The 52982-nt window shown below is 46.3% G+C and overlaps 2 protein-coding genes across 3 annotated transcripts; both read left to right on the top strand.

The window, feature by feature from the left end:
• Nucleotides 1–6295: 6295 nt before the first annotated feature.
• On the top strand, nucleotides 6296–28138 carry GNB5 (G protein subunit beta 5). 2 transcript variants are annotated; one of them, XM_071568641.1, is made up of 12 exons: nucleotides 6296–6360; nucleotides 6688–6799; nucleotides 10871–11007; nucleotides 12194–12235; nucleotides 12978–13054; nucleotides 14584–14716; nucleotides 18516–18659; nucleotides 21702–21793; nucleotides 21915–21963; nucleotides 24436–24532; nucleotides 25560–25726; nucleotides 26059–28138. In XM_071568641.1, exons 1-12 carry the CDS (start codon nucleotides 6322–6324, stop codon nucleotides 26068–26070), a joined length of 1101 nt encoding a protein of 366 aa, XP_071424742.1. In that variant the 5' UTR covers nucleotides 6296–6321; the 3' UTR covers nucleotides 26071–28138. The 2 variants fall into 2 exon arrangements, with proteins under 2 accessions (XP_071424742.1, XP_071424743.1); XM_071568642.1 differs by lacking the exon at nucleotides 6296–6360 and having other exon boundaries at nucleotides 6516–6799.
• A 2370-nt stretch (nucleotides 28139–30508) lies between these two features.
• Nucleotides 30509–33659, top strand: BCL2L10 (BCL2 like 10). Its single transcript, XM_071568236.1, has 2 exons — nucleotides 30509–30994; nucleotides 32493–33659. Exons 1-2 carry the CDS (start codon nucleotides 30593–30595, stop codon nucleotides 32622–32624), a joined length of 534 nt encoding a protein of 177 aa, XP_071424337.1. The 5' UTR covers nucleotides 30509–30592; the 3' UTR covers nucleotides 32625–33659.
• The last annotated feature ends 19323 nt before the right edge of the window (nucleotides 33660–52982 follow it).

A 52982-nucleotide genomic window follows, 5' to 3' on the forward strand; every position in this document is an offset into this window, starting at 1 on the left:
GAAGGAGGGGAATTAAAGTCTTTATCATCAGTACGTAACTGATCTGAGGTGATGCAACTGGAGAGGCTGAGCCTTAAATACACTTTAAGTAGACTTAATAGGAAGGTTGTCTTTCTACGTTAGCTTATTTAGCCATCTTGAGACTCTCCAGGTTCTTGCTGTTTGAAAAGGTGAGTGATTTTTCTTATTTAACAAAAAGTTTCTTGTACAGAATTTCTCTGTAATATATTTCCTAATGGTTCACCATGCTACTATTTTTAGATTCCTAATGTAACTTTAAAACCTAGTAAGGTTAAAATTTCAGGCTATAATGCTAGAAATTGTAATTGGTTTAGATAATTTTCATTTAAGTACCTTTATAAAATAGTATACAAATCTGTCATTATAATGTATTGATTTTTAATTACTCAGAAGTTTTGATGGCTTCTCTTGTAGCAAAATTTTGTAATGTGTTATAATCTCATCTGAAGTAAAATACTGATAGCAGATATGATTCAGCCTGTATGTTACTCCAGCAAATTCTCACACTTTATCAAAGATTAATTCTACCCACAGTATTTCTTCCAAGCTTAACAGATCCTTGTCAAAAGTCTCTACAGCTACTGATGATATTTTGTCCATACAACATGGCTTCACAAGTATCTAAATCCCTGATTATATCACATGAGTTGCCTTCAGTGGGAACCTTGGAATAACAGGTTATTCCTGGTTGTGAACATCCAGTTTTAACAATCTAGCAGAACTGAGCCCCGTGCTGCAGTCACTTCAAAGCCATGAGCAATACCTGCACAGAGAAGCTCCCTGAAAGGATGGCAGCTTGTCTTCTCAGGCTCACATTTGCACAGGAATACATTAAAAACTTTAGGACATATTTGCTGCTTTTCATCAAATGGAATATAAACCTCCTTGACTGCACATAGCTGACTGAAAGCTCCACACAAATTTTACATTAACGTGCTGGAGTTCTTTTCAGGACAGATTTCTTCCTGCATATGTTGGGATGAAGTTATGCATCCCTTGGAGACAACAGCAAAACTTTTATTGGCTTAAGTGTGGGCAGGATTTCTGGGTTTATTATCTCATTTTTTAAGTAATCCACTGAAATGCTTAAGAATAAACAGCAGAATAGAGCAAATTTTGGTTTGTGTATCATCCAGCCAGACAAATTCTAAAAAGGGCGTAGCTCATTGAATTTCTTTTCTTCTATTTAAATCTCTCTTGCCTTTTCTGATGGTTTACCATAGATTCATTATTTATGTACATGTCTAAATTATGCTAAAAGCTTCCATTTTTAGAAGCAGTGGAAGATCCTGTTTTCCCTATGAAAAATATACAGAGAAAAATGACACAAAATTATTATTCTTGTTTGTCTCTGACTTTTAATACTCTGTTGATGATGGTGCTTTGATGGTGGAGGTGCCTGGCTTCAGAACAAAAAGGTGTTTGTAATGACCCAGCAGTCAGTGTGCGTGAAGCATCAATTTCTGCTCAAGAAGTATATTCATATTTTGCAGCTGCTGCTGGCTGAATCCTAGGCCATCCTTTCAGCTTTAAAATTACTGCATAATACTGACTATTTAATAATGCAGCAGAAAACCAGTAAGTATCAGTCAGTGGAGTTTCTCACAAGTCCAGCTGTTGTTACTCATTTCTGGTTATTGTCTGCTGACAGTAGTTAAGTAAAAATTAAAAGTACTTTCCCACATGTAGTGAATCCATGTGCACAACACATATTATACTGGTGTGTGTCTATATATATATGTATATTTTGCTTTATATGTTTCTTCATAAAATTCAAATCTGCTGTGCATGTGACTGTCCTGTATATAGTGACAGTTCATCAAACTCAAGAGATTAGTCATAGAAAGAGATTATCCAGCCTACAGATGTCTATATAAGCCTAGGCTGAGTTAGCTAGCACAGCACTAGTGGGAAGCTTTGTAATGGACTGGAATGCACTCTTTCCTTCTTCTCCATCTCTTTCAGCTCTGAGGAACTGCAAAGATGTGCGACCAGACGTTTTTAGCAATTGTATTTGGTCCCTGTGACAAGTGCGCCAAAGAGAAGCCCCTCAGGCCTGTTTACATCAAATCAGAACAACTCAGCTACTGCTCACTATGTGTGGAAATGGTACGTTATTGATTCTATCAGCCAGAATGTGGAAAGACTGCAAAAAATAGGGGTTGGATGTATTAATGGTCTGTTATGTTGGATTTTTCTGGACAGCAAATAGGCATGGCTAGGCCGACAAACTGCCAAACAAACACTTCTGCGGACACCTGGTGTTTCCATGACCCTGCAACATGGGGTGGCCCTGGGACTCAAGGATACCTTTTATGATTCTTGATTAGAAATGGCCATAATCTTTTTCCCCAGAATAACACATTCCTCAGCTGTGCAAATGTTATGTGCCTATCTAACCTCTTCTCTGAGATACATGCGTGCAACTCTGCTTGGCCTAAGATCTTGAGTGTTTCCCTTTAACAAAACTTAACACAAAAAAAGTCCTAAATCATTGCAATAAACTCATTCACTAGGGATATAATGTTCATCTAGTCTATCTCAGTAAAAACAAGTCACAATGAAGTGCTCTCAGAACTCCTCCTTGGCCCACATTTCACACCACAACCATGCTGTCTCCTATGGTACGTGCAGTGCCTGAGTGAGAGCAGGATAAGGTGCAAAAAAGTTGGCACCGTGAAGCGTCTTCTGTGACCATGGCCATGCATCACCACGGAATGTGGTAATAGGGGAGATTAGCAAACCTGCTACTCTGACCAGCAGGTCCTGCCAGAATACCTGCATGAAGAAGGGATGATGTTGAAGGCTTTCTAATCTCCAGCAATTACTGGTGAGGTGATGTCCCACTATCCTGATAGGAAGCACTGTTCTAGAGAGATCATCGTGGGGTTTTTTCAGATGAAATACAAAGCTAAGGTCATGAAGTCATAAACCTACGTGGCTATTGAAAAGCTCGTCTCCAAAACTCCTTCTGTAAGTTTAAGAATTTTGTTATCCAACTTGGCAGTATTTTATTTTATCTTCCTAAACCATTGTGCATTGTCAGTTGAAGACATCCATCACTGTTTCCTCCCCAGAACTGGTCTCGACTGTGACTGAATAGGGTCCAACATTTTGTTGCATTTGAGTGTCAGATGAAATGATCTCTGCCAGAATGCTAAAAGGTTTAGCAAGCTGTGTTTACAAAACACTGTTTTACAAGCAGATGAGAGCACTGATTTGGTGGCGTAGGTGGTGCAAATGTGTACGATTCACTGGCTGACACAGCACATTCTCATGCACTACATTGTTTAGGAGGAAATTTAGATGTAATGACTGCAAGACAAAAGACAGTCCCTTCCCTGTTTATTTGCTTCTCCTAACTTTGAAATTGCTGCTTTGTTGAGGTCCTTCTTGGCCAACAGCCTTCTTGGCTATTTACTCGGTAAATTTTTGCATGACTTGATAAATGCATGCTGGAATTACAGGAAACTGGCTGTTTGTGATTTATAGTTCCAGCAACTTTCTCCTTCTTATTCACATTATGGACGTTTGAGTCTTACCAACTGGAACAGCTGCTGGGTGGAAGCAGACTGAGACGTCAGAAGAATTGCATCAGTACCTAACAGCCTGTTAGGCTTCCTATTAGCACTGCAGTAGGATCTGGGGCTTTCTGGTAGATCTGGCTTTAGTTTGCTTCGTATTTTGTAAAAGATTTAAAAACAAATATCAGAACACTGAGAACTCCTTGCACTAGAACTGAAATACATGTAGGTAGCGAAATAGAATTCTTTACTTTTTTTAATTGATTTTTCAGAGCTGTGGGTATGCTTAGGCTTATATCAAAATGCACAATATATCCTTGCCACACCTGTGAAAGTGTTTGTGGATGCACGTGCATATTGTGATGTCTAATGGCTGACCTCTCTGCAACTTCCCAGCGTGCCCATACAGCTCTTAACTTCAGCCCAGCAGATGCACACATCCATTTTCATCAGCCAGTCTTTGTGATTTCCCCCAAAACAACATATGTTGAGGGATAATAGAATTAGAAATTGCTGATTCCCAATGTTGAGGTCATCCCACTTCAATTGTTTTAAACAAACTAATCTCTCTCTAGGGTTTTGCCCACTTTGGAGTTTGGCTAATCAGTAGAAACTCAGTGTTCGCTGGTTTAGTTTCCCCATAAAACTATTAGTAATATAGCTTACAATTTGACAAGAGATCAGCTGGTGAACTAGTGAGAATGAACTTATTTTAAAGGCCTATCTTTTGTGATAGGCAATAATTTGTGACACACTGCTCGATCATTCATTTTCCCCGATGTCCTTATCAGATCAGTACGAATTTTCTTCCATCCCACCACCCCATCACTCCAATCTGATGTATTTGCCATGTGTGGCACTAGTACTATGTTATCCTTTAAAATTAATCCAACCTTCGTTCATTTTATTTAAAGCTCCCAATCGACCTTACTCTAATCTATGGTTGTTGCATGGTTAGCTAATGATGGCATGGGTAGGTAAGCAATAGTTGGTCAGATGAACTAAATACTTTTTTTCCTTAATTTTTTTATTCAAACTAATGAAATACATGTTCTGTATCACACACTTCTACAGCTCACTCTGTTCAGTAGAGGCTTCCCTTTCACCTCATGGCTCTGCTTACTCCTGTAATCTCAGAACTAGTATCATGTATCAGCCTGAAATTGCATGGTTCCCAAAGACTCACCTTCTGTGCTGTTCTTTGTAGAGTTTTTAATCCCTTTTCCCAAGGCAGTGAGACTGTTCACAACAGTAAGGCAAGAAGCTCTGGATTTTTCACTGTCAGAACTGTGCCAACTATCTGACACATAGGTGTTATCGATGCCAAATTCCTAAAAGCTGATGCGTTTCCTATCAAGGTAAAGAAATTTCTTATGGCTTTTCTTGGATTTAACTTCTGGGCCTCTTCACACTTAGCAAGTGTCAGAAATAAGACATTCGTCATAAACTAGAATCCTTCAAAAATAATGTTTCTTCTTCAGAATCTTCCCCTGCTAGTCCCCCAAGGCACAGCTGCATTATAGAGTTCAATATAAGTAGGTTCAATTTTTCAGACATGAAGATAACACAGTAGAAGCAGCTTTCTGTTACTTTCCCACTAAAAGATGTTTGAGGTGGTTTTTTTGTTCTTTTGGTATCACTTTAAAAAACACAAATTTTTATTTCCTTGGCAATGCCTGTGCTGGAAGGCATTTCCAATGTGCTGATTACTTTGGGAGACTTTGAAGGATGTTCTTTTATCCAGCAGTGTGTACACTCCATAGCTTACACTGCCTGCTTTTGCTTTTGGGATTCTGAATGCCAGTCAGTTCAGGGTTGCCTGAGTGGCCATCAGGCTGGTGGAGTTAGGTCACACCAGTTTCTGTGGACAACAGACTGAAAATACATCCACTGTCTTTGACTCTCCAGTGAAGTAACCCAACTTCTGCATGAAGGTCCATTGACTATAAGAGGACATGACCAGATCAGAACCCAAGTTCAGCTCTGGAACGATAGTGAAGAGCTCAACAGCTCTGTTGGTGCATCCCTGTTGGACAGCAATAGTGCTTCTGAGCCCAGTATGGGAAAGGACTTCTATTTTCTCCATCTGGGATGTGCCCAGAGTCCAAACAACAGCTGCAAACACTCATTTTCTTATCTCCCTTTCCAATCTTGGCACATCTCCAGGTTGAACAATAGCCGTTGGATTGTCTGTTTTCTGCCTAAAGGAAGACAATGGGAGTCAATATGCACAAAGTTACTCCTTGTAGATCAAGGACAATTCTGTAATTAAAAGGACATTTTCAAGGAACTCCCAGGGAACAAAAAGCTGCCAGGCTATGTGCTATGACTCTTTGGAAGCACCAGCTGCTCCTTGTGCCCAGCACACACTCCTGCTCTGCAACCAGGCAGAACCCACAGAGCTGTGCCCCTGGACTCACACCAACACCAAACTGGAGGGTTCTTTATTCTCCCTTTGGGATTTTGGAAACTGGTCCATTTCAAGAGCTGGGAAGGCAACAGACCATAATATGCTTATCTGAGAGCAAGGAAAAGAAGTCTTCCCAGTCTGATATTTTAAAATCACCATTGGGGTGACCGGTATTTCTTTCTTCCTTCCCCCACAGGGTGTGGAACTTGTACAGACAAGTTTAGATAGGAAGCACAAAACACCCTTTAGAATATGTTTCAGGGGAAGCTAAGCCTTTGGACTGTGGGAAGGGCTTGGGATGTACAGTGAGTAGGAGCAGGGCAGGAGGTGAGGCTGGGCCCAGCTGTGGGCCCGGAAGCCAGCGGGATGCTGGAGCTGCGGGGCAGGGCATGCTGGAGCAGCTGGGTAGAGGATGCTGAAGAGGCTGGGCAGGGGATGGTGGAGCGGCGGGGCAGGGGATGGTGGAGCGAGCCGGGCAGGGGATGCTGGAGCGAACCGGGCAGGGGACGCTGGAGCGAGCCGGGCAGGGGATGCTGGTCCCCACGGTGTGCGTGCTCGGGGCTGGGCAGCATCCTGTCCGGCCTGGACGTCAGCGAGGAGGGGAGGGGGAGCACGGGCCGGCTCCGGCGCCGTTGCTGAGGCAGCAGGAGCCTCGGCAGCATCCCTGAGAGCCGGGCAGGCAAACTCCTCCCTCCCGCTCTCATCCCCGCTCTCCCTGCTTCCTCCGCAAAGATGGCAACCGAGGGGCTGCACGAGAACGAGACCTTGGCATCGCTGAAGAGCGAGGCCGAGAGCCTGAAGGGGAAGCTGGAGGAGGAGCGGGCCAAGCTGCACGACGTGGAGCGTGAGTGGGGCCGGGCGCGGGGCCGCGGGGAGCGCGGTGGGGGCGCGGGGGCCGCACCGCGGGCCGGGCCTGGCCAGGAGCGCGGCCGGAGCGAGCGGAGAGCGCTGCTCCAGCGCCGGGACACCGCTCGCTGCCGAGCCCGTGGGCGCCCGGTTGCGCTGCGCAGCCCTGGCGCTGGACAGGGGTCGGTGGGACTGCCTGGGGCGGGCCGGACCCCACAGCATCTCCGCAGCATCCTCGAGCACCGCGGCAGCCCGGCCGGGGCTGCGCTGCCTTCGGTGGGGGTGGGAGGCCGGGAGGGGCGGGGACCGTGAATTACCCCCCGTCGCAGCCCGGGATGTGTTTGCAGCGGCTCGATGTGGTACCAGAAACAAAGATTAACCCCAGTCGTGTGGAAGTTGGTAGGAATTTGCTTTAGTGAGGCCCGGATTTCACCCAAGGTGTGGAAGGGCTTAAAAAGGAGCACCGTTTCCTAAAAGAGCTCCTCTGCCCCCTCTTCCCCCAGGGAAACAACTTGCAGGGTTGCAGTGCTGATTCAGAGGTGCGGGGTGAGTCAGTGCTGGAGCTGTCAATGCGTAACTCACCGGTATCAGCTGCAGTTTCAAGATCCAGGGATAACCTGGCAGAAATGACATGGCCAGACCGCAACCCTGCCCTCCTGCCATTCCCCCCCAGAGTTCAGGAATAATAGGCTAACCTCACTTTATGAAGCTCTTCAAATAGATAATAATTCACCTATCCAGACAAATAAAAATACTTTTATTTTCATAATTTCATTTTCATAATTACAATGATATAGTATATTGCACGTTTGGGTTTGTTTTTGTTTTTGTGTTTGTTTGTTTTTTAAAACATAGTGGGTCATTGAAACTTTTCTTTCCATCTGTTTTGATACCTTACACGTTGAAAAGGAATCTGAGCCTGTATCCAGTGATTTAGTTCCTCCTGTTTTCTAAGACTCAGGAACTGACAAACCTTTGTAGATTTCAGGTGGGGAAGGGCTAAAATGTTGTTGTTTTTCTGGAATAAATAGAGCATTTTCTTGTCTAAGTTAGACAATCATATGTTATATGAATGCCCTATTAATTGGAATTATTAAACAAATTGAGATAGCCTCACTACAGAAACATTACCATAAATCACTATATTCCTATAGTGTCAGAACTAGCAGGGCCTCTGTTTAACACACCTCTTAAAGAATATTCATAAACCCATTTTGCTCACACAGTTTTACGTATGATTGCAGTGATACCGTAACTCTGTGTTCCATTGAGAGTCATAGGATACTCATGTCTTTGTCATAAGTAAAATCTGTAACTTCTGTTCGAAAGCTCTTTTTGTGTAGCCATGACAGGATTTCTAAGACAAGTCTTAATCTGCTGTAGAACAATGCTCCCTTATGATATTTTATATCATGAATTCTGTATCAGAGCTTTTTTGTGCTTAAATTATTCCCGAGTACTATTTCTGCAGAGTTTGTAAGTTTCAGAATGAAGCATGTTTTCTGAGTTTGGATTGATTGATTGGGGTTTTTTTCCTAATCTAAAATTGCATCTTTCACATTTTTTTGAACATGATTTTCCCTCTGTGGTTCCCAAAACAAACAGCTGGCTGAAATAGGATTGCCCTTATTTGTTCAACTGGTTTTGAATATCAGCTCTCAAAAATGTGGACAGAGAAAGTAAATGCCAAACATGCATTTTATTTGCAATCTTACAATTCTAAGGATTCAATTTTAGGCATAGAAAAAGTTTGTTGTGTTTGTGCAATCCTTAAATTTTTAAGGCCAGATGGACCATTAGGCCCAACTGATTTCCTGCACAGCAAAGACCAAAGACCCAAAAGTATCTGCATCAAGCCCACACCTCCTATTCACACCAAACAATATTTTTAAGTAAAATAGGCAGTTTTATCTGGACCTCTGTAAAACTACTCAAGCTGCTTACTGGCTTTAGCTGATCTGCTTGTCTGAGTGCATGATTTTCAACTATCTTGGAACAATATTGAGAATGCTTAAAAGTAATTATCTGACTCTCAAAACTGTGCTAGGCGGGAGCAGGATTATTATGGCTGTGGTTGGAGATAAGCGTCCTCAGAGAATCACTGAGGCTAAACCAGATAATTGCACAGTCTCAGCTGCATTGACATAATGGAAACGCTTTGTCCATTGTCAGTGAAATATTTGTTTTTTCAGATATGTTCTGGACACAAGCATCTTTCCAGCTGCCATAATAACCTCCTATCCTGCGCTTTCATGTCTTTTGATTGAATCGTTCAGCAGGTTTCTACTGGCAATAGTAGGGGGAATGTATCTTTTCCTCAGTGGCTTTATATGGCAATTTCTCAGAAATCTGCTTCTGACCTATGGAAAAATTGTCTGAAATGGTGGGCAGCACTTGTCCTCTGGCTCGGTGAGACTGGCTGAGCAGAGATTTAAGGTGAGAACATTATTCTGGCACAGCTTGTGAGGCTGATGACTTTGAAAGACAACCCTTGAAAAGGTAATCAACTAGAAACCAGTCTCTGCCTTAGGCAGAAATTGCTTCCCTGACCCTGTGCCAGTGAATGGTCTCAAAGTTCGGGATTCCTGCTTTCTCACTGTCGCAGCCCTTCTTAGCCCATGAGCTTTCCAGCAGTCCTAGGAAAGTGATAAAGGGTGAAGTGGCAATGGAGCTCCAGAGCATCACCTACCATGGCAGATGCGGAGCTCAGTTTCCAGCTTGGCAGTACAAAGCTTAGTATTTCCTGCACTGGCTCATTAAAACATGTGAGCTTCAGCATTAATTTTGAAAGTTTTGAGTCAGGCAATGCCCCCATTGCTAACAGCAGCTGGACCATCTTAGGTGTCAGTGTGGACAAATACACAACACAGGGAAGTGCTGGATCCTACAGGACAGAGTACAAGATCCTACTAGTGCCGGATCTTTTCTAGACAGAGTAATTTTTATTTCTGGTCTCAGTCCCCTGCCTTAGGATCCCTACTCTGCTATGAGACTTGAAGTAAGTCTCACCCTCCCTGATGCTCTGTGGGAAGATATAATCATGGCCCTACTCAGCTCCATGCTGGATGAACATGCTGGAGCAGAGCAAATAGGTTTCCTCAGATGGCACTTTCTCCCAGACATGTACAGATGACCCCAGCATGAGGCATCAGGGTTACATGAGACACGTTTTAGTTGTGTCAGCTGCATGTCTGTGCAGCTTTATGTCAAAGTCAGTTTGCACAAATGGAAATGTAAATATTTTGGGGTTTTAAGAGTATCAGCTGAAAGTACTGCAATTAAATGAAGTATGAAAGAACTGACTTCTCCATCAGAGGATGCTACTCAGGAAAGTTGCTTGCCTGCCTTCTGTTTCTCTCGTTTGTAGAAGAAAATGCTGATCCTCCCATGAAGTCCTTGATGTCCGTAGATATTGTTGAAAAGTTGGGTAGTGCACTCTTATAGCAAATGCCAAGCTTCCTGCTCACTCAGAGCTATGTCCTGGCCCTGGAGGCTCCCCTGCCCACCAAAAGGGATGGTTCCAGTGCCAGTACCTGTGTCACACTCCATCACCACCACAGTGCTGAGAGCTGACTGCAGTTGAGAGTCCCACATCCAGAAAAACTGTTTTACTGTTGAAACTCTGGAGACCTGATGCCTATCCCCTTCTTCTGTAAGATTTTTCCTTCAAGTGCCAGTAGTGGTCTTCACTTCTGCTGAGTACTTTGGGGCATGTGTTGCACTGGAGGCTGTCTGTCCACTTTCAGGCCTGAGGATTTCCAAGTAGGAGGGGGAAAAAGGATAATTTTTATCCAGTTATACTTGTGCGTGATGGTCTGCAAGAGCTTCAGCTGCTACATCCCTGGAGTTCAAGCCCTGAGTGAATTCATCCTTATCTTTATCTGGTAAATACATTCATATACCACCCACCTTGGTTTTACCACCTGCTAGCTCTGAAGCAGAGTTCATTGCTTTGCACCATGGACTCAAACATCATGGATTAATTCCTCCAAGGGCATTATTCCTAAACATAGAGATTTGCCAGGGCAGAGCTTTGATGCAAGGCTCTCTAACCATCAGCTGTTTGCAGTTCATCAGGTGGCAGAGCGTGTAGAGGCACTGGGCCAGTTTGTGATGAAGACCAGGAGGACCCTGAAGGGCCATGGAAATAAAGTTCTCTGTATGGACTGGTGCAAAGACAAGAGAAGAATTGTGAGCTCTTCCCAGGTATGCTGTTGTGCAGATGTTTTTCAAAGGTGCTGTTGGGCAGTATACAAATCCGGCTGTGCTGTGTGCCACTCTTTGCGGGTTATACCTGTAAGTAGTTTAAATGTTTCCAAGATGCCCTAAAAGAAGTTCATTGGCAATGTATTTGTTCAGAAAGCATAAATCTAAATTTCTGATCATTGCTATACCTGGTGTAATTAATACCCTGAATTGTCGTTGTCCAGTCACACACAGTTCCCCCATATTCCATACTATAATACAAAATAGAACTCAAGTGAGGCCATTTTTATTTCCTTGTTCTTTATATATGAAATATTTAGTAATTTTTTTCAGATTACAAGTTCAGAGAAAATAATCAGGAAAAGAGAAGGGAAGAAATGTTGATTCTTTTAGAGATTTCTGTGCACAGAAATTTCTTCTGCACTCTGTGATTGGTGTGACCTTGAAAGCCTGAAACATCCTGCCAAAATTACTGCATTTAGTTGGGCATTTTGAGAAACAGTCCTAACACCTGCTCAAGACCAGTCTCTTAAGCTGGAGGAGGTAATGAGATAATTACTTTCTAGATCCCCTGGTTCTTCCTGTGCCCAGTATGGTAGTGAGTGAGCTTGTTGCATCTCACAGCTGTTCATTGACCTACATGAAATCTGTCAGGGGTCTCACTTGAGGGATAAAAATAGGCAATCTGCATTGCAAGCCACCTTCATTTACTTTGAGTTTTTACCATTCATGGTGATCTCAAGAAAGACAATAAATAATTAGTGTCACTTTTAAAGTAGTTTAATTGTTAGTCTGTAGATCAGAAACCTGGACAGGCAAGTTGAAATGTATTTTTTACTCTGTTTTAAGAACTGTATAAGTCCAAGTGCAGAACCCTGTAAATCCCACTAAAAGGGAAGGGAAAAAAATTGAAAAAACAGATTGGTATTTTAAGCCAACACGAATCATCCCTGTGAGGAGGAGATACCCTTTTCTTGTGGTAGATACAACTGACACTACTTAGGAGTGTCTCCTCGATGCTTCCCTGTGACCACGGTGCTGTTGTTAAGATGGAGACAAAAATTTCAGGCCATAACAGACTGGGGGATGGAAGTGAGCAATGACATTTTCCCCAAAGTGGGAAGCAGGCTTACAGCCATGTGTCTGTGAGGCCTCAATTTCTCTCTCTCTCTGCTCTTTCATTTAGGATGGGAAGGTGATTGTGTGGGATTCATTCACTACCAACAAGGTAAGTGAAACTTCAGCAAAATTCAGATTTCTGTACCCAGGGAAATGACAGTGGGATGAGATGAAGGGCCCACAGGTGTCACAGCAGGCAGCAGGATGATGGGATAATAGGCAGACCTCCACCAGCACCTCAAAACAAGGAGCTCAAGGCAAATGACCTCCTTTGACCTGTCTCTAAGCAAAGTCATGGTCTCTAGCGGGTGGCTCTAGTCCAGCCCCTTGACTGATAAGGGAGGACTCCTGGCTAGGGGCAAAGTCTAGCCAGCAAAACAGAGGTCGCTCCTGAGTAACCACTGTACCAGGTGTCCTGTGTGATCACCTGGGATCCTTCAGCTGTGGTGTTCACTGTGAAATTGTGCCACTGCTGGGCTGCCTCATGGCTCCCTGCACCACACAGATGAGAAAAAACTACATATTTTTAACTCACTTTTTCATGTGCAGCAGTGGAGACCTATTACAGCACTGAATAACCTGAATAAAATGTGCTCTGTGATCAATTAGGGGCTCTTGAATAAGGTGGAAAGTGTCAGAGAAGGAGTAGTCATCTTCCTGCTGCTCTTCTGAGTTCTGCAGTAAGGGTTGTCCCAGCCTTATATGTGAGTGATGGCTGGGAGAAACACCTGTACCTTTCACTGACCCTAAGAATGTCTCACAGAAATACTGAACTTATTACTCTACACTGTTTTCCCTGCACTGATTAGAGAAACAGTGAGATTCCAGTCTAAAGAGGTGCTGTGTTTCAGGAACATGCGGTGACGATGCCATGTACCTGGGTGATGGCATGTGCATATGCCCCATCTGGATGTGCCATAGCTTGTGGGTGAGTTCCCAGTTTCCACAGCTGCTTACACAGAGAAGTTTGATTTCTTGTGGTGTCCTGGTGCCTTCAGAAGCTTACAGATAGAAGTTTGCATGCTGTGATTGTGGCACAATCCAATTGTGGCACAATTGATTGGAAGGACTACATTCAGTGTCTCCGATTCTATTCCTATAATGGCTTGTATACATTATCTCCACTGACTTCAGTGCAATAACATTTGTTGTGTAAGCATGGAAAATAATCCTCTTTCAGCATTTATATCATGGGTTAGGAATTCTGCACGCGTGCAACTTCCCTGTTCCAGTGTGGTTGTCTATGTTGAATATATCTTTTAAAGGAAAGAAGTTTTAATCCTGTTGTTACTTTGCATTCATTCTTCGAAGACATGGAGGTTCATCATTAATGATTATCAGTATGTGAATAGATCTTGCTAGGATGGGGTGGGGAGAAGAAACCCCATCCTTGATTAATATTCTACAAGTTTTTCTTGGAAGGCTCGGGTTTGAAAATAGTTGAGTTTATGCAGGGGAAAAACAAAGAGATGAAATGTTGGCAAAACATCTTTTAAAAAGTGGCTGGGTGGATCAGACAGACAAAGCAAGCTTGGGGTGAGAGAAAGGAACAAAGAGAGACTTCACTTTGCAGCTTGCAAATCTAGAAAGCAGCAGACTGAGACAGACAAGCAGACTCCATAATCATGTGTGGAGAGCAAGTCTGGAAACTCTGTTTTTGGCTAAAACTTGAAGAATGTCAAGAAATCTCTGTCTTCACACATATGAGAGACAGGGAGTGCACATATGCATTGCACTACCTAATTCTGTATTTCAGTTGTGCTGTCAGTTAAATGCTGTCCATGTAACGTAAGGCACAGGACCAGCAACTGATGGTGTACCAGGGCAGGGCTGATCTATCATGGCTCTAGGAAAGGGTCAGACATAAGTCAGACCCTTTTGAAATGAGTCTTATATCTGACACAGCTTAACTGGTAGAGCTGTCCAGGAGGGACACACCAGCTACAGAGAGGTCAGTGCTTCTGTTGCCTGTTTTCCAAACTCTTCTGAAAGCCCTGTCTTCACACTCACTACTTGCTATACTGTCACTTCATAGTTAGATGAAATTTATTAAGATAGGTCAATAACGATGCTTAAATAGTGATCTTTGCATTGACAGATGTCAGCAACAAAATGGCAGTTTGGCTGTGTGTGAAACATTAATCCTGAGGTGACTGCTGTCACCTCCCAGTTTGTACTTTCGTGAGGTTTCATTCAGTGCCATTTATAAACTCGATAAGGGTAAAAAATACTGAGGCGCAGCTGTTCAAGTTCTGTAAAGCAGCCAGGCTGGTGAGGCAGCTGGGGCTTCCCTGCACAGGGAGATCCCACACAGCACAATACAGGGAAGTCGGTACTTGTAAGGGTTTGGCAGCGCAGCACTGACAGGTGGTTTCCTTCTTATCACCACTTGCCTTTTGTCGTTACAGTTTTAACTAATTCTCCTCTTTCTGTTATTGCTATTATTACTCTCTTCAGTGGATTGGACAACAAGTGTTCTGTGTACCCTCTGACATTCGAAAAAAATGAAAATATGGCTGCAAAGAAGAAATCGGTTGCAATGCACACAAACTACTTGTCTGCCTGCAGCTTCACTAACTCAGACATGCAGGTAAACGCATTCCCTACTCTCTGCTCACCATCAGGTAACATGAGCTGCACTCATACATGGTGCACGTAATGTTCCTTGCTCCTGGGGCAGCCAGGGCCATGTCCTGCTCCGTGCAGGGGCTGCTGGAAAATCCTCACAGGGACTAGTGAAGACATTGCAAAAGCTGCTGTAAGGAAATGTTCGTCACAGCCCATGGCCAGGGTGTTGTGCCTGCACCCAGTAAAGGCCTGTCTCTTCTGCAGAGGAGCTCGCTGTGTGCTCTCTGCTCACCTGGTCTGTGCCAGTGTGTGCTTTAGGAGCTCAGACTATTACAAATAGTTAAAAACACCGTTTGTTTAGGACTAGTTGGGTACGTGCTATGCCAGCTGATAGATACTGTGTTGTCTTGCCTGCTTTGTCCTGGACATCCGGACAACTTTCATTTGCTTTCATTCTTAGTATTTTTTATTTGTACCAAATGATACATTTGAGCTGAAGGATGGACCCACAAGGCCATTCCTGTTGTCTGTACATGCAGGGGTGTGTTCCTTGAGGGAAAGGAGTGATGCTGTCCCCATCTCACAAAAGTGGGGTAGAGCACAGAAGCCCCACAGTGGGAGGCTGTGACAGAACCAGGAACTTAATGCAGATCTTCTGAGACCAGGCCAGATTTCCTCTGTAGTGAATATCTCAAAGATCTCTTTCTCCAGGAACACAGAAGATGATGAAAGGAGCCAGGATAATCCCCTTGTCCTCTCTGTTTTCTGAATTTAATTAAAGGTCTGCTCAGTGCGGCTCTGCAAACAAGTGGCAGAATGGAGTATTTTCATTGCTCTCAGTGTCAGCAGAGCTGCTGGGAAGGGATTACCATGTCCCCTTCTTCCAGATATTTGGAGCTCTTCTGAAGGAAATGTCAGCACTCATTGCTTCTATTTCAGGACATGTGAAGCCCAAGAGTATGTTGTTGTTTGTCGCTCTCTGGTTTCTGTAATGACTCTGAGGTGCTAATTTAAGTCCATTGCCATGGAAACAAGTGGTGGAGGTACCCAGAGCTTAAGCTTGCTTAGCCCTGACCTTACTGTTCAGGAACCCTGCTGAATTAGAGCAGTCTAAATTAAGTGGAATGTTTTCATGAGATATAAAACCAGTTTTCTCTTTTCTTCTCCATACCTAAATGCATTGGGATTAAATTGTATGATAGGAAAAATAGCAATTTATTTTTCATAAAGTATGGTCTTTTTTCTCCATATTAAATACAGCAAACTACATTGATATTGAAGGTAATGTACAAGTACTGTTAGATAATACCACAGTGGATTAAGGTGCTTTATATTTAGTGATTCAGAGATTTTTCTAAAGTCTTTAAAAAGAAATTTTAAAAAATCATTTAGGGCACTGCATGTTATTGAAACAAATACAAGCAAGTGGGTTGGCCAAGCTTCTGTTAGGACACTGTTATATAGGAGATCCTAGAGAATCCCAGATTTCTTATCTTTTTCCATTTACATAAAGGTCTCTTAATTAAAACTGTACAGGAACTCTTGAGAGTGCACAGTGAACCAACCAAGCACATTGTGCAGGAGCTTTCCCAGCTGTGTGCAGTGCAGTTCTTGTAACCAGGGGATGTGGTGCCTGTCCAGGAGCAGTTCCAGCATGAGATGGAGGTGTCCCCTCCAGCTCCCACTGCTAGGTGCTGTCAGAGCTGCTGCTCTGCCTTGGCTGCTTTCTTAAACTACAGCTCTGTTTTCCCTCAAAGGAATGAAAGACTGGGGAGCAGTTTAGGGGTTGATGTGCCCATGGGCATCTGGAAATGCAGTGAAAGAGAGGAAATCTGGGAGTGATTCATCATTGATTAAAGGCACTCTCAGGCTGTGTGTGTGCTGAAAGAAGGGATACCACTCTTGCTCCTCATCAGGTTCCCACCTGGGCCAAGACAAGTGCTGACCTGCAGAGCTGGGTGACACATGTACCTTCTTCTCAGTGCCCCAAATCAGTCTTGCTTGAGAGAGCTTCCCCCTCCTCAGTTAGCAGAGCCAGTAAGCCTCACTTCCTAAATTAGGTATATGCAGCTCTGCAGTGTGATAATGCTCTCCACGTGACAATGCTCCATGTGTATTAATAGCAACAGTTAATTGGGATCTCAAGTGTTTTGCATAAGGCAGGCAGCCATGCTCCAGTGTGGCAGGGCTGAGAAGCAAGATGAGTCCCCTGGTGGTGGAGGAGGTGAGAATGGCCCCTCTCCCCTTGCTGCTGTTCTCAGTCCCGGTGCCTGTTCTCCTGGAGAGCAGGGGTTGTGTCCGTGCTGTCCCCTGCCCTGTGAAAGTGCTGCCTTTTGCTGCTAGGCAAAGCAGGATTCCCATCCACTGCTGTAGTAGCCCCTAGTGCAGCAAGCCAGAGTCTAACAGCAAGGGTTGCTAATTCCCTCCTGGTTTTAGATTTTCAGAGTTGGTTTAGTTTTCAATAGCAATACCCTGAAGTTGAGCCCGTAACATTCTTCTTTAAGCATTAGCTGGAGCTACGAGTTGCAAACAAACTCTTTCCTTCCACCTTTAGCTACTCCTATTCCCCTCATATCTTTCTTGCACAGTATTACAAGGCAAATCCTCAGAGCTGAAAGGCTTCATTCCTCAGCCAAGTACAAATATTTCTCAGAATAGAGAAGTTCATTGATCCAGACTCAAAAGCTGGCCAGAAAGACAAGTCAGGACTTTCTTCTGCTATTATCATCTGAGAGCATTAGTGTCTCTCTACTGCAGGATTCGGAACAGTCTGTTCTGTAGCTTTTCAGACCTCTGTTTACGGGAAGAGTTTTTGGAGCATCTGTCAAACATGTTTAGTGTTTAACCTTTATGCAACTCTGTGAACCAGTTTGTAACTGTGTGATCATTTTCTTCTTGAAGAGTGTTTTGTTTTTAACTTCTGACTACCCACTGGGATCTCTTGAGTTTCCTCACCAACCCTGAGAATAAGCTGTGTACAAAACTGGGAGCCCTCCTTCGTTCACCCTTTCCTTCTTCCATGCCAGTGCACAGGAACCCTTTCAACCTGCAGAATTTGTGATTGCATAACAACTTCGGGTGCCAAGGGGAAATTTTGAACAATTGAGCATCATCAGGATTTAGCCACAATAACAAGCTCTGATCACATGTGCTTTCTAGAAGCACTGTAGCAGATGGGAAGCTGTGAGCTATGTTCAGTCAGTGTCTGTTCAAGCCCTTTCACACACAAATGGTTTTGGACAAGTGAGAGCTGATGGACTTATCAAACAACTGTCTAGACAGGCTTACTTTCCTTTCAGTAAATCCATGTTTTAAACCAAATTAATTGGGTTTAACCTGACTATTTCAAGCAGAAAAACACCCCAAACATTAAAGCGTTAAACAGGTATGCTTAGCTCCAAAAGTTCTTCCCTTTGCTGGGTTGATTTCCAGCAGCCTAAATATGGACAGGGTTAAATACAGGGGCAGACAGAAATATCAGTATGGTTCTACCTCCTTCATGGAGAATAAGGAATTGCCAGCATGTACTTAGTGCCATCAGTTCTACAAACTCCACTGCACAAACAGGGCCATTATAGAAACATTGTGTAGGTATAGTGGTGTCAATACAGCTCTCCTTTCCACTCTTAACTTCTTTCCTTAAAATTAAAAAGCATAAAATTTACTTCATTTCACATTGGGTTTATGGTTTTGATTTATTACATAATATTTCATTAAAATAAAGCTGTGCTGTGGTGTATGTGTAGAATGACAGTTGTTTCTTTGTAACTTGAAGGTCCACTGATGATGTTTGTATTGTGATTCTTCCCACAATCCTATAGATTCTGACAGCAAGTGGAGATGGAACTTGTGCTCTATGGGATGTTGAGAGTGGGCAGCTTCTACAGAGTTTCCATGGTCATGGAGCTGATGTCCTGTGCCTGGACCTGGCCCCTTCTGAAACAGGAAATACATTTGTCTCTGGGGTAAGCAGGAGCTTCCTGTCATAATATAAAATTAAGGAATATGGAAATGAAAAGGTAGCAAAGCAGGAGGCTCCTAATCTTATTGAGAGAGTGCTGGACTATATATTGGATGCCCCAGTGCAATCCATGCATTGCAAGCACATTTTCCAAGCTCGAGCAAATTAAACCCCTGACAGTGGGGTCAAACCCACCCAGCCAGTCTGACTGGAGTTCTGCTTACTTAGCAAGTTCCACCCCACACAAAAGCAATCCAGCTCAAGATCAAAACAACACCTCTCCCGGGAAGGGGAAGGCTCAGAATTAGAGCAGTGGGCTCCTACCACAGCAGAGGTGTGAATCCCTGTAGATAGGAGCCTGGGCTAGCAGAGGACTTTCCACACTTTTCTCCTTTCTTGTACCCAGCTCTCTGGAGCCACATGGGGCATGACAGGCATCAGGTTGTGCTCAGGGCATCGAAGTGGGGCTGCAAATAACATGTATGTCACTATGTCCCTCAACCACTCCCCAGAAATCAAGAGGTAGCATGGACACTGGCAAAACCCTCATGCAAGTTGGAGCAGGGAGATGAGGTGTGGCCACATCTTCAGCTGTTGCTGAGTTCTCTGTGCCTTCCAGGGCTACCAGAGGCATTTAAAGCCCCTTCATCAGTCAAATGCTGCCTGCTCCCTGTCCTGGCCCAGAGGAACACACAAGACTCACTGGGACTGCAGGACTGGTCTGGGAAAGTACCCAGGCGTCTTCCAGATCTTGTCCTGCTGCTGAGGGATCTCTATTCCCAGGCAGCTGAGCCATTGGCACACAGCCTGGCAGTGAGGCAGGCAAGGCATGAAGGTGAGTGGGTTGAGGCGTTGCTCCTTTTCAAGGTGATCCTGGTCTTTCCCACATTAGAGATTGAGTGTGCAGATGAGAGCTGGCAGGAGCTGAGAGGTAGCCTCTCTTGCTGGAGGACAGGTTGCTACCATAACTTCGCTGAAGGTACCTGCTTTCTGAGCTGCACAAGCACTGGCCCAGGGTTGATCCTGTGCTTGATGATGGAAATTACCCTTGTGCCAGAAGGTGCCAAACATGAATTAGGGGTGCTTGGAGCCATGGTCCCATCCCTGCACAATAAACCCACATCTCTTCTGTTGTGGCTCTTTTATCAGTTTTGGCTGGCCCATCAGGAGCAGAGTGCCGCACATTGGCCCAGTTTGCCTGCTGCTAGCACAGCTGCTCTGAAGCGTGACTGAAAGCTAATTCCATCCAAGTGCATTACTTCTCTCGGGTTTTCCTGTCACCAAGTTTGCTTCCCAGAAAGGATAGATTCATTCTCCCTGGGAACAGCTCAGCTTATTATAGGGCAAAGAATCACTAAGAGAATATGTCATACTTGTGTTGATACAGCAGCTTGGGCATGTCCGTGCTTACAGGCACTTGCTTAATTCATCAGATGCAAAACACCACTTCAGTGAAGATCTGTCTTACATTGTGGTGATGCAGGTACAGGCAGAACAATGCAACCTGAAGGTATGGTGGCATGGACAGACTCCCTGTATGCTGTGCCTCCATAGTACGGTAACCTTGAGCTGGAATAAGCAATGTCAATACATCAGCATGCAGGCTGGGTGCTGTTACATTTAATGACTTAAATGAAAATTCCAGCCCTCCTGGGTGAGCTCAGGGATGCATCCCAGGCTGTTGTGCTCAGTGCCCTCTGAGCGCTGCTCCTTGGGCCAAGTTGGATATCACTCAAGGGACCATCTCTCTGAAGGTGGTTGCTGATTTCTCCTACAAAACCTTAGGAGTTAAAGAACCAGCTTGTCAGATTGGTCATATCCCCAAACTCCCAGAGAGGTCAGTAAGAACAGTGCACATGGAAACGATATGAAGGGCTGAGCTTGGGCTGTGGTAGGACTTGAGGGAAATATACTGAGTCCAAAATAATTCTCTATCCTGTTTGGTTTCCCCTGTGCAGAAACCACAAGTTGGTGCAAAGGAACATAAATAATGACATCATTAGCAAAAGCAATGGAGTTTCATTTTAACAACAAAATTTAAAAAAAGAAGAGAGATAAATATGTGAATTGTGAAGAGATTGTTTAATTTAATTAGCAATCATATTTTATTAAAATAAGTAACATGTGGCATGGTCTGCTGGGCAGGGTGCTCTGGGTCAGCAGAAGCAGCAGCCACCTGGTCTGCCCTGTGCTTGCCACACAGTCTCAGAGAGGCAAAGCCCCCAGAGCTGAGCTTGTCCATTACCTACCCCTCAGAAGGGGCAGATTTATTAAAATCTCCCATCACTCTAAAACAAAAGACCGTGGCCTTTTTGCTGTCACTGTGACAGCAGTGAGACATTGCAGCTGAGAACATGAGCCTATGAGATGGTTCCTGCCTCAAGGACATTGCAGATCACATCATGGGCCGAGGTCCTTGCCCACAGCATTCAGGGTGCTGAGCACCGAGTGTTAAGAGATCTTTTCAAAGCACAGCTTGATGATGAGATGAAGTGCTGCTATGCTGCTTTTCTCATTCCAGCCAGGACACTGAGCATATGGGTGCAGAACCCTGCCAGGTGTTAACTGTGGTGGGGGACTGGGCAAGAGCCCCTCCAGATGCACTTAAATAATTTGCTGTTTCAGTGTATGAAAATAATTCGTTATAAAACTTTTATTGTTGGGTATTAATTTGTTATATTTGTTAAGTGCTAAGGGAAGGAATGTTACGCAGCTCTGTGACATGGTGGGGCTGCAAACACAGGTAGGGCAGCAGCACAAGCAGAGCAGGGCTGTGAGTGCTGATCAATGTGGGGTTGCCTGTGCAGACAACCCAGTGCTATCTACACCCAGCTGTCCTGACGTTCCAGCCTCCATGATGTACTCTGCTCCCATGTGCAACTGCACCAGCTTGGGGGTACCACTGCAGGCAGTTCCGGGGCTGCTCTCCTGGTTAAATCTTCTCAGAGCTTTTGAAAGTAGCTAGGCTTGATGACAAATATCAGATACATGAGGGTTGAATGTCACCATTTGCACAACTGTAGTGATTTTTGTTTTGTCTTATTAGGGATGTGACAAGAAAGCCATGGTTTGGGACATGCGGTCTGGTCAGTGCATCCAGTCATTTGAAACCCACGATTCAGACATCAACAGTGTCAGGTCAGTTTGTTTCTGGGAGAGGACACGTTTGCAATGTTGAGCAATGTGCTGGTTCTATTTTTGAAGTCTGACCTCATCCAAGTAATGTAATGTGTTCTGGTCTTCTTTCACTTGTGCACAGATATTATCCAAGCGGAGATGCTTTTGCCTCTGGTTCAGACGATGCCACGGTATGTTAATTCAGCAACCTAATTTAGGGAAATCTTGTTACTTCCCAAGTCAGATTTTCCTAGAAGACTAGGTCACATCCACAGAGGACTTTTAGTGACTAAACTGGGCCTGTGACACTAAAGTTGCAGAAATAATAATCCTATATTAAATACTATATATGTTATAGGGAAAATCTAGTAACACTGTAGGTCACTTCTGCAAACTTGCCTACATGAGGTACTGTCCAAATACTCATTTCAGATTTTCTGTGTTTGAAGTTTCATGACTGAAAATAGTTGTCTTACTGGAAGATATTTGTCTTCATGTAACTGTTTGTCACAGCATGGGAGGAACCAGCTGAAACGCTGAAGCTTGTGTCGGGAGAAGCAGCATGTCCCAGCAAGCAGAGGGGCTGTGGGCTCAGCACAGATCAGGGCAGGTGTGGGCACCTGGGACTACAGCCCCAGGGCTGCCTTGGCCGCATTCATCTCCCTGTAGGCCTCACTGCCAGGGCTCATCACTGCAGTAAGTCACTGTATTCAGGTCATCCTAGATCACACAACAGTAGTTAACGGATCTTAATTATCTGTGAGCAATCTGCTAGGAGGGGCACAGAATGTATTGGCAGGCAAATTTGGTCAGCACAATGTATGCAAAATGGCATTTACCTCCTGGTGCCCTCCACCCCTGAGTGATGGCTTTCCCTGCAGCTGTGGGTCCCATGGGGGGCCAGGCTCTGCCCCCACCACAGCCCTGCAGGGACTGAGCTGGCAGTTAAGTGTAACTTGAGAGCAGATATTTGGGAGTTACTTGGCACCTTATTTCTTCTGTTTATTCAAACATCACACTGAGTTGGGTGAGGGTGAAGACTTTATCTCAAGCATTCTGCCGTCAGAGCATGTTTTGAGTCTGCTCTAATACTAGCTAACTCAATAGAAACATTTCTTTTGTCGTCATTGGGTGTGGAGACCTTCCAAGATTCTTCTGGAGAGAATGTGCCCTGCTTTTAGGTCTTAAAAACTGCGATTATAAATTAATACGTCTAGCATTGTGGTGAGCCCAGCTCTCTGCTTACTTGGATGGGGTACTGTGAGCTCTTGAGATGCTGAGGGAGTGACAGGGAGAAATTTTCCATCATTAAATTCCAATGAGAGCACTTTCTTTTTATGCCCGGTATCACAGGCTCTTATTAATTTATTTAATGGGGATTTTATTTCTTAACTATTCTTGACACCCGTGACTCAAGCAGGAGAATGGGAAATTCCACCTCTGTACTTTTGACAGAGGTTTTGGCAGTTTCCATCTACCTCATTCTTTGAATGAATATGTTGGTGTTTTCAGTGTTACACACTGGTATCCTTGACCTGATTTATATACTTGGGAATTTTGAGGAACAGATAATCCTGGCTGTCTGGAGGTAAAACATAAAGGTGTGCTGACGTGACAGTGCTGTCACCTGCAATGACCCCAACTCCCTATCAGGACAGTCTGATGAAATGATTCATCAACGTGGAGCACTGGGAGACCTGGACTTCACACACCTGGCAGCTCCCCACTGCCCTGCAAATGAAACAGCCTCTTTATGTGCAGGCTTGAATACCAGCCCTTTTTCAATAGTAAAGTCTTAGTCTTAGCAAACCCATCTGACCACAGTTTGCTTAAGCTTAACTTACTGAGGAGGTGTTTCAGTTCATATAGTCTCAAAAATGCATTTTGATTTCAGGGCTAGGAGACTGCCTTTCTGCATGGCAGTGTAGTCTGATACATTATTTCCATGTTAAACGAGCCAAAGTTTGCTGGCAAATGATAAAAACAGGAAGTATAGGTTGTTAGAGGTGGTTTGGGATTTTCCATGAGAAATGAAAACCAAAGATCTGTATAAAAATGTATTATTTCACTTGAATTATTTTCCCGTAGGTTTTTCAGACAGAGAGGCCTCACAGAAGGGCAGGGACTGTTTGGTATCCTGGCTTACTCAGAGCAAAGACTACCATCTTTATTTGTCTTTCTTGTATATGTTTTACACTGTGATTTTATAGCCTCGTTAGTTTGTGGTCCATGTTCTCAAGGATGATTAGAGATTTGATCCACTGTCTCCCAGACTCCAGCTGTGGCTAAACTGTTGTTGCAGGATGCCCTAATATGTATGAAACCACAGAGGGGAAGCCAGAGGTTGTGGGGGCTTCCAGTGGGCAGCCATGGTCCAAAGACCACCACTCATCTCTTTATAGCATGACAGGCAGGAGGCTTAGAGAAGTGGTTTAAAAAGCAAGTTCTTCTCACAATTTATACAAAACAGCCTTGCGTTGCTTAGATCCCTGTTAAAGGAGTCTCAGTAACAGCAGGCAGAAATAGCAGAAGGAAAGAAGCCAAGCAGCCGCTTCCTGTGATGCCTGTTAGGCTGCGCCTCCCACTCCCAATTTTTCAAAATATTTTAGTCAGTGCCTCCAGCCTTTACTGAGGCATGTGTGTTGGTTTTGTTTCAATCCTAGTGTCGTTTATATGACCTTCGTGCAGACAGAGAAGTAGCAATTTATTCCAAAGAGAGCATCATTTTTGGAGCATCCAGTGTGGACTTCTCTCTCAGTGGTGAGACTTGAACTTTGGAGGTTATCTTAGTGCTGAGATTTGAGGGGAACTGTGAAAATTTTCAGTTTCATTTGATAAAACATTTGTTATTAAAAGTTACCAAAAATACTAAGTACTAAAAGAAACATTTAATGCATGGAAGCATTTTTCTGCCTCTGTAAAAATAATTACTCTTTAAATAACTTAGCTGGCTATTGCTCCATTGTAGTGATGAAAAGTATTTTCCTGGCCCTACTGAAGGCAGAAAATATTTTGCCATTAACTACAGCTGGGCTAGAATTTCATAATAATGATGAAAAACATTTCAAAGGAAACATGAAATGTAACTAAACTATTAAGTGCACTTACATAAATTGTTTTTAAAAGGATAATAATAAATGATTAATAGTAAAAATATGTTAATGGGGCAGGAAAAAAAGAGACATTACCACTTTTCATTACAGATCATGAGGCATGAGCTCGAGTCTTCTCTGCTGCCCCAGGACAAATGCAGAGCTCCCCCAGTCACCCTGGGTGGGGTTGAGTGGGTGGTGAACCTCAGCCGCCCCCCCCACCTCGTGGAACTGAGGCATATGTCTCTGTCATGATCACAAGCACCACAGCTTGTCCAGTTAGCACTTAATCCCTTACCAAATTGTCCATTAATCATTCAACCATTTGTATTCAAATTCTTGTGTAAAGACTGAGCAAAGTATTATGACACTGCAATAGCTGTTGAAATGCTCTTCAGTCTGTCACGATTTGGAGTAATTCCCCCATCTGTAATAACTGAACACATTCTAAGTAATTTAAAATTTACTGTGTTTTTAACTAATTGACTTTAATTGTTTCAGCATTTAGTGTGGACAGCTCAGCAATGGAGCGGGACTGCCCACAGGAGCACAGATAGTCTGGGGGAAGCAATGGTCAGAGGCTGGCATGGGCGAGGGGGGTTGTGGCTCACTGGGTGATGAAGGTCCTCCAGAAGGGCCTTGCTGCAGCCAAGGCACATTAAGACCTCACTGTGTAAATCTCTTTCTCTCTGTAGGTCGCTTGCTGTTTGCAGGCTATAATGATTACACCATAAATGTCTGGGACGTGCTGAAAGGGTCCCGTGTATCCATTCTGTTTGGACATGAGAATCGTGTCAGCACCTTGCGGGTGTCTCCCGATGGGACGGCGTTCTGCTCAGGCTCCTGGGATCACACTCTCCGAGTAAGTGCTGGGAGCACCCAATTTGGGTGCTTCTTTCTTTCTTTGATTGTTCAGTAGAAAGGGGTGAGGGGGGGAGGGTTGTTACGGGAAAACTGACTCTAGAGGAGCTAAGAAGGGTACAAAAAGAGAGTGTAAAGCATGAACAGGAAAGCCAAATAAAAATCCCCATGAAGTGCTAGCAGAACTGTTAAGTTTTGAACTTACAGGTTAAATAATATCATTCCTGCTGGTACTCTGTGCCACTAACCAGATTGCCTTGCCAAATTTTAATTAAACGCTTGATAGAAGAGTTAATGTCCTAAACAATTGTTCAACTGTCTTTCCTTCTACAGATCTGGGCTTAACCTGAAATCCCATATGCAGAATCAAATGAAGACTGAAACCCTGGACTACAAAAGCTGCATAAAGAAGCCGTTCCTCGAAAGCAAATATTCACTACATTACAAAAGAGTGACACTGAACCCACAGATTAAAACAACTAGGTAGAAAATGTAGTCTGCTTCAACACATAGCAAACATCAACTTGTAGTAAAATGAAATGGTTTAAATTCTGTTTTGAAACTATTCTTTTATTAGACATTGTTTAGTTAATTATAAAGGGACTTTTCTGCAAAGTCACCTGTATCATAGAATTGACTATTTCAGTGCACATTGTGTATTTATCTGCATGAATTGAAATCCTTTTTAAAGTAAAAAAAAATTCTGATTTTTATCAGGATGTAGCATAAGGCTTTGGAAACATTCCGTAGTAGCATATTGAATTTTGGTGTTGAAAAGTGGGAAGAAAAACAATTCTGATACTTTATGATGGTGTTATGGATGACTGAACCTTGGTGGTAAGTAGAGGAGCAAAGGACCTACTGTGAAGGTACTGGCTGCTGTCATAAAAATGTATTTTTTGTACAGAAAAGAAATCCTTTCAATCCCTGTTTTTCCTACTGTCCTTTTAGATAGAAATAAGTATTTCATCTCTGTTACCTAAATATAAAGAATCTAAATATATACAAACTGATAAACAGCAAAGGGGAGGGATATAAACATGATTTACGTAATCATGAGGTAATACTTAACCAGTAGTTTCTTAGAAATTTTTAATTGTATCACTTGGTGAGTGAATTTTCTTTTACTTAAAAAATACTACATGCTAAGCACTAAGGGATACTACACACTAAGCATTAAGCACCTTTATACCGATGGTCAAATCTTTTCCGAGTCAGTCATAGTCATTCTGTGATCATGATTCTTACTTGCATTTTGAGCAGTTCATACCACTTTGGCAGGGCAATGTAGCTTAAATATATTTTAAGGCAGTATATGCCCATTTTATGGTCATTCTGCAATGTCAGAGCAGTGGAAGTTCATCCAAATGTGGGTCAAACCTTACAAATCAAATCATACAGTCCTTACTCTTTACAGTCATCTCCCACTGCCATGGATGAAGTTTTGTTCTAGGTGGACTTGAGAATGAATTACAGTGAGTTGTGGAAAACCTGCTGTGAGCCACAGTCCTTCCAATGTTTGATACTGTGCTGACCAGAGCACACGAGTCCATCTGATCCAGGAGCCACTGGGTTTAGGGAAGCAGGACAGCTGTCCACATTGCTGGCAACACCCAGCCCTCTGTGTGAGCATGGAAATGCCATAAAAATTGGCAGGACGATGCCATGCAGAGCTGGTGATGTAGAATCAAGATTTAATCAGATAAAAATGAGATACCATTAATTATAGAACCATTGTGAGATTATATCTGCTTTTATCCATTGAAAACTATTGGGAATAGAGTGTGTCAGCTCTGCTCATACCAACAGGTACTGAGTCTAACTTGAGCAGAGGCACATTGAGGGCAAAGGGCTGGAATAATGCTGGGGGCTTGCACAGTCTGGCTTTTGGAATGCCAGTGGTGAGATACAGGTCTGAAAATATCAAATACATGATAAATATTTAGATTGAAACAAGACAAAAAAAGCTTACTGATCACTGGAGTTATAAGTTTGATGATAATATCCTCACTCTGTTTGAAAGTGGAGTTTTTTACAAAAAAATTGTATTAGAAGTCTCCTCATTCACAAAAATGTTAGGTTCTGTGAATCCATAACCAATTATCCTAGGACACTGACATTTCAATATCAGCCTTCCATCCCTAATGGAATAGGTCAACTGTCTACACTTGGAAAAGTCAACTCTGATGCTTTGCAATATTTGTGGCAAACTATGCCTATAACAAACTGAATGCACTATGGAAATGTCATATAGAGCTCACTGTGCAATATTGAGTCAATACACTGTACACATTTGATCAGAAGACTAATTAATGTTTAGATAGTATTTATTGGCAAGATGTTTGTTTCAAACATACTAAGTTGTGTTGATATTTATGAACAGTCTAAATACAATAAATTGTATTTTACATATTGAGAACACGTATGTAGTAGTTTTTCCCATCAGTTAGGTACTTGTAATGGTAGCTATTTTATTTTTGTTTTGCTTTTCTTGACATTCACTTTTTGTACCATACAGCTTCTTAGCGATCATGTTTCCTGCAACAGTCTAGGGCAAAGTCCAGATCTACCAGAAAACTCCTTCTGGAATATCTTCTGGAAATACCCAAGGTGAGCCACAGCAACTACAAGTGAGCAGTCCTTGAAAGTACCTGAAACACCATCTGAGCTCCCTCTGCATTTACGAGGCCAGAATTCAGGTTGTTTTCCTGCTCAGAAGGATTACAGCTGATGTGATGCTTGCTTTCCAGATCCTTATTTCCATATCCAGGAACACATAGGAAAATGCAGAGTATGTGTTTGTGGGAGCACGGGATTCGCCTCGTGAAAGCTGAGTGCTGAAATGCTGCTGAGGGCTTGGGCTGCCACTGTTTGGATAAACCAGATGTGCACATCACCTTGAGATGCAGCAGTTCAGCTTTCTACCTTGTCAGGAGACAACGGCCCCTTGCCGGGGCCAGCTGTCCAGTGTAGGATTTGTTGTCAGCATGAAGGTGCTTGGTGGAAGTGCTCAGTTTGGATACTGAAAAAAGCACCTCTTTAATTTAGGTGCATAGTTTCATTTCCTCTTCTCTGAGGGGCTGGGGAAAGTGCTGAGCTAGCTTGCTCTGAGTGACATCAGTGCTCAAACTGCCACAGATCCAGTGAGAATGAGGCTGACATCGCATCTTGCACTTCTGTTCTTACATGGAAAAATCCCATGGTTCTTGCACTTCAGGGCTACTGTTTGTGGACTTGTGTGTTGCACTTCAAATCACCTTTTTGTTCCTGAGATGGTGGTGAAAGCATGAACCAGGACAGGCCTCAACTTCCCATCAGATAAATGACTCAACTTCCCATCAGATAAATGACGGATAGAGGAACAGGACACTGAAGTACCCATTGTGTTTCTTAATAAAGGCTGGCCAGGGAAGGTTTGGAAATCCCAGTATTTTAGACACCCCTTTGGTCTGTCAAGCTACTCCTGTCAGAAACACTTCTGTTCCGTAACATGGAGAGCAGGGAGCTATAGCTACAGCAGTCACTATCGGACGGCTCCATCCTGTTGAACAAAAATGTTATATAAACAGGAAGGGTGGAAAAGGATATTACTAGAGAGAGAGCAGCCTCTCCCTCTTGGTCTCCTGCTGTGAGGAATGCAATAGGAAATTCCTGCTCCAGGATTAACAATCATAAGGAAAAATAGTTTAAAAAGCATGTGTGTAAAGCTCTTGTGAAAAGTAAAGATATCATTCCAGCTACTGCTCTAGCACATAAATACAGACTATATTCCCCCCTTCAAAACAAAACAATAGCCAAATATGGGGATGTAAAACTAAGTTTGTTCAAGGAGCAATTCCAGTTCTTGACAGTGATCTGAGAAATTGCAACAGGATTGATTCCAACCATCTATTTTTAGATTTTCTAGCAGAGATATAAAATGGAGACAGCAGTAGCTCAGGGTAGGTGGAGTGAAACCAATCAGTCCTGTGGTGATGCATTGTGCACCTTGAGCCAGTTGTGGGATGATGGGTGACTCGGTCCCAGGCAGCTGTGGCAGTGCCTGTCCCAGTGTGGGCGCAGGGCTGTGCAGTGACAGTGGGTCACAGCTCCACTTTGCCCCAGGCCACCATCAGAACCTCACCTGCAAACCAGCACTGAGCAGGAAGCACAAGCTGGATGTACCCTGTCCTGGACCTGCCATCAGTCTTGGGGAAGTATTTATGGGAATCTCACTGGTCTGCAAAGTAGCTGATGGTACCCGGAGGTGTAATGGCACAGCAGAGATGCAGGGGAGGTGTCTCACTAGGATAGCTCTGTGGTGCCGTGCAAATGACACCACTTGTCCAGCGTTGTTCTCAGCCATTTTATTTTGCACCAACAGCGTGAAGGGCTCGACGTTTGCACCATGAGAGTTCCTAATACTAAATTTTGCCTTATGCCAACCAAAAAGCAAATACCACTTGGTAAATGCAGTGCTCTCATCCCGTGGTCCTGGAAAACCGGCATCTCCTCTGGTGCAAAGAATACAGGTTTGAGCCTGTAATGAGAAAAACAAAACAAAACAAAACAAAAAAAAAAAAACCGCAACCCCCCCAAAAATCCTAAACATATTAAAACAAGTGTTTGAGAGCCAGCACCCGATAACTCAGCGTTTCCCTCAGTTGCCCAGCTAGGCAGGCAGCTCTTTGCCTTCAATGCCACCCGAGGGACACAGCAGACCCTTTCCCAATGGGAACACGCACTCCCCCCACACCCCGGCCTGGTCCCGCCCCGGAGGAGGGAGCGCTCGGGGCGGGCCGGACTGGGCCGGGCCGGGCGGAGGGGCCGTCCCGCCTTTTAGTCGGCGGCAGCTGCTGCTGCGGGGCCGCCACCGGGGGCAGCCGCCATGCCGGGCTCTCTGAAGGAGGAGACGGCGCTGCTGCTGGAGGATTACTTCCAGCACCGCGGTGGCAGCGCCGCGCTGCCCCCCAGCCCCACGGCGGCCGCGCTGCGCCGGGCGGCGGCCGAGCTGGAGCGGCAGGAGCGGCCTTTCTTCCGCTCCTGCGCGCCGCTGGCGCGGGCCGAGCCGCGAGAGGCGGCCGCGCTGCTGGGGCGGGTGGCGGCGCAGCTGGAGGCCGACGGCGGCCTCAACTGGGGCCGGCTGCTGGCGCTGGTGGTGTTCGCCGGCACGCTGGCGGCCGCGCTGTCCGAGCGGGGCTGTGGCGACGGGCCGCGCTGCCTGGCCGCACACCTGGCCGCCTACCTGGCCGAGGAGCGCGGCGAGTGGCTGGAGGCGCACGGCGGATGGGTGAGCGGGGCCGGGCGCGGCGGGAAGCGGCCTGTGGGGGGTTGCCGGGACCCCCGTCCCCAGCTGGCGGGGCAGGGCGGCCCCCGCGCTGTGCAGCGGTGTCTCCGGGGGGTCTCACGGGCGGACGTGCCGGGGTCGCTGCTGCCGGTGTGTGTGCGCGGCACCGGCGGGGGCTGCGGACCGTCCCCGGGGGCTCCGTAGCGACACGCGGTGGGCAGTGATGAGGGCCCCTGTGCTGCAGCTCAGCCGGGGAGCTCTCAGGGTGCAGCCTTCTGGCACCGCGGCAGCGATGCTCTGGCTGAGGGAGCCAGGTTTGCCTCCCCCTTGAGTCCTCAGCCCGGGGATTTCGGCGAGCAGGCTGGCACAGGCCCTCTCCCAGGTGTAAGCAAAAACCATCCGTGTGTCTGTGTTTAAATACACCTGTGTGTGAAGGCACCCACGCGGCAGACCTGCGGCTCTTGTTCCTGCCTGTCCGGAAGCCGTTCAGGTCGAGCCTGGGGAATGTGCGCGCTTTCTGACCCTCGAAATGCACACTGAAGGTACAGCTTTTAAGAAGGCCGTGCAGCTCTGCTTGCGTTTCTGACCAAAATGTCAGCTATCCTACAGAACTGTCCGTTTCCTATTTTCAGTCCTAGTGGAATACTTGATGTCAGTACAAACAAGCACTAAAAATAGAAAGGAGGGGAATAAGCCACTGGTTTCGTTGGCTCTTCCAGAGACCAAAATGAACATGGTTTTCCAGTGGTCACTGGTCTAGCTGACTGCTCAGAACAGTGTGGTCATTGGCTGCAGCGTCCACTGTCACTTGGCAAAAGCGCTCTGCCTGTTCGCGCAAATTAAAGTATAAAGAACAAAGTTCCGGAAGAAATTAAGAATATAACTTGTTTATATAGACATCTGCGGAGCAGAGTTCAAACACGACCATCTGGAGTTGTATTGCTGCCACTTCTGATTATCGCAAGGATCTGGGAGAGCAGCTGCCAGCTTTGCTCTGTCATAGGTCAGCTCTGAGCAGTGTCCACCCGGCCCTTCCAGGAGAGTGTGTAATCAGTCCTGCATCCACTGAGATGATGGAGATGGGACCGCCTTGGGACTACTGTCTTTCTGTCTTTCAAGTGGAAATTTCCATATCCTGTGTTTCAGAAGCTTTCTGGAACTCAAATAAGGGGGAACAAGGCCAGTAGTTTCCATCAGAAACTTGCCTAAAAGGGTAAAAATAATGTAATGACATGCTGAGCATCTCAATAGGAAGTTTGCAATTGTCTGTTGAGCAAAGTGTACAACCACGTGTAGCAACTTCTTTAAGTTGCCTTGTGCTAAGGCTCTCACAAAGTGTGTGCAGCCAGTGCAGTGGGCTTAGACTTCCTTGATTAAAATAGAGACATCTTCAGCTGACAAATGCTGGGAGTGTGAACCAAACTATGCTCAAAGGCTGGGTAAAAGAAATCTAGTTAATTGCAAGCCAGGCAACTCAATGTCCTTTCTCTTGCTGTTCTAGGATGGCTTCTGTCGCTTCTTCGGCAGACACGGCTCCGAGGCGGCTGACCAGAGCAGCACCATTGGCAATGCCATCATGGCAGCCGCAGCGGGAATAGGAATGGCAGGATTGGCTTTCCTCTTGGTGCGGTAGGCTGATGAACGGATCTTGCCATGGGAAAGTACTCTCAAAACTGACAATTGACCAGATTTCACTTTATTTTCTATAGAACAGACCCTCTAAGAAGAAGTCTATATTTTTAAACTGGCTCAGAAAACTGCCTCACCAAATCCTTGGCTATAAACTGCTTCACTCGCTACACAGTAACAGCACAAACAAATGTGTACTAAAGCACTATTTGTGCATGGTCAAAACCTGTTGTCTCCAAACATCCTCTGGACTTTCTTTTTGAAGGTGTAACCTAAACTATAGCATGGTTCATGTACTGTAACTTCTGAGTGCTTGATGTTATGCTAGGAAAACGTTATGGTGAACTTGCTACTAAACCCTCTGTTTGAGATGTCTTATTTACATGGGGGCAAGTGGTTGAACCTGCCTTTCATTAATACTGTAAATTGGGCAAACAGTGACTGTGATTTAACATGGTTTATGGCTTCAAACGTGGTGCGCAGCACTTGTTACCAAAAGGCAACTCATTGGCTGATCTAGAGCAATTGATGCCTGTGATGCAAGAGGCATTAAGGCTTAATGTAACATAAGGCTGATTTCATTACACTACAAGAAGATAAGTATTGATACAGGACAGTAATGGCTGCAGTACTGGTTCTTACTGAAAGGAAAGGGATTTAAATATTAAACCTTAATTGGTATATTGAAATCCAGTGGAGGCTGGAATTTCTCTGGATTTCCGTGACAAAATGAGAATTTCCATATATCTTAATATATTTTTGAACTATTTATCACTGTATAATACTTGTAGCCATGACATCTTTATTTTTGTTTAAAACTTAATGCTGGTTCTTGTCACTCTGGTGCGTATCAAGCATTGTCTTGTTTGAGTAATGTTTCACTCTTTTTTTTTCAACATGCTGTGTATTTCTTTCAATGGTTGTACAAATTGCCTTATGTTTCTGGTAGCTTTATAATAACGTTCCTGGGTTACTCATAGCGTGTACAATTTTACTATGGTGACTTCAAAGGTGAATAAATGTTAAGTATTTTTATTTAAAAAAACCCTTTCTGATTATTTGATTGCATGGGTGATGGTGCTTAGACAGTGAATGTTTTGGTGGTTACCAGGATGCATCAGTTTTGTATTCACCTTACTGGTACTTTGACCTGAACTGAGGAGCTGTGCAGCACCAGAGCAGTGTGATACCAGTCTTCAATGCAGTCTGAACTGGGGCTAACACACCCTAAGGGGAGAATCGTGTCCAAAAGGCCCATCTTCACTGCTGTGACTGGAAACAACCACTTTGTAGGCCAAAACTTTCCAAAGTTTAGTAACATAGCTGAGTGTAGTCAGGCTCCTCTGATAGCTGCCCCTGATTGTAGTGACAGAGCTCTTGTTTCTTCTCTGCCAAGACTTGCTGCATCTCTGTCACACATGCGTGGTTTTTTACTGAAACTGGAATAACAGAAACTTTATGGTGATAACTGTGCAATAGGTGATGGAGTTCCACCTTCTCAGATTTAGTAATACCAAACAGTTGTAATTTTTGAGGGTGTTGGACTTTACTCTTGCAAAGCAGGCTCATGTTCCTGTCTCCCAAGATGGTGGCTCTGATGACTGTTAAACAGTGCAAGCCTGTTGTTCAGCCTCCCTCCCTGGCTGCCTGTGGGCCCACCACTCTGCCATTTGAGAAGATCTGCCCCTTCATGTGAAGATGGGGTGGCATACTTCCTCTTAGGAAAGCTCAGCCTGGCAGCTGGCTCAGCATTGCTGTGGCCAGCAGTGGCCACCCTGCTTCTCTTGCTGCTGGCCACCAGGCCCCAGGGCAAGCGTGCAGCGCTGGACAGAGCAGCGTTGTGCCAGCCGGCCGCAGATGTGGGGAGAGGACAAAAAGGGACATTCAGGGACGGTAAGTCCCGTGGAGGCAGGAAGGAGCTGGTGGTCCTCCCCCTCACACTGCCTGCTCTGAATAAATATCTGCTTGTTCTGACTTCCAGTTCTCTAAACTTTGGCCTGCCTCCTCTCAGCTTTGGTGTGGGACTGTTGTGCTCAGCTCCTCTCTCAAATTCCCACAGAGAAATGCCTGCCTGTGGCACTTGGGCGCTCTTGGACATTTGCCTCCAGTCATCTAGGAGGCTGCTGTGTCTGAAACTGTCTACAGTGGGAGTGAGCTGGCTAGTGCTGGGAGGTGAAGGTAGTTTCCAAAACATGGGATGCTTAAGGGGACATATGATAAAAAGCATGGGAAACAACAGAGCAAGAAATGCTTTTAGACAGAGGTCGGATATCTCTCCAGTACCAAGCAGAACAAAGATGAAATATCTGTATCTTGATTTTCAGTGTAATTTGATCTGGCAGGCCCCACAAAAAGAGTAGTGGAGAGGATATTGTGGTGGTTTTTACAGTGTGCTCTGGAAAAGTAACAAAAAAAAAAACCCAACCAAAAACACAGCCTGGAAATGTCCTTGAACAGTCACATCAGCTTTTGGTGTAAACCTGACCCTTTCCAAAGTGCAACTACCACTCTTTCCTGGCCTTGGAGAAGCTGGTTCTGGACTAAGACCGAGGAGAAGTTGGGGTGACTGAGGCAAGCTGCAAGGCTGAATCAGAAGGCTGCAGTGTAGCAGCAATGCTGCATATAACTTCCCAGTTCCTGGAGCCAGGCTGGTCTCTGCCTGGATCCTGCACCCCCCGGGTACTCCACTCAGTCCCCAGAAAGCAAATGACACAGCCCAGGCTGCTGTAACCTGCTCTCCCAGCCAGAGCCATGGTCTGCTGACGTGAGGATGTAGGATTGAAGACCAGGACTGAAAACATTAAAGCCCCATTGATTTCAGGGCAGTTTAGACTAATCTACATTTATGTGACTCTTCTGATTTTTAAAAAAAAATATTTCAGATTCAGCCTGACAGTTTGTCTCAATGAAGTCCTCTATTTCAATTGAAACCTACTGCTCATCTGCTTTTCTGCCTCAGAAAAGGGGAAGCAAAATGCTGCTGTTCCATTCTTTTAAATACAGAAGAAGAGTAGGTGGTGTTTCAGCACAAGTCTGTGTCTAATTCTCATTACGTCTTTTTTCTCTCCAGCACTGCTGTACTTCCCAGGCATGTGGCAGATGCAACAGGCTCATCCTGCCTAAAGATTAGCAAGTGGTAATTGCTGCAGGTTCTGCTGGGGCCCCAGAATCCCTCCGCTTGCAGAATCATGGGTTGCTTCAAGGCACCAAGAAAGGGAGAGGAATGAAGGAGCTGGCTGAGCTTTTGCACTGTCTGGCTGTTCATACTAGTTTTGAGTCTTTCCTGCTCTGCTGTGTACAGAGACCTTGGCATGGCTGAGGCACAGAGAAGGCGGCATTCCCAGCTTACAGTGCTGTTCACAATGGTCTCACCGGAGCTGTTGGTGTTATCTGCTTGCGCTGCACCTGCTCCCTATGCAGCTCCCTTTTGAAGGGGCAGCCATTGTAACCATGGGCCAAGGCTGCAGTGCTATTGCAGGAGCCCAGCTGCCTGCTCATTAAAGGAAAAAGCGATCTACTCATCAGGCTTCTTAAGAGTGCTAAACTAGCCAGTGAGTTTCTTTTTGACTTGGAAAAAAAGAGACGTTGTTAGGGCTCAAAAAAATCGTGAGTTGCAGAATGGTGTTATATGGCAGTTAATGAACTGCTTTGCTGTGGTATGCAAAAAATCTGGTCTGGCATGTCTCACTGGAGGAATTGGTGCTGGTGCTGTGTCCTTGCATGCTGCCATCGTGAGAGGGTGCAGCGTGGGTCTGACCTGCAGGGTGGTACCCAAACCTGAGTAGGATGGGAGAACCCTGTTACAAATGACTTAGTAATTGAGCAGCTGAAAAACTCCCCAGAGAATCTCTGCAAAGAAATAAGGTCAAGTGCCTGGAATTTATTCACATAATTTCACTTCTTGTGCTCATTTGGTTTAGATAATGAAAACAAACTTCTGTGTTTCACTTCCATTTCTTGGGCTGCTTTCTGTACCAGGCTTGAGTTGGGTTTTTTTTGTCAGGACAAGATGCCGTGGGGGGAGAGCAGACACAGCTAGGAAATTACTTGCTTTCAGGTTTAAAAGGTGTCAGTGTGATTCCTTCCTAAATACTGCCATTATTAGGAGCACTTTAAAATGTTACCCTCAAACTGTTAACAATTATCCTGTTGCCAACTGAAGTTCTTAAATGAGAACCGAGTTAAAAATAAAAACATAAAATCCTGTTTTACTTTAAGTCAAATGTAGAAAGTCTAAAAATTAACTCTGTGCTGAACTAATGAGATTGCTTTGTTGTATTTTCTCTCTGCCTGGGCTTGGTCTATTTGTTTAATTCAAATGAGAGAAGGAAGAGGGAACCTAGCTTTGTCAGAGAGGTCTCCTTTCAAACAGGCTAGGTGTTTCTGCCCAATCTATGATAAGTTTCTATTACTATAGCCTTGCCCATAGGCGATCTTGTGGTCTCTGGTGTTCACCCATTTTCTGTCAGAGCTGTGTGTTCCACGTTTCTGTCAGTTAGGAATTAAACCTATTAAAATGGCTGCTTTAATTCAAGTTGGGACCACACTGGCCATCGGGGCGATTGAATCTGTGAAAGGCCTGTAGTAAGAGACACCACAGAGCAGGGAACTGGAAAAGCCTGTATGCAGATAGCCACTGCAGGCACAGCAGAAAGCTACTGCTCTCTGGATTTAATCCCATTAGTGATTCTGACCTGTGACTGCAGTTCACTTGAGGGAGTTCCTGTGTTTGACCCAACCTGCTCTTTTGTTTGTTTCTGAACAGCTCAGCGCATGGTGAGTAACAGCAGGAACCCCACACCCTATTTACAGCGTTTGAGGTACTGTCTTTTTTTATTACCAAATGTGGCTTATATTCTTGTAGGGTATGTGGGGAAGGGTGTCCAGGTTCAGTCTAACCACAGGGAAGAGGGTCATACTGCATTGCACCTCAGGAGGACTGGACGTGGTAGCTGGAACTCTGCCCTGGGCAGCCTGCTCTGCAGCCTGACACCAAAACCAGGGGTTCTTGCTGTCACTTTTAATTTGCAATGCATAATAATAAAAGTGCAAAAGCACTTGGCTTCATCAAAGTGCTGGGGAGAGAACACTGTCTGTAGTGTGCTGAGCTAATGCCTGGTTGGCTTCTTCCTTGTAGCTATAATATTCTTTTGGAGAATCCCAGACTCCTAAATTAATTTCTAAACATTAATTTTGAAGCTCTATGATGAGCCCATGGGGAACTCCTAAAATAGGGGCAGAGCAATATGGGTCCAGTGAGGAGTTGGTGCAGGGCAGGCAGCATTAACTCCTGTCTTTCTGGGAGCTGCCAGTGAAAGCTCACTCAGTGCCCACAGGCTGGATCCTCATGCTCCTCCACCTGGACATGGCTGCTTTGTGCCCTCACCAGCTTGAGGCTTTCGCACCTCTCCTGAGACACAGATTGTGCTCCTGGCCCTGCCTGCTGGAAGTGTGGCCATGCTGGGGTGCGCCCAGTGCTGTCCTTGCCCGCCTCTGGCAGCATGGGCGTGCTGCCTCTTGGTGCCAAGCACAAACCCGTGAAGGAGTGGTGATACAGGTGCTATACTGGGTGGGTGGTTAATGACTTTCTCATGATTATAATGCATGAACAAGAACAAATTCTACCAGTCTTGTGTAAATTAACCTTGTAAAACGGTGGTGGCATGAGTAGTGGCAGCTGAGAGCAGATGGTGCTTGACAGGCAAGGCGAATACTTGTTTCTTGATATCCAGCACACGGACGATGGATGCTTTGCTACAGACAAATGCTTTAAATGTTGAATGTAATTATACTGGGAGCCTACGAGTTCCTTGAGTGTTTCATACCCAACCTGGATGGTGGCATTTTCAGGCAGAACGTTCAGGCGGGGTTGTGGTCCAGCAGGTGACAGTGCTGCAGAGGAGGACTAGATTCCTGCCTGGGCTGTGCTTCATCCTCGCTCAGCACCAAGTGAGTTGACACCTCTGGGCTGGGACAGTGTCCCTCTGACGGGAGCATGTGGCTGTTGCACAGTAACTGCCTGCTGAGGGGCAAACCTGGACCTGCAGTCTGCCGGTCAGTAAGTGGTTTATATCCCAAAGCTCCACAGAAACCACCGAGCTTTCTGGCATTTGAGGAGTCTGTAAAATATATGCAAGGTTTGAATATTTTCCTCTTTTTTTTTTCTTTTTTTCCCTCAAAAACTCTTGAAAAGGGTATAAAATAGCACAAACCTAGCCTGAGTATGTCTTTAAAGAAAAATCCTCTGGGGTCTTGTATATTGTCCTTGGTGATGTTCAGAGCAGAACACCTGCCACTCTGAAACCCTTCCAGGTTTCCTGGTTGCTTTTTCCAATCAAAGGCCTCCTCCATGGGAGGAAAAGGTTAAGTGTGGGAGTGAGCAGGGCAAAAGATTATGTGAAACAGAAATCCCAGTGCTGTTTGTTCTGCCATCTGCTCCATACTCGATCCAGGTTGTGGGTGGTTTCCCAGAGTGCTCCTGCTCCCCTCATTGCCACATGGCTGGCAAGGAACTTTGAACTGCCCGAGCTGGCACCACAAAGCTGGGTGGGAGCTGCATCCCCTTTCTCCTGGGGGAGGTGCCCTTTGGCAAGGCAAAGTTGGGTGCTGTGGCCTGGCCAGCAGCTATGGGCAGTACTGATGGCCACACTGGAGCTGCTGCCAAGAGCGTGCTCCAGCAGCAATTCAGAAAAGCTCGAACTTCAATGCCTTTAGCAAGAACTGAGCGAGTGCCAGGGTTATCATGGTTGGCACATCTGTGCCATGCCTGCAGGGAGTGCCTGGGCAGGACAGCCATGGCTTTCCTGGGACTGCTAACGGTTCCATTGTTGCAGCAACACGCCAGCAGTGCAGGTGCTCCCTGGTGAGCAGGGCAGGTCATGCCCACCAACACATGCTGCCACCATCCCCACAAACTGGCATCAGGGCCAGCTGAGCCCTGCACATCTCTGTGCCACACACCATCCTGCCAGCTGTGGGACCTGGCACATGTGCCAGTGTGGGAGGACAGAGATGTCATTTATCCCTGCTTCTGGTGAAAGAAAGGTGAAATTATCTTGCCTCTTACCCCTAGAACCCCTTTCTGCTCCGCCCCTTCCCCCAACACCCCTTTTTCCTGCTCTCCCCTGATCCTCAGCCTGGCTGTACCCAGTGCTGGATCCAGGCTGTGTATTCCCTGCTCTGCATCCCCCTCTGCCACCCGCCCACCCTCCCTGTTCTGTGCTCACTTTGGAATGTGACCTTGCTCTCTAGAATATTTACAGACAAAATATTGCTGCAACCCTGGGGAAGGGTTTTCTGGTGGGGTTTTTTTGTGTTTTTTTTAAGTTACTGAATTCCACAAAACCCAAATTACTCCAAGGGGTGCGGGGGGCCTGGTGGGAATGCTTTGCTGTGTTTGGGAACAGGCTGCCTGCAGCCATCTGCCTTGGCCAACACAGGGGTGCTAGAGGCTCTTAGTTCCCCAGCTATAGGGAACAATCTATCTCTGGTTTTCTTGGAAAAACCCACACTCTGCTTGAGGAGAGCTGCCAGGATGGGAGACACCAGCATTAACAGGGCCATGGCACACATGTAACCAGGACCTGGACACTATCCTGTGCTGTGTGTGAGCCAGCGTGGAGTGCTGGCTGTGGGTTAGTGCAGAATTGGGTGCTTTGTGTGGCTCCCCTCTCTGTGCCCCTGGAGTCAGGGCTCTCTGCTTCCCCTCACTTGGGAGCTCCTGGGTCTCCTGCTGCGCTTGCAACACAGGCTGGGTTTGCTGAGGACCTCAGACAGAGTTGTCACATCCGATCGGAAGTGGTGGTGGGCTGATTTCTCCTTTTTTTCCTTTTACTGGCAGGACCAGCAGCTGCCCTTTTCCCACTACTGACAGTTCTTCTGTCTAGCTGAACTCGTGAAAGCCTCATGGTGGTGGTTTCCCACTGAGCAGAGCCCTCATGCCTTTGACCTTGCATGGCTGCCCCTTTGGGTGGCTGCTGAAGGCAATAAAGCTGTGTGTTGTGCACAGTAATGCTAGTCATTAAGTTCCAGTAGCACTGGATGTTTTGGATGGGGTTGATATGGGGTCCCTGACTGGTACTGGTTTCCTTAGAGGGTCAACATAAGTATTCAGGTGCCTGCAGCCTAGAAGTTGTCCTGAGCAAGGCTTTGTGCTCAGCTTTTATTTGGGAGTAAGCACAGCCTTTGTCAACAGAGCTAAACTTGATCACTGACAATGCCTGTTTTGCTGTTGGAAGAGTGCTTATGCCAAATGCCTTGGTCTGGCTCAGTGTGCACCATGGCTTGATGTCTCTGCAGAGCAAGCTGGGGCTGCTGAAGGTCTGGCAGAAGCATGGTCTCCTCCCCACAGCTGTTGGGAAACTGCTCAGCAAGTGTGGCTATAAGGGTTGACCATGAAGCACACACTTGCAAAGCCATTCCCTGCGTACTGTGGGGTTGGTGCCAGTCCTCCAGAGTGACTTCAGCTTTCCTGTCTTGTGGGGGTGATGTTCTCATCCAGGTCCTTGCAGAAGGGTTGGGCACAGGATGCACACCGAGCAGTAAGGGAGGATGCTTAGAGAATGTCAGTTCTGTCTGTTTCAGGACCTTGATCAACCAAGTGTTTTCAGCTGGTGGTTTGGAAGCCTAGTTTTGCAGCAGACTGGTGGAGTTGTGGTAACTACTCTGGTCCATGTGCTGATTTATTGGGATATGGAGCATTCTGTGCAAGTCATAAATAGCATACTGCTTATAAACAAGGACAAAAATCAATGAATTTTGTTCAATGTAATTCTCAAGTTTCCCTTGTTGAGAAGCCGTGGGGAAGGCTGGGACAGGAAGACAAGCAGAAAAAGGTTTATTATTTTAGTCAAATCCTTGACTTGGCTGCAGTCAGCATGCTCAGCAGTGGGGTAGAAACTCACCAAGTGACAGACAAAAATACTTGCTGAGATCAAGTGCAGAGGCAGCAGGTAGAGCTAAAGGGCATGACAGGGCCAGGCACTGCCTTATCGACACACCTGCTGACCTTGTTGCAAAAGCAGTCCCTTGCCACCTGTGCCTTTAGTAGCTGGGGATTTTTCTGATGGAGCCCTAGTGTTTGGAGATATCCCAGTTATCCTTTTTTACCACCTGGGAAGGCAGGAAGGAGGGGAGTACTAGGTCTCTTCTCAGGCTGCCCATAAGTATGGGACCCAGTGCACCTGACTGGATCCACTCTCTGTTCATCTATGTACGTGTAATACTGCTCCTTACCAATGAGGTCTCTGGCAATTTGCTTCCAGGTCTCTATAACATCAGGCTAGGGGTGTCCCTGTTCCCTCAGGGTAAGCCTGGTACTTTTATGGGTGCTCATGCCCCCTTAAAATAGGAAATTTGGCATCTCAAGTTAAGTTTCTCCACCTGGGTGTCCCAAATGGTTCACAATCCCAACAGCGATGGATGGGTGGTGATGAGATTGATTGCCTCCTGCAAGGTACGTAAAGTCTCACCCTTTTGCAGAAATATAACAGTTGTTCAACCAGGTAAGTAACTGGTTTAAAATCCCCTCTCACAGCAGCTGACCCTACACGTGTTTATCCGAGTGACTGGAGCTGTGCCAGTCTTTCTGGTAAGTGACCTTTCCTGAATTTTTCTTTTCAAGTTGACATTTAAGAAGTGGGGGAAAAGTCACAGCAACAAATGGTGTGATAAAGCCTCACCTGTCAACAAAGCCAGAAAAGTGTGCTGGAGCCCGCACTGGTGGCTCTGCCGTCCCCGCTGGAGTCCATATGGACAGTGCTGGCTCATGCTTCCTGACCTGCTTGGTTGTGCATGAACCAACATCTGCAGTGTCTGTGGGCTGCTCCTGGGCTGGGCAGAGGTGGGCTGAGTGGTTCCACAGCTCCCAGGAAAAGCTCCTGGGTGCAATTAAGTCCAAGGCAGCTGCTGGCAGCTGGAAGCACTCACAGTATTAGTTCATTACTGCAATTCAAATGAGAAAGAATCTTAAATCTCTGAGAAGAATCTGGGTTTGGCAGGCAGTGGAGCAGTCAGCTTATTGTGAAAACGGCTTGGACAGTTTTGGTAAATGTTTTACTGTGTGTTCAAAGAAAGTAAAGTTTACCCCTAGCTTTCATGTTCCTTGGTTTTCAGCTTTAGCACTGCAGTGAGTTGCCCCTTGCTCCTGATTGGTCTCATGGGGAGGTATTTAAGCAAAGAAGTCTCTGTGCTTTGTAGGAGTTTTACCTCTTAGCCCAAAAGTCCAGCTCTTCTTCCAGGCTGGAGGTGCCAGGGGCATAACAGAAGGCTGCTCAGCACATTTGAGTTCCCCCAATCCTGCTCTCCCCTCATCCTGGCTGATACCGTATCTCCAGTGTGCCACCTGCTAGCCACTCTATCTCCGCTAGGCTCTATGAGATCTCTTGGACATTCCTTCCTGCCTTCTCCTCTGCAAAGTATCCCACAGTGCTCCTGGCCTGCCCATGCAGCCCTTTCCCAGGTTTTTGACTTCGGTGATCAGGACTGAGAGCAGCAACTGCTGTTGGAGTCTCCTTGTGATCCCCATCCTCTGAGTCCCCTCCCTTGGAGTGCTGCTATAAATGATTTCCACATGGAACACCCTGGGACGGCCAGCACAGCCCTGCCTTGAGAAGAGAAATTGAAACAAAGTGATTGTGTTTCCCGTAGCAGGAGGGGCAGGAGACTCCTGTGAGGCAGGGGCAGTAGGGATCTCTTGGACCAGGGTGCTTCCCTATTATTTCTTACAGACTGCCCGGTGGGAGTGGCTGCAAAATGGCAGGAGGCAATAAGGGGGTCGGGTCAGGGGCAGCACTTGGGTCAGACAGGGACATGCTGCTGGCAGGGTGATGCTGGGCAGCCCCATGCTGGAGTCCTGTGGGCTGGTGGCAAGCTCTGCTTTCAGCAAACCACTGTTTTGTGACGAATTTCAATTGAGAAACACATAAGGGTCTCTGTCAGGACAGGCCTGATCGATGTGCCTGGCTTTGTGGCCATGCCAGCTCTTGGATTTAATCTATTTGTGCAAGAGGGAAAAGCAGTAACATAGAGTTCCAAATAAAACCAACAGCAAAGATGCCTTTAGTGAGCCAGTAGCCAAGCTGTTTGCCATGTCACTGCTCAGGCCCAGTTCTGCAGTCAGGAACAGGGAGCAGGCAGGGCACCACAGCCCCAAGGCTGCCAGAAGTGGGGCAGCTCACAGATCCTCCTGTTAGGAGCGTTCATGTACCACAGCTCTCCCCACACCATGCTGTCCTCAGGAGGGCTCTAGCCCTGAACATTAGCATGAGGCAGACAAGCTTCTTTGCAGGGCTGTTAACTGAGTGATGCTTGTGTGAGGCTCTGTGGCTGCTTGGGAGTGACGGTAACCTTAGGACATCATGCACTAAGTTGTCTTTGATCTGCTGTAGCAAGAATGCCCCATTTCACTTCTGCTCTCAGCCAGCCCTGGTGCTGCCTTGCTGCAGGGTTAGTACGTGAGCCCTGGAGCAGGACACCCTGTATCTGGAACCTTCCTTCCCTTGTGATAACGTCAGTACTGGAAGCAGGCAGCTGTTTTTGTCCCAGGAATGCCAGCAGATGATTTCACTTTTGTTTGTACCCGATAACCTTTTCCATCACAATGAGAGAAAACATCCGTGCTCCTTGTGCTTCTGTGTGCGAGGAGAAAGCCATTCAAGTGCCTCTGCAAGGGAAAAGAAAGAGCCAGGTTAAAAATAGCTCCTGATTGTCTGTGGCGTCTAGGCAAAGGAAGGACAAAAGCCTCTCCGTGTTCTGCTGTTCTACCATCTAGTCCCATAGGCTGGAACTGGCTTTGCTGGCTGAGCTGAGGCACAAGGACAGCGACCGTGGGAATATTTGGTGTGCTGACTTTTCCCATTGGCCTCATGAGGACGGGAAGGTCTGGGAGAGACTTTCTTCTCCATGCAGAGTCATCCTGATGTGAGGGTCCAGGAGAGCTATAGCAACCCCCTTTGTCCTCACCTACATCTCTCTGCTGCTCATGCCCTTCTCCGAGTCTTTTCCCTGCTGGGTTTTGTGGCTGGATGCTTGGTCAGGAGCTTGGCGAGACAATCCCACCCCGGGCCCGAGGCAAGATAAGTCTAGTCAAACCCGAATTGCTAAAGCTCAGCTCCAATTTTTGTTTCCTGTGGGGAAGAAGCTGGCTGAAGTAATGGGTTTTTTTAAGCTTTCAGCCTGTGATTTCCCACGAACTGCTGACCCATCATGTGACAGGGGCCATGATGGGGCCGCTGCTGCAAGATGCAGTATCGTAGCTTATCACCCCAGTGTTCATGTGGGGAATGGCCCCCAGTGCCCAGACTCCAGCCCCCTAGGAATGGGCAAACCCAGTGTGCTGTAAGAGGGAGGGCAGCAAGCCTGTGTACCTCTGGACCTCATCCCTTATGGAGAGATGCTTCCCTGCTCCTCTGGAGCAGCTGCTCACCAATGCCTGCCCTGGCCTTTGGGGTACAGTATAGGCTGTTTTGCAGACTATCAGCCTACCTGGGCTCCTGTTTGACCAGTCCCTTTGCTTGAGGGGGGGTTTGCTCAGTCCCCCAGCACATGACTTAGAGAGTGGCTCCAAACTGCACTTGCCCTTCCTGAGCTGGAGCCTGTTTACAAAACAGTGGCTGAGTGCTGCTATTTATCCTGTTATTTATCCTTACATACACATTGTGTTCAAAGTTTCTAAACAGGCAAAGCCAAAATGAAAGTCATCTGAGTTTTCTTTAATTAGAATAAAATTCTGATGAATCATGAGGTTCTGTACCTCAAGGATGCACCAGGAATTTGGTGGCAGAAAGCAAGGTACAGCAGTCAGTGGAACCTCCTTGCTGCCTTGACATCTGCTGGAAAGACTTGTTTTTCCCTCCTGAGTCACATGCTAACTTGTGATCTGATCATGAGATACAAAGGATAACTTTCCAATATTTACTCTTCTCATCTGCAATTTTAAAGGGCAGAGGCAAAAAGCAGCATAAGGGAAGGAAAAACAATCCCTCTTGCCTCTTTTGGTTAAGCATTGCTTAGCTGCTGTGCTTGCTGCTGGGACATGGTAGGAGATTGGCACCAGTGGGATGGGCTGTGTGTGTGTGCCCATTGCAGCCATGATGGAGAGTGTCTGCAACTGCTGCTTCTGTGTTCAGCCACGTGGGAGTCCTCCCCTCCAGTGCCACTGCACCTGTGTGCTGGCAGAGGTGGGCAGGGGCTGCCTGTGCCTGGTGACCTGCACTGGCACAGACAGGAGAAGCTTGTCCTCCCCCATGGCTGCCCAGCACTGGCCCTGTGCCATCCCTCAACATTCAACTTGCACGTTTGATTATAAATGTTGAAGTAACATTTTTCATAACAATATCCCAATGTAATCAGCCAGACAGGTGGTTGGTTATTTGTACGTGCTCTAGTCCAAAGGTTTATAGTAAGCCCAGCTGCAAGATTAAACCAGAATCACCCTTGAATAAAATCCCCAATATAATCTTTGGGGAATTTTTGCTAGTGCAGCTTGGGTGTGTTTACTTCTGTGAACTGATGCCTATCAAGCACCAAAAACCCCAGAAACCCATGATGGTGCTGCCACGGGGGCTGTTGGGACATGAGTGTTCAGGCTGCTGAAGGTTTTGGCATGAGATGAGCACTCACTGCAGGGAGAGCAGGACAAAGCAGTAGGGCAGGACTGTTTTCCTGCTGAGCCAGAGAGGTGTGTGCCATTGACTACCAGAGCTGAATGGGGAGGTTGCCCACGGGTTGCTTATGTGCAGCAAACCTGAATTGCATGTACAGTGGGATTGCTCTGGGAATGGCAGGCTGAGAGCAGCAGTCTGTGTCTCTTCCATGAACTATGGAAAGGGAGATGCTTCAAGGAAAGCCAAAGGGGCTCCTCCACTTGTGTGTGACACACGACGTGTGTGTGTGACGCATCACGTGTCTGCCTGACACAGAGCGAGAAACCCCACCGTAGCTGCCCTGGAAATCAGTAACTGTGAGGAGAAGTACAAAGGGGTGGATGTCACTGTGGGGAGGCAGCCAGTGCAGACAGTTACGAAAGTGCTGCCTCTGAGAGCAGCACCCAGCCACAGCCTGGCCACAGATATTCCGGTGCGAGAGGGAGGGCTGAGTGCCGAGGTGTTTCCAGTAAAAAACAAGCACTGGTGTTAGGTGGGGAGGAGGGAGGTGGGGTGGAGTGGCACAGTGGGAAAATACCCCACCTCAAAGGAGGGTGCTTGCTGAATGTCTTTGATGTGGTGAAGGGCTGTTTATGTCAGGCAGGTAGACTTCAGTGTTCTGGGGAGGATGGCTGAGTGGTGGACTGGTGCTGAGAGGTGAATGAAATCCAGTCTGCAAGGCCCAACTGGCCTCTGTGCCTTTGTCAGTACCGTGGCATTCATGAGAGAAGCTTCGGGTAGCTGGGACCTGATACAGTCCTGGGCTCAAAGCTGAAGTAACGTGAACAGGAGATGATTTCAAACTAAACCCCAAACAATCTGTGATAAAGGGCTGTCTGCAGTAGGCCTGCTTATTTCTGATTTCAGGCTTTGAGAACTCTTGAAGCTGTTGAGGTCCAAATTGTGCGTCTCCTGCTGTTACATGGTCTTCAGATTGCAGTGTCCTAATCCACCCTCCCACCTCCCCAGTTAGTGCAAAGACCTTTACTTTTTCTGAAAAGTAAACCACTCTCTTTCCTTAGGCAAATATTTCTGTGGCCTCTGGAACAGCACTAACCAGAGATTGTTACGAGCTTTGTGACAAGCTGATGAGAGGTTTGGTGTGCAGTCATCAGTGGTCCATGTGGGACAGCAGCATATCTGCCTCTGGCATGTGGCGTTTGAAAGGCATTTGGGTTTTCTGGACCTGGCAGACTTGTCGGTGTGCCCCAGAGGCATCTGTGAGCACTGTGGTTTCCTGGTTCATTGGCCTTTTGCCTGTCTCTATGAAAATCAGAGCAGGCCTGACCCAGAAAACTGGATGCGGAAGTGATCAATAGTGATGGTAATTGGTCAGCAGCACTGCCTGGCTCTTGGTGTCTTGGTTCCAAAAGAAATACATGTGTTCAGAAAACATGTAGGTGGTCCAGCTCCTCTGGCTGTGGCACTGGGTGGAGGGGGCTTCAGCCAAGGGCAACAGAAGGCTCAATTTACCATACCTCATCCCTGGTGAATGACTGTGGTCTTTCTGGTCCCCCTTACTGGTGATGATGGGTCTCCAGTGAGTTTTGCTGTGTGAGATGTTTGTTCTACAGCAGCAGAGGGCAGAAGGTTCAGGTGAAGGGTGGGAATGAAGCAGGTGCTGAGGGAGAGGGACACAGCAGCTCTGGGTGTGATCCCTCAACGTGTGAGTGCCAGGCAGCGGAAGGAGGTGCCGCTGCTCATCCCTGAGTGTGGTGTAGACACTTTGTCCTGGACAAGAAAGCAGTCCCTGTTTTTGCAGAAATAAACAAATCTCAAAGCACATCCTTTTGGAGCAGCCCCCTCCTGCCTGCTGTGTCCCTAGAGGACAACAAGGGCTTTGTAAGTGCCCAGGGCTCTCGGGAACCAAAACAACTGCGGTATGAGCTCAGCGGCTGTAAATCAGCGGGCTCCACCAGGCACTGGAGCTGGGTAAATTTAGTGCCGATTGCTTTGATCTCACATGCTTTTATTTCGTACCCTCTACAGAGATAGACACAAGGTCAGACTAATGGCTGATACATGAAAAACGTATGTGGTCTTTATTGATTTTGGAGTGATTAATGGGTCAAAGGGAAGGACAGTGATTCATGCACATGAATGGTGCCTGGGAATGAGCAATGCTGACCAGGTTGGCCTTTTAGTTCCAGAACCGAGCCTGTGTCCAGCTGCTTAGGGGTACCAGTAACACTCTCATTGATGTCCTTGCAGTGGGCAAACACCTGTTTGCATGCAGTGAGCTCTTGTGCCCATGCCTCACTTCTGTTTGCCTTGCTATTGCTGTCCATTTTGAAAGGGAATAAAAAATAACTGAACCTAAACTCTCACTGTAGCCTTGTTGACAAAGCCTCTTGAAGCTTTCCTGCTGCAGTCCCAGCTGGCTGAAGAGGAGAGGCCTGGGAGAGGTAGGGCATGGTGTCTTATCCAGATTCATGTCAGGCATCAGAGTACCCACAGGAGGCATCCTCTAGTTTCAGCCCTTTCGTTACTTGCGTGTGATCACTCACTGAAGGAGCTTCAAATATGTCTGCTGTGATTAGCCTTGCAGGTGATGCTTTTTGAGTTGCTTTTCCACTCTTTCAAGCATGTGGGACTTCCTAGAGGCTGCTGAGTTGTGGCAGAGTGGATGCCCTCCTTCCATGCCTCCAGCCCAGTGGACCCTGTGGATGGGGCCCACAACCCTCAGTTAACTCTGGGCCACAGATTCAGCTGGAAACTAAGACAAGGGGAAGTCATCCTAAATTTGGAGGGGGAGATGATGACCAGTTTGAAGGGTCTGGGCAGCAGTTATGCAACTTTCCTATTTGGTATTTGAGGAAACTTCCCCCTCCTGGCTGTTCCAGCCTTGTGACCATGACTAAACCCACAGTATTGCTACAAGGTTTATCCTGCTGGGCCCACTGCTTTCACACTGGCTGTCTCATTGAGAGAGTCAGAAACCTGCTGCATTTCTTAGGGCCTGAAGACTTGCCACAACTTGGCTTTCACTTGTTGTCAGCACTGCTGCTTATGTTTTTCCTCTCTTGCAGTTGCCAGTGTCTTTCCCTTACTAAAGGCAGAGACGTGTTTTCCTGGGTAGTGCCAGCAAGGAGGCAAATGCTTTGCTGTAAGAGCAATTTCCCAGTGATGATCACCCTGGAGCCACTCACCCATCACACCCCCTGGGGTGGTAAGTGCTGGCAGCATTACAGGGTTACATCTGGCCAAGGAAGGAGGACTTCAGATGCAAGGTGGGAACACTGGTATGGGTAGGGGGGTTCCTTTGGCTTTGTTCCATGTGGATGGATTCAGCAGGAGGAATTTCAGAGTTGGTAGTGATACTTGTGTGTGTTGGCAGATGCTGGTTAGGTTATCACCCAGCCATGTGGCCAAGTGAGTCACCAAAGAGTGATATGTGGGGGTGCTGTATGCCAGTTCCTGGGAGTGCCTGAGAAGTCATTGCATGGTGACACAAACATGAGCACAGGTACAGGATGAGTTCAGGCTGTGTGGATGCCAGTGCATACAAACCCCTTCAGCCCCATGCAGGGGGTGTAAGGCCATCTGTGGCTCTCTCGGAGGTCCTGACTCCCAGCCTGGCCGTGGTGGGAGCTGTAGAGATGCTGCAGTTGTGCTGCAGAGAAGAGGGAACTCTGTACCTTGAACTAAGCCTGTGTCCTTCAGCTACTCCAGCCTGACCTCTGCAGCCCCACCCCAGAACCTTCATGCTGTGGCAGAATGATGTCCCAGCATGTTGGAGCACAGTGCCCTAAGGGAAGAGCACAGGAAAACATTCCCAGTGGCACAGCCAGGCGACAGTGCCCATCCTGTGGGAGGCTGTGGTACAGTGATCATGCTCTTGCCCTTTGCTTTGCCTGCCATTAGCACAGATGCAAACTGGTCCCACAAACCAAGCACTAGCTCCAGGTGTCACCATTAATGTTCAGGGCTGGCCATGGGCTGTCTGCTCCCTCCAAGGGAAACTGTGAGGACATGGGGTGCTGAACCCAGTGCTGTCCTACCAACTCTGGCACAGCAGGAGAGGGCGGGAAGTATGATGAGGAGCACACAGAGACGCTGTGTGCTCCCAAATTAGCTACCTGGCCAGGTTGGTTTTCCTGTTTACTCCCTAAGTGGAACTTAGGAAGGGAGTGAAAAACCTCATCCCCTTGGCTATAAAAAGGTCTTGTTGTGTGGGCACAGAAATTTTACCTTCTTTTCATTTTTCGTCTTGGTGGCGCCAGGTGTATGTCGTGGGCTGTAGTGTCAGTAAAGCAAATAAAAGGGGATGCTGGGAAGAGCAGGGTTTGTGTGGGTGTGCTGGGGACACACAGCCCCCCCAGGTACACCTGGCAATTCCAGCTGGTGGCTGCTCACATCTCAGAGAGCAGTGCAAAAGGTGAACAAAACACATCATCCGTATGGCATTTCATGGGCAGGTTGCTATAAAAAGGTCAGCTGGTGGTCTTGGCCAGCAGGAGCAAGAGGTCAGAACAGGTAAGACATTGTCATGCCAGGAAACTGGCTGGGTTGTTTTGGGTTTACAGCGTTGTTTTGAGTTATTGGGATCCTAAACCCTGTGATCCCAGAGATGTTGCTAAACCTTGTTTGCCTCGGATTGTTTGTCCAAAAAGATACCAAGAGATGAACTCTTTCCTCCCTTTGTAAATGGCCATAATCTCATCTGAAGCTTCCAAAGTGTCCTAGAGATTCCTCAAGGTGATAATATGGAGATAACTACCAAACAATAAAGAAGTCCAAGAGCATTTATTTCTGAGATTTGAGCCTGGGGAATAGTACAAGTTTCTTGCCCAGCTTAGGTCACCCTTATTTGTCACAAAGAGAAGGAAAGAACACCTACAGCTGCCCATGTCTTGCTTAGGGAGTGGCTGAGCTTTCTTGCCTCTTTTCTCCTCTGGGATAACTGAAGCTGTTTTGAGGATTCTGAAAGCTGCTTTAGCTAATTACTAGAAGAAAGTACGGCATCAGAGCTGCAGGCTACAGCAGCCTGTGGCTCAGATGTTCAGCTGCCTAGGCCAGGGGGGTTTGACAGTCAGTGTCTTACCAAAGGGTGTTTTTGGTGTGTGTGTTGAGGTCCTGTAAATTCTCTCTAGGCAAGGAGCTTGCTGATAGATCTGGTGGTGGTTTCAAGATACATCTTACTTTGCATGGTTTGTGGCTTCTCACTTACAAGAGGAGCCCCTAATCATCTCATCATGGACGTTGAAAAGTATGTATAATTGTGGAAAGGTTCTCCCAAATATAGTATTTCCTTTAAAATTCAGTTCAGTGTCTGTGTTTCTGACTGATCTTGCCATAAAAGATTTTACAGACTCTGCAACTTTTTCTTGCACCTATTTCTGTTGATACCACCTGTAGTTGCCCTTTTGAAGCAGCTGAGTGTGATGATGTTGCCTCCACAGCACAAGGATTGCTGCACGCTCATGACCATGTGGGCTCTCTGGCAGAGGTGGTGGCTTTTGTCTATGCTGTGTGTCTTGGCCCCAGTAGTGGAGAAGCTCCTGTGCTGTGCTCCCATTCCTCTTGCTGAAGGTCTCTGCTGGAGAGGGGTCGGACACCAGCACAGGACACCCCATCATGGCAGCAGCACTCATACTGGGCCCTTCAGGGGTCTTTGCTTATAAATCACATGGGCCCTGTTAGTTTCATAAGGGCTTATCATGCCCCACAGAGCTGGTCCAACCTCCACATCCCATCCCTAGGTCTGTTGCAGCTTTAGCTGTGATTTTTATATTTATTGGTAGCAAAACATTTACTGCATGTCCAGTGTGCCCAGTTCCGGAGCCAGGATCTGGATTCTGTGTTAATTATGGTAGTTTCATCCACTTAATTGATGAAAAATGTGACATTTCGAAGAGGCAAGTAAAAATTTTTGCCTGACAAAGTGTCTTCTTGATGCTGTTTCATGACTTAGAATTGGTTTTCAGAGCTATGAGTTGGCCAGGTTTTGCCACTGTTACTGTGCACTATGTGACCTTTTACACTCCCCTGGTTCTCAGTCAAAATGCAATACCAAGTAAGTGCTGTATCAAATGTGAGCATCCTGTGTCAGCACCACAGCAAGTTACTGTGATCAGATCTGTTTTCTGCAAACCATTCTTGATTAACACAATAACTCTTTAAGGGAGGGGACTTGAATTAGTCAACCCACAGCCTGAGCTCTGGGTCATGGATGAGTCCTTCAGCAGCTGGAGCAAGGGTAGGACGCACATCCACATGTCATGCCAGTGTTGGTGTCCTCAGTTAGTTCAGGTGCAAAATGTATTTTAGAAATGAAGAAAGGAGATGTGAATGATACTTCAGTGTCAGTTTCTTCCCAGCAAAGCAAACTAATGGGACAAATGAGCAGTTCACTACACCACTGTAGTGATTTCATGAATACAGACCAGTTGACAGTCAGTAAGGTCATATTGTCAGAGCAAATTGATTTTTTTTCTACTGTTTTGCTCACCCACTGTAAGGCTTTGGGCACTGCTAGTAGGGATCATCCCTAGCTTCTGAGTGTGTTCTTGTTTCACAGCGCTCAGCCCCACACACCTCTGGGGTTCCTTGCTGGCCTGGCTGCAGGACCAGCTGAGCCACAGCCATGCCCCTGAGGGACTGGGGCACCCATGCTACAGATCACCCCACAGCAGCGCTGCTGAACCCTGGGAGCAGGTCCCAGAGGAAGCCCAGCAGCTACAGGAGGTGGTTGAGGGCTGGTGTGGGTGACAGGGCTC

Source organism: Pithys albifrons, chromosome 13 (assembly GCF_047495875.1).
Source record: "Pithys albifrons albifrons isolate INPA30051 chromosome 13, PitAlb_v1, whole genome shotgun sequence".
NCBI classification, from domain to species: Eukaryota; Metazoa; Chordata; class Aves; order Passeriformes; family Thamnophilidae; genus Pithys; species Pithys albifrons.

Bases quoted from the DNA above. Each gene is read 5' to 3' on its own strand.
- BCL2L10 (XM_071568236.1), top strand. From the start codon at position 30,593: ATGCCGGGCTCTCTGAAGGAGGAGACGGCGCTGCTGCTGGAGGATTAC. The intron at 30,995-32,492 runs GTGAGCGGGGCC...TTGCTGTTCTAG, and splicing joins TGGAGGCGCACGGCGGATGG to GATGGCTTCTGTCGCTTCTT.
- GNB5 (XM_071568641.1), top strand. From the start codon at position 6,322: ATGCTGGAGCTGCGGGGCAGGGCATGCTGGAGCAGCTGG. The intron at 6,361-6,687 runs GTAGAGGATGCT...TCCTCCGCAAAG, and splicing joins GGGCATGCTGGAGCAGCTGG to ATGGCAACCGAGGGGCTGCA. The intron at 14,717-18,515 runs GTAAACGCATTC...ACAATCCTATAG, and splicing joins TCACTAACTCAGACATGCAG to ATTCTGACAGCAAGTGGAGA.